Here is a 71,029-nt window from a genome sequence, read left to right as displayed (position 1 = left end):
CATCATTACAAGAAGATATGAACTGGAAGAATTCGAAGGAGCCCTAGCTAGACGCCTCAGTACCAACAGCATCCTGGTCCTGCCGACTCGCCTCCTCGGCCCCATCAGCCGCCTCACCTTCATGAGGTGGGGAATCCAGGTGAATAACTGAGTCGTTCGGCTGGGGTTCAGCGTCAGCAGTGGCTACAGAGGGAGCCACGGTCGACGATTGGGGAGCGGTCAGTGGCAGAGTGGCAGGAGGAGCTGTGATGATCCTTGAGGATGCGATGTCCTGGCACTCATCAAATATACGCTCCGCTTCGGTGGGTTCTGGGTCGACATAAACCCCCAGAGGCTCGATCCCCAGATCCTTGTCTACCTCATCCGGAGTGGAGCTGGTCTGTCCCTCATCCGGAACCCGGTCGGCGAAGCCTTCCCGGAATCCTTGAGCATACCGAAGAGCACCGACCCTGGAGAACCGAGCATGAAGGGCCAGCATCCCACCACCCACTCTGCTGATAACGTCGATCAGAGCGGTACGCTCGTCCAGAGCTCTTTTTTCAAAAGCCATCCGAGCAGACTGTTCATCAGCTAGAAGACGTTGGAGTTCTGCCTTCTCTTCTCTGAGTGATTCCTGCTCAGTCTGCCAGACGCTCTTCTCGAGCTGGAGGGCGTCCTTCTCATCCTGAAGGGAATCATTCTCCTTTTTCAGGACATCTCTCTCTTGCTCGGCTTTGTCAAGCCGAACCAGCGCCTCGGTATTCTTCATGGCAAGGAGGTCGTTCTCTTTATTAGCCACCTCCAGGCTGTCAGAATACTTTCGGGCCCTGGCGTTCCCCATTTCCACCTGCTTCTGCATGGCCATCATCCCAAACAATGTCTGCATAGGTACACAATAAGAACGGTTAAACCGATAGTCAGAACGGGAGAAGGCAAGACCAAGTAATATAAGAGAATTCATGAGTTAGAAAATAAAAGTCACCTCCATAGCAGATTGGGGAAAGCGACTGAACACGTCCTTCTGGGAAAGGCCCTTTGCCGCCTCAATGTCCTTCGGAGTCCACATGCTCCTGTAGTAGGCCATAGCGGTCTGGCCATCCTTCAGCATGGTCTCGTTCGGTTTCACGAACGTCCCATCCGTTCGAGTGTACCGAGGGGCCCATGGCGGCAAGCTGGGGATAGAAGGGGGGCCTGAAGCAGAAGCAGAGCCACCAGCTGCAGGAGGCCCAGAGTGAGAAGGAGCTCTGATCGCTCGGTGCAAGAGAGTACCCGGCCCAGAGACTCGGGTCCTTCTAATAAGAGGCTCCTCCTCAGGGTCGATTTCACTGTCAGGATGAGGCCCTTTTGCCTCGCTCTTTGTCCCGACCGCCCCCCGCAGCAGCAGGAGCTATGGTAGCTGGGGAGGGCGCGTTCTGGTTGGCCGCAGGGGCGCTGGCAGCAGGGTTAGTAGCCACTGCGCTCGGGGCAGTGTCAGATATGGTGGCTGAAGAAGAAGCCGACGCTGGAGAGGAGGTCGCCCCAGCAGCAGGAATGACTGGGGGAGTATTTTTCCTCCTGCCAAAAGAGGGAATCTGCAGTCTGCTCATATTGTAGCCGAGTGATGAGAGCGCGAAGAGGTTGTCTGAAGTGAGGAGATCTGAGCAGGAAGGAATATCGTTCAGAACGTATCTCTTCAAGTAGTTGGTCCTATCCCTGCAAACACTGTAGCTCAAGTCATCACAAGGTATTCCCAAGGAGCGGCATAAGTAAGTGCAAAAACGAGGAACGCATGTTTCACAGGGGCAGTCGTGTTTATGGGATTTGAATTTTTTATAGGAGGAGACAGAGCAGACACCAAAGGCGCTCGGGATAGGGTAATCCTCTGCAGCCGGCGAAGACCAAGCCCCACTAATACCCACTATGCTATCCCTCCAACCCTTTTCAGATTTTATTGTGTCAGTGCATATGGACATCTTCTCGAACGGGTAGAGGTGGTAGAAGGGCTCGTTAGTACGGATCTTACTGACCTTATAGCACAGAAGGAGGTCTATGAGGTCAAGGTCCAGATTTCTGTCACGCATCAATAAGAGCATAACAGATATGATCCTAAAGAAGTTGGGGTTGACCTGCAGAGGGGATATCCCCAATCTGTTGAAGACGTAACTAAAGAAAGGGTGCAGAGGGAACCTAACAACATTCAGTTGAAGGTTTGTGAATAAGACTTCGCCGGGCAGGAGGCCGGCGCCGGTCGTAATATTAACGTCTTGGGGGCAAACCCTAACTACGATGTTGTCAGGAAGCCTAAGTCTCATACGAAGGACACCCAGATCTACAACCATGGTGGAAGTGCAAGAAGAATCTAAAAGAGGGAAAATGGAAGCCTGCCGAAAGTAAAAAGAACGAAACTAACCTCGGAGGACTGCAAGATCGCTGGGAGAATGACTCCCGAAGGATTTCACCGGAAAAGGCTTAGCACAGTTCTAGAAAGAGGGAGATTTGACTGATGATGGAGACGGTAAAGGGAAGTGAAGTGGAATTCGAGAGCATTATATAGGCAAGGGGGCCCGAGGGCCGAAGCGTCGGGAAGGCAAGAAATCCCTCGAACCCCGGAACATTGATTCTGGATCTGACCGTTCGCTCCCCCACGTGGTTATCTCGAGCCGTCAGCGTCATGATGAGACGCCATCAATAATTACCCCTTATTAAATAAGGGGCAATTATGGGGGCAGTTGAGGAGGCCCTGGATGACATGGGCCAGGTCCGACTCGCAAAACACAACCTTCAGTCCGAACAGCTGGGTCAGCCCATAAAAAGACACTGCCATATGGGCCGAGCGGGAGTAAGCCCATCAAGAGTGACCAGGGCTTACTGAGGAATAGGCCCAGGTCCAGCAATTAGTAAATATCTTGTAAATATCTTGTAAATATCTATAAATAGGAGTTGGAATGAAGAGGAGGTGGATCTTGATTCGGGTTGAGGTGTAAGAATTCTAGAGAGAGAAAGAATAGAAGGAGTTTCTTGCATCTTCAGGAGGGTGGTCTGAAGAGACAGCAAAGTTTGGTCCCAGCTGTTTGTTGCCGCTTAGGCAACTCTTGCACCGCTTCTGGTCTGAGTCTTTCTTGCAATACAACTTGATAGATTACTGCATACATAAACGTTCAAGATGGATGCAAAAACTCATTGCCATTTTCCGTCTGACCAACGTTTTAGATGGGCTCAAGTATGTCAGAAGGGCATCATTCACCAGAGAGTTGAGAGACTTCATCTTCAAAGAGCTGCAAATTAAAGCTAGAGAAGGGTCTTGTTTAGAAATTGCCAAGGAGATGTGGTCAGCCAGAGGCGAACGGGTTCTACGTGATCAAAGTTACAGCAATTTACACCCTTATGTTAAAGAGGAATATGATAAAAGCGTTCTATTGTGGCACATTGCAACTGAACTCTGCTACACTGCCGATGAAAGCATTGCAGGTAAAGGCAGAGTTGGCAGGTATCGTGATTTTTCGATAGATACCTGTGCCGAGACCAATTGAAGATGCAAGATATTCATTCTTCTTTCTCTCTCTAGAATTCTTACACTTTCAATCCCCCAAAAATCCCCCCTTAATGGTCTATTTATAGTCCATTACAAATATTCTTACTAACTGATTACATTGGGCCTATATTCAAGAGTTTTCTTCCTTTTGGGCCTAATTTTCCAATGGGCTTGATCTTACTCAGTGGATCCTCCAAGTTCGGCCCATTCCGGGATGCTTTTGCATGGGCCATACTTCAAGTGTTCGACCCGATCCCATGCCAGCGAGTTATAACCGGCCCATGCCACTTACTGCATCCTCACCAGGAAATTCATCCAGAGAATGGGATTCTCTGGACAAGGACACGGACAGAAACAAGCTTGGCCAAATATGTTTGCTGCCGCTAAGAAATTCTTTGGCATAGGTAAATCGGAAGGTAAGGAACACTCTAACAGTCTGCAAAAATATCCTGTCTTTTCCTACAGATATTGATCCTGCTACTATCAAGGGAAATAAAAGCAAATCCGTGTTGTTTGAAGCATGCCGGTTGGCCAAAGAGCTGCAAAAGTTGCCTGAGTCGCGTAAATGGGAAACAATGAGCAAAGTTTGGGTAGAATTACTTTCTTTTGGTGCAAGTCGTTGCGGAGCATATTCTCACGTCCAACACCTGAATAAAGGTGGAGACCTCATCACTTTGGTTTGGTTATTGATGGTGCATCTTGGCTTTGGTGATCAATTTGACGAAAGTGCAGACACTTCCAAAACTGAAAAAGTTATTCCGGGGAAGTAGCTGAATCTGCGTGTTGTAACAATGATGTAGGAAAATTTTATCCACTATTTCCTTGTATTAGTATTTTTTTAGAGATGAAGTGTCTTATTTTATTTTCTGGTAATTTTTAGAGAAAATTTAATTTTGGGTAGGTTCCTTGTGTCATACTTGATAGGTTTCCTTATGTTGCTACTTTCCTTATACTAACAGGTTTTTTCATATTATTAGGTTTCTTATGCTGTTAGTTTTGGTTTTCTCTATTATAAACATGTGTTGAATTCCGAATTTAGATCCTTTTTTATAGAGAAGAGATTTTTATTTTAGTTAAGTTGAATTTCTGAATATAGAAAGTAGGAGATTTGGTTACCTGATTTTTTTATTTTCAAATCTATTGATTATTAGATTTGATCTTCTTTCCTGTAATTAGCTACTAGAATTAAGGAGATTTAATTATACGTTAGTTTTATTTTTCTCCTATACATTATTTGTACCCTACTGTCTCCGGAATGAATGAAATAAGGGATTATTTACTTTTTTTTTTTCTTCAACATGCATGTATGCAGGAAGTAGCAATAATATATCAGATTACTATGCAATTTTCTATTAACTTTGTGGATTCAAAATTGTTCTTTATTCTTACGAACATTCATAACTTTAACTTTGTCAATTGGTATCAGAGTCTTATTTTACCGGAGATCCAACAGGCAATTGATTGTCTTGGGATTGCTGGTGTGATCCAATTCAGAATTGATAACATTTTATGACATGAAATTTATTTCTTGACACCATGGTGAGACAACCATGATGAGATTAGGTGACGTGCCATAAAATGTAGCATTCTTGGATAGGTCGTAACTGTAAAATCCTTGTCACGAACACTAATAGTACACTCACACATTAAAGATATTAAACAGAGCTTTGAATGTTCATAAATAAAAGGATTTTCTAAAATTATGGTAGAGAGAGAGAGAGAGAGAGAGAGATGTAACAAGTTGAAAAGAATTAGGTCATGCCAAGAAAGATGGATGCTATAGGTTTAGAAGAGTAGTCATACCAAAAGTATGCTGCACAGATAAAGATTTTTGACACACTTAAATATGTGCTTCAACATATTTATTTTAAATTTTTAAAAAACAAAAAAATATATGTTAAAACACGAACACATAACTTTGTGTTTCAATACATCAGTTTATTGTTGAAATTTAAAACAAAAGTATTCTAAATTTTATCGAAACATGATTTAAGTGTATTTTATAGGTTATAGGCTTATAGCAAAGGATTCAAACAAGAGAGAGAAACAGAGAGAGCAATAAATTATTAGATGGTTCGGGTCTATTTAGTATTTGGTGGATTAATTTAATAAAAGTCGTTGTCCGATCAGTGCACTTTGTAATATAATAATACAGTGGATCCATTCTCTCCGTTTATTAAGAGGCAGTTCAATTACTAATTAACATTAATTCAAACGGTGTTGTCACTCAACTCTATAGAGATAAGTTGAGGTTCGCACTCTACTTGAACTTTAGAAGACATAAAATAAACATAAAAATCAACTAAGTAATTGAATAATGGGCCTACATAGCCTAGGTCCCACTCATTTATCAAACTGGGCCCATCATATTTGCTAAATTGACAAGGTGCATTGGAAAGAATCAATATTATTGATGAGAGGATTTCAATGATTCGATAGAAGATACATTATAGGTGGGTCTCAAACAATTGGGTATCAGATTTGAGAGTCCTAGGTGTGTTGGACAGATTAGTAGCATCCAATGACTTGAAATTCCTAATAAATGGGAACTTTATTGCAGGCCCCACATCTACAAAAAAAAATAATAAATAAATAAAAAATAAGCCCTTCTTTTTTTTCTTTTCTTTTTTTGTGAAAGGTGAGACTTGGGTATGTTGTTTTTGTGTCTAAAATTTTTTTATGTTTTTGATAACCCAATTATTGTTAATGAAACTTTTGAAGGCACTAGTTGGGTTGGGATTCTTTTTTTCTGACGGAGTTGGGTTTTTTCATATTATTAGGTTTCTTATGCTGTTAGCTTTCTTATAATGTTAAGTTTTCTCTATTGTAAACATGCATATATTATCAATAATATATTAGATTACTCTGCAATTTTCTATTAACTTTGTAAATTCAAAGTTGTTCTTTGTCCTTACGAAAATTCAAAACTTTAGCTCCGTCAGTTGGTATCAGAGTCTTGTTTTACCCTGGCGAATGATTGTTTTGTAGCAACCGCTTTTGCGATGATAATTGCGGAGTGTAGGTCCCTTCGGCAGCCATGCATACTCAAAAACAATGATCTAGACAGATTAAACGCATGCAGCGGGAGAACCATCAGGCAATTGATTGTCTTGGGATTGGTGGCAACCAGGTCCATGGTCCAATTCAGAATTGTGCTGACGATGTTCCTTGGAACCAACCGAATATGGGTTATGTTCCTATACATCCACCTAGACCTTCAGCCTATGCGAATTATTCCGATGATGAGAAGTTTAGATTTAGAGAAGTTGCGAGGGAGCGATGTGATCGATGTAGACGCGATAGAAACCGTAGATATCAGGAAAATCGTTAATTTGAGAGAGAGCTTAATCTACTCACTTTCACTAGAAGTTTTCATGTTGAGGATGTCTGCTTGATGAAGTTAAAACACTTTTTTTCGAGTATTTTGACGTATTTGAAAACAAACAAGTTCCGCTTATGGCATTCAAGCTTAAGCGAGGCGCTTTAACTTGGTAAGAGCAGATAAAAACTAACCGGATGAGGCAAGGAAAACAGCATTTGCGGTTGTGGTACAAAATGAAACAACTGTTGATGGCTAAAATCCTATCACCAGATTACATGCAGATGTTGTACCAACATCAGGATTGCAGGAAAAAGAGTTGGTCTGTCTAACGAGTTTAAGGAGGAATTTACAATAAAGATGGTGACATTCAAGGAATATAACAATAATTTGGTAGAAGCAACCAGTGATCCTCAAGAGATTGATGGTGATCAAAATTCTATTGTAATTGAAGGTGATGAAGTTGCATGTACACAACAGATGCACCTGAAAAGGTTTCTAATAACAGTACTTCAGAGCCAGACTTCTTGGACATAATTGATGGTTTAAAAGAACTCAATATAAAACAAGGGGATAATGGCAAGTACTTCAATACGGCAACTGAAAAGCAAGACTTGAAAGGTGAGTTGCTGTTGATCTAGTGGTTGGATTATCTGAGCCAATCGAAACTTTAAATGAGAGATTGTAGCATTGAAAAGTCCCAAAAGGAAGATAAAGTAAGGCGAGCTGATGCCAACATTAACATGTGTTTAAAAAGAAATTCTATTTATCTTTGATTCCTTTTGAGGAAAGCTCACCATTGGAAAACATAAAGAGATGAAGTCGTGGAAACAAATTAGCAGTAAATGATATTTGACGTTGTGTTCTAGAAGTCCTTATGGCATAGAACAGTGTGTTTCTACAGGTCTTGTAACACTCTTATCAGAGCTTTCAGTTCAACTGGATATTTCGATGTTTCTACGAGGCGCTTCAACTGGTATCAGAGCTTTCGATTCAATGTAACACTCTAACTCAAGTTTCTCTTCCTCCAAGGCAAAATCCTTAAATGATCTTAAAGAGAGTATAATGATCATGCATGCAGTGATAATGGAAATTTTTAAAAGCCAGAAAACAAAAAGAAGTACTAAGATGTAAGATCCATAAATGGAATTAAAGTTATTTTCAGTATGCTATGCAAATCAAAACAAACCTGTTTTTCAAATATAACTGCAATTCTAGCTTTAACTTTCATGAATAATATCTTCGGCCAACATAATTGAGTCTTGACCTCCTGCTTTTGACAGGTGCAAACCAGTTATCTCCAGCAGCCATCTTGGATCTCATTTTCTTGTATTCTCTTGACCTAAGAACTCCCTCCATAATGTTAATATCTTCACGGATCTCAAGTCTGGAAAGAGATGCCAGACTTGGCAGTACGTCTCTCTGGAAATCCTTCAGCCTCCTTCCCCTTCTCAACTTGATTCCACAATCTCTTTTATCGGTTTCGTTTACTTCAAATGGCTGTGATGACACACAATCGTCATCTGCACTTTGTTCTTTTAGCTTTAGCACAATTGACGCAAAAGAATCAGAAGAATACTGTGGCTGCTCCCTCTCTTCATTTTCAAACTCATTCAATCTAGCCTTGGCAAAACAATTTGGAGTACTAGTTGGACCTTGCAGGGAAATGTGGATCAGTGATTCGGCTGCCTTTTGGATCAAATCATCCACCTCTGTTAATTCTTCTTTCTTCTTGTTGGAGCATTGATGATTCAATTCAATGCTGTCAGAAGATATTCGGTCCTGCTCACATGATGGAGTTTCAACAACTTGAGATGACTCCGATTTTGGGAACTTATTTGGAGGAGAAAGATTTGATTCTCCCATATAAGTTCCTGATTGCATGGTCTTTACGCTGCATGAGTTGTTGTCAGCAATGCAATTAAACTTGAATGAGACAGGCAATATGTTAGTATGTCCATCTTGAACTGCACTTTGACTTCTGCATGGTCTTACAAACACCATATCTTCTTCAACCTTTTCACCGTGTACTTCTGCCAAAGCTACATCTGCATGATTTTCGTTTGGAAATTTCAACGGCGAGTGTAAATTTTCATTTTCAGAGTCCCTGCTGTGACTGCCAAGGTCTTCACCAATATCTGATGGGGGCCCAGTCACAGACTCAAGATCTATGGGACACACTTCACTTCCACTAACCACTTTAGTTGCGTTACTTCTAGCCCAATTATTCATACCATTACTGTTGCTGTTGGAATCCATCGAGATGGGATTTACAGCATCATCTGGAAGCAAAGCAGAAGTTCCATCAAACCAATTAATGGCTGGTTTTCTCCAACCAGATGCAGCAGGAGTGACTTTGTGGAACTTGTCAATTAATCCGTTACCCGATGAGCTAACTGATGAAGGATATGCCAGAGCAGGATCATTTGAGAAAAAAGACGAATCATCGGGAAGAACTCTGTTAAGGTCCAAATGCACCATTTCATAAGAAGTGTCTTGTTTTTCCTTGCTGAACATATAATTATTACATGCAATTTCACTATGGCCTTTTTCAATTCCTGCAGAATTAAACCAAAACCAGAATACATAAATCACGGTAATCGAGTATATGCTTAATGTGCACAATACGAAGACTTCTGGAGTACATCGTCATGAACAAATCATTGATGAAATGCCAAACCTTTATTGAAGGAGTTTTGCTCCTGACAGCTTTCACCAGTATCTACAACAGAGCGAATCACCGTAAACCCACATGATGGCTCTTTCTTTGCACTATTAGTAAGGCTTTGATTTGATTGGACAGAAACTTGTGAGTCATGCTTATCTCCAGAATAAGTGATTGGAGGAGCACAATCGTGGTCAGATTCAGGCTTTGATGCCTCATTTGACACCTTTTCAGTTGATTCCTCTAAATCAATAACATGTTGAGAAGAAAATTCTCTAATCTTGTCATGCCAAGTTCTCTTGCCGTCACTCTTTCTAGCATCAACTCCAATGCTCAGGGAAAGCTTCAACTCTTCTGGAGGAGATGCATTATCACCGGGAATATAATTTCTTAATTCGCCATAATGTCTTAGAGAATCCCGGCCATTTTCTTTACTTAGAAACTCAGCACCAATGTAGTTAATGAAGTGATCAGCTGGAAGTTCAAGATCCAGAGCCCCCTGCTGAAGCCTGAAGCAGGTACCTGTATGCTCTTTCAAGTAATCATTGTTTGTAGGATCTGTTGAGCTCACCTGAAAGACGTTAACCACAACATCAGAAAAATGGAAGGCCATGATCTACGACCAACAAACCGCCTTTAGTAAGGCACAATATGCTAAACCTTTACTGTACTGAATGGAAGGGTGGGAATGGGGGGTGGTATGTGAAGGGAAGGCCCAGGAAGGAACGATTAACTTAAAATAGTATACACAATATATTATCATTTCTCTCTGCTGTGCTAGTGACACTACTTGCATGCTTTCTGAAGGAGAGAAAAGCTAGGGCAAATCCAGGCAATGAGATTTCTTTGTATGAATGAAGGTATTCTAAGTCCCTTTACCACTTTTGACTGTTATCTCTTGGTCACAATGATATAGTGAATCTTAGAAGACCTGGATTTATGTCACACAAGGCACAACACTTGAGGATGAAAGAACAACATCCCCACCAACCGACACCTTCCCCCTAAATATACACACACACGCACATACATATTTGTTCTTCACTAAATCACTTCTCATACAAGTCATTGGGAGTTGCTTGTCCTCCTTTACCGTGGGAATGGTGGAAATTATTTTCTCTTCGGCCAGATGTTCAAATCTCCAAGGATTAATGAAAGGCCCCACTGTTGATCGTGTACTCATTTTCCACAAATTGTATCCATCAAAGTCTTTCCAGCCAAAACCTTCCATTAGGGCCTTTTGTATCCTATATAAACGGTGGAGTTCATGAACCTACATAAAAAACAATAGCAAGAAAAATAAGTATATAATTGAAGGGAAAGCCATGGTCTATTCATAGCCCATGGTTCATAACTTTGTTTACAAGCTGCCTATGCTTCAACTCATTCTGGTTTATGACTTTTATGCACTACAACTCAACTCAAAGGTGGATTATTCATGTTATCACTTATTATTTATCATGAAATCAAGAAGACAAAACATTGTCAACTAGAGACAAAGTTTGGTTCTTGCCAAAGTTGATCGGTAACTAACTGGATCTTTGAGCAGATATGATCCAATACCTGCTTCCTGAATATAACCTCCTGGTTAAGCATTGTCTGCTTTAAAACTTTTTTGAGAGGATCAGCATATATTTGCATGGAATTCAGATCAAAGTCTCCTCCCATCAACATTTTTCTCCCTGAGAATCATAAATTATATCACCTCGTATAGATTAAATCTTGCGTCCTGAGGAAAAATAAAGTGGTGAACTTTTCACACAGCACTTTAAGCTCCATACCTGCATAGCTTTCAAACAAAATGTCAGTTATATGATAGTCTGCGCCAGTAAAACTTAAGATGTCACCCGTTCTAGAAAAGATATAAGCCACAGACCCTCAAACAATATGTATTAATTAAGCATTATAACTTTGAGGATGAATTCCACAATAAAATTGGATTGATTAACAGCAAAATGTACAGGAAAACAAGAAAGAGTTTAACAAACCCAAAACCACAATAAATGTTATTTTCAAGCACAGATTTACTTGGAATGAAGGGGAATCTTATTTTCTAGCACATCTCATGAATTTCATGCCAAGATATTGACTTTAGATGTGCTAGGCTAGTTTATGCAATAAAAGATATAAAAATAATTATAATGTAGTAGTAAAGTTCAATAGAACTAGGAACGATTTAATCAACCCTAACATGCTTTTCTCACCACTCATAGCACTGATTGAATCAACAATAAATCTGAATAGCACCAACAGTTTGCATATATACAAAGCAAATGAGTAATTATTAAGCTTCAGGGTGGTCATTTACATACACAAAGCAAATGAGTAATTGTTCAGTATTTCAGTCCCAACACAAAAGGCTGAAATAGGGCTGAAATAGTCTTCATAGTTCTCCCCAAGGCCGCATTCTTGTGCAATATATTGTCTGAGACAATTTGCAAGTGTTTAGGCACCAAAAATAAGGGGCTAAAAGGCTCACATGACTTCCAAGTGACCACCCCAATCTACTTCAGTCTACTAACAACAAAGCCACTGGATGTTAAAATATAAAAATAAATTACATTGAAGCTCCGTGAGGTTTGCTCTAATTACACTTAGATTCGACACACCCTGCCATAATTAGTGTCAAAACGACATTAAAAAATGCATATCAAAAGTCATAATTGCCCTTCATTTTATAATAGTCTTTTAACGAAAAAAATGTCCAACATGAGAAAAGAGTAAATTGCCCACATCACTTGAAAGACCATCTTCTCTCTCTCTCCCCACCATAACCACCACCTCCATGGCTTCATGGTGTATGGATTGGATCTTTTTTCCCCTGTATGGATTGGATGTTTAAGTTACTTGAATTGTTCAGTTTAAAAACCCAATCAAAAACTAATCTCCATTTATTCAATCCAAAATCACCACTATAATCCACCAAGGCCCATGGTTTTTGAAAGCCCTCACTCTCAAGTTAAATTTAACAAAACACACCAAATCAGCTAAAGAGATCAAATGAGATAGTACCGTGTGTTGGTTCTCAACTATGTGTAGTTACTTATTCCAAAGAATGGGGAATTATCAAGGTAATTTAGCTCACATAGTTCCAGTTAGAGGTGGCACAACAAGTGGTAGCAACGTCGCCAAGTGACTGGCTGTTTCATCCAATCCCATGAATTTTCCTCAGGAATCACAGAAACCATTGATGATTTTGACAACCCATCTCTAACATGCTATCCCCTTCTTCATGAGCTCAATATAACCCAATTCGGTCTTCTTTGAGAACTCAAATGATTCTATGGAGATGACTAAAACAAGTGTTGAAGCCTTAGGCGGTGGGTTTTATAGTTGTGGTGTTTTTGGTGAGCAGATTATTGATGAAGAGATGAAGAGACTTTATAATGTGTTCTGAAAGATGCTTCAGATCTCACCGAGTGCTAGGTTGGTGTTTCTGGCGATGAACCCAATTGAGTTTGGCTCTTTCGCTAAAGCAATTGACAAAATTAGCACGGATGAAAATGACCCATCTTCGAAGAGGTGACATAGCCACTGACATTTTTGTTCTTCTCATATGGTGGCGTGCTTAGAGCTAACCCATCAAACTTGTTGGTGGGTTCAAGAGATAAGGAGTGGTGTGGTATAAACAAAGGAAATTATGGACGAATGTACATGAATCGGACATATTTTTACCACTCTCGGGCTATAATTTCTAGTTCAAGTGCAGGCAAAGTCTCATCTATGAGTCTGGACAATCTATTTCCAGCTGGCTAAACAACATCATAGATAGCTACAATAGAATGTACAAAAATCAAGTATTGTTGACCCCGCACATGTTACTTTGTCTCAATTGGAAAGCACTGTCAGTTTCCCTTTTATAAAATATCACATTATTCCCTCACCCAAAAAAGATAAATAATAAATAAATAAATAAATCCATCGGACTTAACCCCTGTTTGATTGGCTAGAAAACTGAATGGAAAAAAATGGGACTACAAAATTATAATTCTAATGTTGTCGCTACTTTTTGTTCCTGGGTAAGGAAACACTAAACCCAACAAAGCTAAATGGTTGGTAAAGCTTGATACATAATAAATATATAAAATAAAATAATAATAATAATAAAAAACTCAGATTCATATTATAGATTTCATTTCCTTTTTCAGATTTTCCTGGGAAACAAATTAACATCGATCTTAACCACTTCCTGTGTTAATATTCACTACAGATTTTTTTTTTTTCCCCCGGAAATTAATATTCACTACAGAATTGCTCCAAATAAAATAGCTTGTGCGAATGCCCAGATTGAAAATTTCCAGATAAAAATATGACGAGAGAAAATAAAAATCCATAAACACTTTAATCAATAATCAACTAAAAATCATTTTAAGATACAATAGCAAAGAATAATCCAGCTTTTAGATTATGAACATATGCATCAATATGTAAGCTGATGTATATATATATATATATATATATATATAGAGAGAGAGAGAGAGAGAGAGAGAGAGAGAGACGGTACCAGGAGTGAGAGAAGAAAGAAATAAAGCATTCTTCATCCATTTAGCAAATCTGTTTCTTCAGTAGAGACGTGAAGATGATTGTATTGAGTGATCCCAAAGAATCAAATAAATGCTCCGGTCCCAATCCCAACCTCAAGGTTGTAGATATATGTATATATAGAGGGAGAGTATAGAGATATAGAGAGAGAAAGGGAGTGTGGTAGAGAGAGAGGAGAGAGGAGGGGGGGTGGGATATGTAATACGGAGTATGATATACGTGATTGCTGGGGTCGGGTGGGAAGTGGAACTGAAAGTGAAAGGAAATACTGCACTGTTGTGACTAACGTGCGCAGTGGAGTGGTGTGGCGTGCGAATGGGAATTACCACACTTCATACACAGTACTACCAATAATCTATAGTCTCTGAGTCCTTGGGATTCTCTCTCTCTCACACTTTCTCTCTCTAAATTTGCGCTTTCGATTTCTGGTTTAAAGACGACTCGTCAGACCTGCTGGGACAGTTACCAATGAAAAGCCAAATCTGTGTTTCCAAATTACCTCTCTCTCCCTGTCTGTGACATGAATAACCGAATTGTCTTCTACCAAGAATAATGACTACTAACTAGAATTAAAATAAATAAATTTAACAAAAAAATTCATATTCATTTATTTTGAGCAATTTAACAAGAAATAATAAGTAACCAAGTTATATTTGGTGTTTAGAAATGAAATAGAATAATAATAATCATTTTAATATTTAGTTGGATCAATTTAAAATTTAAAATGAAATAAATTTTAAGTTGAATTCTTCAAAGATAATACTTGGGTCCTTTCCTTGGATGATAAAGTTCATCCTCCCAACTGATCTGACCAATATAATTTAGACACGTATTTAAAATTTAAAATTTTCTAAAAATAATCATTGCCCATTTTTTTTACCGGTTAAACCAAATCCCAAAGTTTTATTTTTTTCCTTTCCAAAAGAATCATGATGTTTCTATACCCAAATTAAAAAATTACTAAATTTATTTATTGAATGTACTATATCAAGTGTTGAATAGGAAAGGAATAGGAAGTTGAAATATTGTACGAAAATTTAATGTTAAAGTATATTTGAATAGAATTTTTCTTGTATATATATTTCTTAGTCAGAATGAGCTTTTCTCGTAGATCTAATTTTGGTCAGAGTTATATCTATCTTTTGCATACCACCCAAGTTCCCAACCCTTTCAATTGATAGGGCTAAGGGTGGTTTTTTTTTTTTTTTTTTTTTCCTTTCTCTCATTGGTGGAAAATATGAAAAAATATATATATTAAAAATTTGTGAATACTGCCAATTCTGATTGGTGCAGTTTTGTGTCATTTATGAGCTTCTGTTAGTTTGTATATTATTTTACATATGGAATAAAAGTTGAATGTTTGATTGATATAGATAGACTAGGATTTCATATTAAGGTTGGGTATAGAGATTTGTGGGGTGAGTGGGGGAGAGAAAGGGGGAAGAAAAAAAAACTTGGGTGTGGGTTTAAGGGATTCTAAAAATTTTAAACAAGGAAAGAAAAAATAAATAAATAAATAAATAATGGATTTGGGTTTAATCAGTAAGAAGTTGGATAATAACTATTATAAAAAAATTTAAAATTTTGGGCATGTGTCTTAATTGTATTAAACCACTTCAGCTGGGAAGATAAAGTTCATCCTCCCATAGGAGGACCCAAGTATTGTCTATTCTCCAAAATATCCCTCTGAGTAACAAATAAATTAAATTAACAAAATGACAATCTCTAATAATTTTTAATAAATAAATGGTGGCAGTAGCGGTGGTGGATAGTGGTGGAGGAGAAAATTGGTAGTGGTGTAGGTGGTGGTGTTAGAAGGTGGTGGCGATGGCAATGTTGGAAGGTGGCGGCGGCAATTGTAATACCCCTAATTTTACAAAAGGATAGTCCTGGAATTTCATTAATTATTTAGTTAAATTTTTAATGGTTAATTGTTTAGTTGCTTGAATTATTTGACTTAATTGTGATTATTTGCTTTATTTGAATTAATTGCTTAAGTTAATTATTTAATTGTTTTACTTGAAGTTATTTAATTCAATTTCCTTATTTATTCTATCTTAACGTGACAATATAGAAGGTTATACACAGATAGTATTACATTAGGGTTATAATTCATATAGCTGTTAATGTTTTAAACCTAAGTTGTTCAATGGGCCGAGTAAATTGTATTAGGGTTTAATTGAGCCTAGTTTTAGAGTGGCTTATAAATACTCATCTAAGGGGTTTGTCTAGGGTTTTAGCATAATACTACGACATAGTAAGTCTGTGAGCAGTTTTAGAGACGGCAGGAAACAGAGAGCAAACGAAGGATTCGACGGCAAATTGAGGCGAACGTCGGTGTAAGGCAAGTTTTATCCTTACTCTCTCCCTTAGGTTTCGTGTTCTTTGCATTCTTAAACAATTTTAGGATTAATCGGGTCAATTAAAACATTCTTTGTTTGTGCTTAAACTGAAACTGGTCTATAAGTTTTCACGCTTTGTAAACTGTTAAGAACCTATTGTTTGCTTACATGAATCTCTGTTTAAAGCAATGTGTGTAATGTTAACTAGACTTAAACACGAACTGGGAAGTACTGGGAGTGGGTTACAGTCTCCGGAAATCATGGCGTTGTTGGAAACGGGGGCATTAAAAACATAAACTTTGGATGAGATTTGAAATAGATTCCGTTAATAATTTTTTACAGAAAGACTAGACAAGCGCGTTTCTCTCAGTAAGGAGATGAATGTGGTATATTTACTTTCTGAAATTCGTTTCCGGATGAACGAGAAATTAGCTCCAAAGTGTGGTGTTTTGATAAGCCTAAATGGGTATGCAAAATGTGGGAAGTGTTTGTCCCACATGGAAAAAAAATGTTGAAACAAATTGAAATTTAAATAAGCTGAGTTTATGATTTGGGCTTGGGCCTAATTGTAAAGTCCAGATTATTCTTTTTTGGAATTTTGGATTAGGCCTAATTTTGGGCTGGGCTTATTTAAATGGGTTTCACAAATGAGTAGGTTTTTTGGGTGGTTGGCTTTTTGAATTAAAAAAAACTACTTTTTAGTTTTTCTAAAAGGTTACACCTTTTAAATTAAAAAACCATATTTTAGTTTTTCTAAAGGGTTACACTTTTTAAATTAAAAAACCACTTTTTAGTTTTTTTTTTCAAAGGGTTACACCTTTTTCCGAACCATCATAACACATGGTTGTACCCCACTCGAAAAGACACCATGTGAACCATTGCAACCTATTGGAATGGATGTGTCTATTGGTGAACAGACACCATGTGAACCATTGCAACCTATTGGAATGGTTGTGTCCAATAATGAAGAGATACACCCAATCCGAAAAGGTATATCTGTTTCTATAAATACCCCCCTTTGGATCATTTGCAATTAATTCATTTTCATTTTCTTCTATCTCCCTCTCTATACTGGAACCCAACCCAAGTGGGTTCAAACCATAGGTTAAGTGGTTCGAGCCACTTCGACCCTAATCCAATTTCATCGAGCCATATTAAGATTGGTCCGAACCATTTGGTTCGGATTATACCCAATTCAGCATTTATATAGTATATAGATGCATTTTTGAGTCAGAGAGAGTATTACACGGAGGAGGTTCGCCGTATCCACGAGTTTGTAGTGCTGCTACTGGTGGATGTAGACCGTTGTATCCTGGGAGATAGACGCCACTGAGTCCGTTAGCACCATAGCGGGACGAATCTGTCTTAAGGACATAGTATCCAATACTAGCCTCGGTCCAGGTTCATTCTTTGCATATTATTATTATTATATTGCTTTATTTTGCATATTTAATTAAATATAGAGTTGCATATTTAATTAATAATTTATTAGCATATTGTTAATTATCTCATGACATATTAGTATAAGGGTTGTTATATCTTAAAAGTCACATTAAGCATATATTTTTCTAACAATCTTAAGACAGATTCATTCCTTGCGTAGATTTTATTATATGTTTCTATTTAAGATATAAATAAGTAGATATTATACTAATAGTTGAGATATGATAAAATAATGTTATATACATTATTATATGATAATATGTTAAATATTAATGCATTCAATATTATGTGAAATTGAAGCATGTTATATAAGTAGATTATTGAATTATTCAATATTAGTTGAATTATTTAATTTTGTAATATGATATTATGAAGTATATGACATTACCTTAAACATGTACCAACTAGAGGTGGAAACAAAAAAAGTACTTCGTTACTTTTATTATTGGTTGCACAAGATACCGTTATGTGTATTTGCCACGAAGCAAAGATGAAACCTTAGAAATGTGACATCATATGAATTATGGAAAGGTTGAAAACACCTTTCTATAAATTCTTAAAAGTGTGGGGGTGTCTATTTAAGGTTGCAGATCCTACTCCTATGAAAGGTTAGAATGGACCTAAAATGTGACAACCTTGTAGGTGAGTGTGTCGTGGACGGGTGCAAGAGGCACTAACAGGCTACCACACTAGGCGAGCTACAAGTGCACAGTCCCTACACATAAAACCTTTGATAGGTAATGCTAATAACAGTATTACATATCATTTCCTTGTGCATAAATCATACAATGAAAATAAAGATGAGCTTAGAGGTAGTAAAAAGGCTAGAACGTCTAAATCTTTTATTCCTGATTTTCTAGCATGTTTATTGGAGAATAAGCCACAAAGCTTTAAGGAAGCAAATTCTTCTCTTGATTATTATTATTTCTTATATTAATTATGTGATATAATTAATCATGTGATATAATATAAAACTATATTGTTATGCAAGTTTAATATTATTTTTATAAATGTTTACTTTCATTTGATACTATAAATATTGAACTATGTAGTTGAATTACTTAATGTGTATTGTAATTCAAATTTACAACATAATTTATTTAATATGTGATATTATTGAATTTTGTATGAATGGACTAGTCCAACTATGTCAACTCTTCTGATAGTCAAAGGAAAACGATCTATACTAGTGTTTAAGACACGTATAGCTGTAAATGGGCTGAATCAGAAAAAAATTTCCAATAACTCGAAAGAATTTAATGGAAAATGTTATGGATACACTAAGCTAGTACACTGAGACAAGCTAAATCAAACTAGTTAACTCTAATGTACAATTTAGCTAAAAGCTAAAATGTTATTGAGTTGCAAACAAGGTAGCTTAGCTATAAGCTAAAATAATTAATGAGGTGCACAGAACCTAAGAGGAAGATGGAAAATCTGTTAGTTGGTTCTAGCTCTTAACTTGATAGTAAAAAATATATATATATGAGGGTGATGAGTAGCCATTTTAGCCATAAGCTATTTGAATTATACATCATATCTGCTCATGTAGAAGGGAATAATACTACTTGTAAAGTAGTAGTTTTTGAAGAATATTCTTCAAAATAAATTACTCTACTACCAAGGTAAACTACTTAGATAAGTATGTACTAAAGTTATGAACTACTAGAATTGATAGCTAAACAAACTTAACTTCAAGCTAGCGGTAATAGCTGAAAAGTGGGTGCTCATCATAACCTAGTAGTGAGATATGAGAAGAGTGCACTTAATCTAAGCTAGTAATGATAGTTAAGAACTCACTTTTAACTAGTAATGATAGCTGAGAAGTGAGTGCTCACTCTGTGGTGATTGTATCCAAAGCTTAAATAATAAGATAATTATTTGCTTAAATGATTGAGTTATGTGATGTGCAACACATGAAAGGTTATAACATATTAATATGACTGACTTAACATGAACCTAAACATGAATAACTCAATTTATAAATATAAAAGATGTAAAAACAAATATTAATTAAAGCCCATATCTTTAGCATTAATTCACGGTAATGTCAGTGAATTATTATAAGAATATGCTAAAGATAAAGTGAGTACATATGCACTAGAGACTGTTATATATACTTGTTGAGAAGCGAACATAGAACCTTGATAAGGTAGACGAGGTGAAGTATTTAATATATAGTACTTTCATAGTTGAAAAATCATAATAAATACATTAGAGATAAAACTTCAGGATTATCTCAAAGTTGTGGGGGGATATTGTCCATAGATAAAATTTGCTATGAGTTGCCTCACCAAATAAGAAATACTTATAAATGTAGGGTTTTTAATCCTAAGAAATTTTGAATAGAATCAAAAATCATTTATAGTATTATAACTATAGTGCATGTTGTTTCCTATGAGGAAAATATTATGGAACAACTAGAAAAGTTCTTTTTCCAGCAGAAGAGCCGAGTTATTTGTTCTAGTTGAAAAGTAAAGTGTGCAAGCTTATAAGTCATTGAGTGGATTAAAGCTAGTACCAAGACAATGACATAAATGTGATGTATAAGTCATTATATGCCTTAAAAAAAAATTAATGATATACTAATTAGTATATTTAATATGAAAGATTTAACATCTAATAACATAGTATATTCTCAATAGAGTGAGATTGAGATAATACTAGTTATGATAACAAAAGCCTAACTAACTTTTGTAGATGTAAATCTCAAATATAAATACTAGCCAAAGTATATCATTGGTTAAGATTGCAAGGCATCTTAATAACTGTGTTTAATTGCACATTTTCAATCCAGGATCGGATCACTAAAAAACAATAAATTGGGTAGTTGAGATACACCCTAAATCCAATATTGCATAGATCGAGGTATCTAACTAAATTGGAGGTGTAACAGTGATGCAATCTGGATGTGGGATATTAAAGACTTCAAATCCAATAGTGGATATGTCTTTTATATTAAAGGTGTAGTTCTATGTTCTTAATATAACTCAAAGTTAGAAACTTTGAATAAATCAAATAGGGAAGTCAATAGATTTCACCTAGAGGACAATTCAAAGTAAGTCTACACCTGTGCCATTAAAGAAAATGATATTGCTAACAATAAACAATTTTAGGGCACAAAGTATACAGTTGCTCTCACCTGAAGAAATCTCTACAGAGTGTAATATTTCTAAATGCAACCTTGTGGCTACATATAAAATTGAAGGTTGTACTAGAGAGCAATTGTACAGTTCATCGAGGGGAATGGGGTTTAAAGCCGGAAGCTAACAAGTCACCTTAATGGAAACCCAACCTAATTGACTGGAGATCCCAAGATCTAGGTTCAAAGGGACAACAAAAATTCTGAGTGACTCACCAGAAGCACTAGGAGGATATAAATCTTCTACCCATTTCTATGATGAGACAGTGCTACCTACAGCGATGATCAAGATAAGCTACGCTTTTAATGACTCTTATACCTTGAAAATTCAAGTGGGGTTTGGTAAGATACTCTTAATAATAAGTCACCTATATGAGTGTGAAGTGGGGCCGCTTCTATGAGAACTATAAAGGCTAAGTTTTCTAGAGCACTCATTGAATACCAGGACTTGTTCAGGGCCAAAATGAACACAACAATGAGAACCAACTTTGTGAGGAAAGCTACTGTGTGTTTGTTATTGTCTTGGTTTACACAAACGGCTGAACAGTTCAAGACATCGCGTTCACTGGTTAGCCAGTAAATCCAATAGCAATACACTAGGGAAGGTTCAAAGCCAAAAGCCACTTATCCTAATGCAGTAACTTTTCGACTATACTCTCTCTAGTGTCTGCATGATCATCTTTTGCATTTTACGCAAATTTCCATTCATGTGGGGGATTGTTGGAAACGGGGGCATTAAAAACATAAACTTTAGATGAGATTTGAAATAGATTCCATTAATAATTTTTTACGGATCTCTAGACAAGCGCGTTTCTCTCAGTAAGGAGATGAATGTGGTATATTTACTTTCTGAAATTCGTTTCCGGATGAATGAGAAATTAGCTCCAAAGTGTGGTGTTTTGATAAGCCTAAATGGGTATGCAAAATGTGGGAAGTGTTTGTCCCACATGGAAAAAAAATGTTGAAACAAATTGAAATTTAAATAAGCTGAGTTTATGATTTGGGCTTGGGCCTAATTGTAAAGTCCAGATTATTCTTTTTTTGAATTTTGGATTGGGCCTAATTTTGGGCTGGGCTTATTTAAATGGGTTTCACAAATGAGTAGGTTTTTTGGGTGGTTGGCTTTTTGAATTAAAAAAAACTACTTTTTAGTTTTTCTAAAAGGTTACACCTTTTAAATTAAAAAACCATATTTTAGTTTTTCTAAAGGGTTACACCTTTTAAATTAAAAAACCACTTTTTAGTTTTTTTTTCAAAGGGTTAAACCTTTTTCCGAACCATCATAACCCATGGTTGTACCCACTCGAAAAGACACCATGTGAACCATTGCAACCTATTGGAATGGATGTGTCTATTGGTGAACAGACACCATGTGAACCATTGCAACCTATTGGAATGGTTGTGTCCAATAATGAAGAGATACACCCAATCCGAAAAGGTATATCTGTTTCTATAAATACCCCCCTTTGGATCATTTGCAATTAATTCATTTTCATTTTCTTCTATCTCCCTCTCTAGACTGGAACCCAACCCAAGTGGGTTTAAACCATAGGTTAAGTGGTTCGAGCCACTTCGACCCTAATCCAATTTCATCGAGCCATATTAAGATTGGTCCGAACCATTTGGTTCGGATTACACCCAATTCAGCATTTATATAGTATATAGATGCATTTTTGAGTCAGAGAGAGTATTACATGGAGGAGGTTCGTCGTATCCACGAGTTTGTAGTGCTGCTACTGGTGGATGTAGACCGTTGTATCCTGGGAGATAGACGCCACTGAGTCCGTTAGCACCATAGCGGGACGAATCTGTCTTAAGGATATAGTATCCAATACTAGCCTCGGTCCAGGTTCATTCCTTGCATATTATTATTATTATATTGCTTTATTTTGCATATTTAATTAAATATAGAGTTGCATATTTAATTAATGATTTATTAGCATATTGTTAATTATCTCATGACATATTAGTATAAGGGTTGTTATATCTTAAAAGTCACATTAAGCATATATTTTTCCAACAGGCATTAGGTAGCAGAGGCGTAAAAATGAAGACAGAGGGCGAAGAGACGAGGCAGAGAGGGGGAGAGCTGACTCTTCCTTGGAGAGAGCCGGCTCCCTTTGATGGGAGGCGGCTCCCAAGGATGTGGGAGCCGGCTCCAAGGGCAAAGAGCCGGCTCCATACTTGTTTGGAGCAGGCTCTTGCTCCATTTTGCCTATATGTTCGTTTTCTGGGTATTTTTTCTTCATACAGTGCATGGTTTTGGAGTTCAGTGGTGTTTAGGATTGTATATGGAAGGTTTGGTTAAGGTATAGGTGTGAATTAGGGTTTCAAAAGTAGGGCTGAGGAATAAATTCTTTGGAATGGCTTGGACAGTAAAGAATTCAAATCAATAAGTATATAGTTTTGGGGTTAAAAGAATTAAGTTGTTATTTCTCTGTGTTGATGTTTTTCTCTGCAACTTATATGATAAATGGAACTTGTATCACACTATATCAGGAGCATGCGTTTGTTTTATACTTGTTTAGGATGTGTTAATGTTGCTTTTTATTAGATTTAAATTTAACATTAACTGGACTTGTGAAACAACCAAAACTAAGCATGTATATACATACTGTATTTCTGTCTTGTTACTTGCATTAATACTTTTAGTATCAACTGTTGGAGGAATGGACTTGGTTGGTGGTTATTTAAAGTGTCTATAATATCAACATCTGAGTATTGAATGATAATTTAGAATAGTTTTATCGTTATATCAGATTGAATGGAGCAACCTAAACTAAGTAAGTTTGTGTATATACAGTGGTTATGTTTATTGATGCTTATACTATGCCTGTTAGTATCAGCAATGGACATATGGATTTAGTTGATGTTTACTTTGTTTGTTAATATTATCAACTGCTGGATGAATGGATAGTATACACCGGTATGGGATGGGGGTATACTAGGGAGGGTTTGGTTTCAAAATGCCAAAACCTACTTACTCTGGATTAAGAATTGGATTAACTAAAAGTTAAGTCCTACTGATTGTAGTGTCATGGCAACGATTAGTTGAACGGCACTGCTAGGATACAGGATGGATTTTAAATATATGGTTATGGTACCTCGATATGAGCTTGAGTCTCAGAATCGACGGTTAAGGAGCGTATATGCATTGGGATACATAACTGGATACAATGGTTAGAGGTGTACCCTGTGTAGGTTTAGGTACACATGCCCACTTCGTGTGCGTTTTAGCATGTTACCTCTATTCAGGTTGAGACCGGCCTGTAGTCCAGTGAGAGTCATTTAGTGTGACTATATATATATACACTTACGGACTATTAGCTATTGTTGAATTGTTTAGGATGTACATGCGTATCGGACCTCTGTTTAGATTATAGTAGTATCGAACTTGCGCGTGGGCCTGACCCACTTCTATTTTTCAGGTACACGACAGTTCCAGGTTTAGACGTGTTCGTGCTGAGCAGAGGTCTTTATTCACTCTTCCGACGATGTAGGATTCTCTCCATAGTTTTTTTCTAGATGCTTATTACAGTTGTTTTATTTTTCGTTTGGATGTTTAATATGGGTTCACTAGAGATGGATTCCTGAGTTGTAAACTGATGGAGTTTTGGAGTTTGGGTTTGATGGATTTTAATAATTATAATATTTTGCGGATTCTATTTTTAGTTCCTTTCAGCTTTAATTTCATTTCTTAATTCATTTTTGTATTCCGTGTTCATTTTAAAATATTAATTGTTTGATATCCCTCGGGTGTGGGCCTGGGCCCGATCAACTCGTGTCTCGGATTTGAGGGGTATCACAACAATGGTGGTGGAAAGCGGCAGTGGTGTTAGTGGAAAGAGGTGGTAGTAGTGTGGTATTGGTGATGGAAAGAGATAGTGGTGTAGGTGACGGTGGCGATGGTGGAAGCCAATAAAAGTGATTGTGGTGGTGGTGGAAGGTAACAGAGGTGGCGGTAGTGGAAGGTGGTGACGAAGGTGTTGGTGGAAAGTGGCAGAAAACGGTGACAATGGAGGTGGTGGAAGGCAGTGGCAGTGGTGATGGTGGTCGTGAAATGAGATAGTGGTGTAGGTGGCAATGGTGGAAGTTAATGAAAGTGACTGTGGTGGTGGTGAAAGGCAATAGACGTGGTGGTGGTGGAAGGCGGTGGCGGAGGTAGAAGGCAGTGGTGGTGGTGGAAGGCGATAGTGGTGGTGGTGGTGGTGGTGGTGGCAGCGGCGGCGACGGCAACGGTGGTGGAAGGCGGTGCAATACCCTTAATTTTCAGAGGATTTATTTATTTATTTTTATTGCATTTTAATTGATTATATGACTATGTTTTATGTGATTTAATTGTGTGTATTTGATTGTTTAATTATATGTAATTGATTGTTTAATTGTTTGTAATAATTTGTTAGGTTAAATATTTATTTTATTTTATTTTTAATTGTACTTAAAGGAATGAATTTGGGTTAATAGTAATGGACCAACCAAATAGGTCTCATACACAACTTGAAAAGGAAGCCTAGAGGGGTAAGGATTATGACCCATAGGTGTGTGTATATATATATATATTTTGTGTTGTTATTGTTGTTGTTGTTATTATTATTATTATTATTATTATTCCTTTTCTGTAAGTTTATGCAATAGTATTATGATTATTGTTATTATGATTATTATTATTATTATTATTAGTATATATTTATTTTCCTTTTCGTTTTCATTAAGCCAATACTATAAAAGGATTAGGATTATGGTTATATTATAGCCTATATATACATATGTATTAAGTCTTTTAGAGGCTATTATTACGTTAGTAGTATAGAGAGCAGAGAGAGAGAGAATGAGAAACGCAGAGAGAGAAAATAGAGAGATTGTGAGCGAAGGTCAAGGAAGCAAGGCCGAACCAAGAGGGAAAAGAATAAAGGATGTTCGTGAGTTAGTCCGGGAGAAGCATAGAGGCAATGACGACAACCATAGGCTGCCGGGTTCAGAAATAGGCCGGAGAAAGAAGGAGATTGGATTTTTATTCCGAAACCTTAAGCAAGTTCTCTGTTCTACTCTTCTCCTTAGATTCTGTATTCAATACATGCCTAAGATGACTTTAGGATGATTAAACAAGATTAATGAACCAGTTTGCATGTAAATCGGATTTAAAAACAGAGCGTTTATATGTGTTTATATATGTGTTCTTGATTTATATGAACTTGGGATTTAATGCATGATTTTGCTGTTTAATCTTAATCTATACATGCCTAAATGTTTTAATTAAATTATTGGGAACGTTTGGGACTTAGAATGCATGATTAAAACCCATAACGAGGGAGTTATAGGTGAATTACAGTGCCCGGAGATGAAGAAGATGAACCGCAATAGGAATGAGCCGACTTAATTGAAACTGAGTCGACTTAGTTGTTAAAGAAGCCGACTCATTCAGAGAAGAAGCCGATCGACTTCTTTTGAGAAGAAGCCAACTTAGTTTGGCTTGGGACTAGGTTTTGCAATTTTTGATTTCAAATATTGTTGTAGTCCATTTTAGTTGATTTAAATGGACTTGCTAAATTACCAAAATGCATAATTTATATTAATATGCTAAGATTTGAGATATGATGGATACATATTCTAGGGAAGCTAAAACCATGCCACACCATCAAACTCCCAATAAAGGGATTGATTATTGTGAGTATTGGTATTTGGTTTAATTTCCTATTTAAAAAGAAAAAGAAAAAAAACATTGGTTTGATAATTTGAGACCAATTAAGTAATGTGTGGTCATTTCTACATAGTATTAGGGCTGCAAAATGGGCTGGCCCAACCCAGTCTAGCCCCAATCCAACCTCAACTCGAATCAGGTTGGGTTGGGTCAGCCCGAATTGTACCCAACATGGGCTGTGGTTAGAATCCGAATCAAATATTTTTGGGCGGGTTGGGTTGGGTTAACGGTTTGAGTTTTCAATTTTTTTTTTTTTATTTTGGAAATATATATATATATATAATATATATATATATATATGTATATTATATATATTTGATTATATTATTATTAAAAAAATATATTTTTTTAGGGCAACTCATTTCAGCCTTCCCAATCGCCTCCATCTTTATTCTCATTCTCAACTCAGAAATTGCCCCCTTTTTCTCTCTCTGTGCAACTGCAAACTACAAAAGCAACAAGAATCAGAAGTTCAAAACCTATATATTTCAGTTTATCTATCTGTATTTCTACTAGCTGTTCTCATCACTCAAAGCTCTTCCAATCGCATTGTGTATCCTCTTAAACTTCATTCTATGCGTTTACACACATTTATATATATATATATATATATAAACACATGTATATGAGATCTGCAATCGCCCGATGATGAAAAATTTCACAAAAAAAAATTATTATTTTTATACAAATCCACAAAGAGCCAGTAAATCGTTTGAACATATATCCGTGAATGCACAAAACCCATTCACAACATTTGCTAAAAAATTGGCCTAACAATAAACTAATTGAAATAACTGCTAATCATGTGAGGAATGAAAAAACATGGAGCAATTTGGGAATACCAGAATGAATCACAGATAAATTATACACATATATGTGTGTGTGTATATATATAGAGAGAGAGGGAGAGGGAAGGATTTGGGGGACCTTCCAGCTGTGAGAGATGGAGTACTCGAGTTTGTGGACTATGTATTGACACCATGTGGAGAGAGAAACCATCGCGAGTTATGAATCTATCACTGACAGTGTGTGTAGAGAAGTGCATGGACGGCGGTAGCGAGAGAGAGAGAAAGAGAAAGAAGAAAGAGGAGAGAGAAAGGAGAGAAAAAAAAAAAAAAAATCGGGTTTTGGGCTGGGTTTGGATTGAGCCCGAACCCAACTCGAATATGTCTGAATTTTGACAAAACTCAATCCGAACATGAACCTAATTTGTGTATATAAGCCCCAATTTCAAAATTTCTGGGTTAGACTTGGATTGGGCTGGGTTAGCCCACCCAAGTTGCAGCCCTACATAGTATTAATAGAAAAACTACTTCACAACTCACAAGAATCAAAATATTGACCACCAAGGATTTTTTTTCCCTAGTGATATTTTCTAGTGTAGAAGATCAAGTTCAAAATTTTGAACAAAATTAATGTACGTGTGCCAAAATTAATGATAAATGTATTTGTCTATGACTTGACATTAATGTAAAATACTTGTCTAAGAAAAAAAAAACAAACGTAAGAAAAGAAAAGAAAGCGAGATTGAATCTTAACTCAAAAAGAAATTGGTTTTAGAGATTTAGACTAGAAATTGAACCACTCTAGGCCCCATCGAATTTTAGCACAATCCCAAAGGGAGACAAGAGTTTTTAGTTTCCGTAACAAAAAACGTGAGTATGACCCAAGTTTCAATCAAGTCTTTTATTTCAACGAACTTATAAAATTATAATTATAATATAGTAACTTAAGCTAAGAAATACAGACATTTCAATGAAATTGTCGTGTTCTTGTCGAACATGACTTGATAAACATGTGCCCGACTCTTCATGGGTTGGCACAAATGGACTACTCCCCCTGTCTTTTATTAGAAGTCCATTTTCTCTTTTTACATATCCCAAATTAGTTGTCCTTTTTAAAAAGTTAAAACATTTTTTCTTTATAATTTCATTATTGTCCTTTATCATTTTAAAAAATTTCAAACTTTGTGGCTATATATATATAAATTAAAAAGGATAATTTAATAATTTTAAAAGAAAACAATGTATTAATTATATGTTCCCTTAAAAAATTATAAAATTAAAGATGCATAACTAATAAGGGAAGGAAGTAATACATAATTAAATAAATTTTATTTATTTATTTGTAAGAATACTGATTGGGGTCATAAAAATATATATGAACTGGGACTAAATAAGTATATTTGCGAGCTCACGATTTAAGTTTAGCATTAATCAAACTCCACTTATTTACTAACGAGTTTAAAAAATGAACTTATGTTTAATTTATTTATGAAAATAAGCAAAGACCAAGTCAAAGAGAGTGAGGAATTAGAGCGGAAGTGTTTTCGGTTCATTTAGATCTGAGGTTAAATAAATCAACACCAGCCATTGGATTGACTTGGATGAACGATTGAGATTGATCTAGAGGCGGGAACTCGCACAAAGTATGTAAAGAAGATGTCCACGAAAGTGTTTTAGGGTTTCTAAGTTCTCGGCATCCATTCCCACGGCGGCTTTGTTCGGGAAATTCAGGTTTGACTTATGTATTTGTTTTAGTATAGCGATTTCTTGACCTAATTTTTCTTGGATAATGATCGGATCATAGTGTATTTATGGTTTCTCCAGGACCATTTTGATGTTTGTTGATGATCATCATTAGCTTCTGGTTTTAAATGGAGATTATAGTGTGAATTGAACTTTATTCGATTAATTTTCGTGTTATGTTAGGAAGATTAGGAATTGTGAATGGAGATTGTAGTTCATTTTAAGTTGTTTAGAAATCATGGTTCGCTTCATAATATAATTCCAATATAATTCTTGACAAGGATTCTGTGAATTTGTTTAGGTTTTTACCTGTGTTAAAGGTTTCTTTTAGTATAGCGATTTCTTGATCTATTTTTTTTTTTTTGCCTTTGGAATGGATAATGATTTTTAAGGAGACTTCGATTATTTGTAAAAAAACTCCAATATAATTCTTTACATAATAAGTAATGTTTTCAATAATGATTTGAATGTAAATTTTATGTGATATTCTGTGAATTTATTTAGGTTTTTAGTTGTGTTAAATGTTTGTATTAGTTTACTTTTAGGGATTTCTTGATCTCTTTTTCTCTTTTTTTGAAATTTTGGATAATAATTTTTAGGGGAATTATTCCAATAAATTGAGTGGCTTTTTGTATCAATAGGAACTTTGAAACTTTGGACGGATCTTTTCAAAAAAAGGAAATTTGGAGGTACTAGAGGAAACTCTTTCCTTGCAGAACCTGTCCACCACCCTGTATGCCATAATCCCATACACAATCCCAATAAGAAAAAGGAAAAACAAAGGCAAGATAGTCATTATGTAGGGGGAGGATTCGCTCGAGCCACGCGAGTTTTCCTCTATTTGTCGAGCGGGATTTCAGGTTAGAAGTGTGATGACCAAGGCGATTATACGACCCTGCCACTCACTTTGAGTTTGAGCACGGTGTTACTTAACCTAACTTTGAGCTCAGCCAACTGACTGGAGATTTGGGCGGGATGATTGCTTGCCTGAAGACTGCGGCCCTTAGGAATATCTCTGGGTAGAATAGGCTGCAAGACTTAGTTGCACAGTTAACGGCGGTGGAGCAAAAGGTTGACCACCTGGAACTGGACCAAGCCAGGCCCTCCTCGTTGGACATTCACTCTCCAGCCTCTGAGGAAGTTCAGAATGGTGCCAGTCAGTGAACGTATCATTTCCCATTAGCTCTTTGATTGCCTAAAATCTGAGTTCATTCCGATCCCTATCTAATTGAAAGTAGTAATATGCTCACATGGTCTTAAGCATCCCGCTCTTACAATTCACTTTAGGAAGCAAACTCCTGATTAGATCATACCCGGTGGGGCTTGATTCTTATTCCCGCTTTCAAATCCATACAAATAAGAAAGAGAATAAGCAAATGTTACAGGAAGGAAAGATTATATGTTGCATCAGTGCACGAACAAAGCACCGATTCCTCCCTATGGAAGATGTACTTTTTGTAACCCTGTAATAAACCATCCGAGAGCTATGCTTAGGCCGCCTTCTTGCCCTTTATTGTCCTGAGTCTCTCAATCTTATGATGCAGGTCATACATTCCTCAGTTTCGGAAAGCCTAACTGCATTATATACATCGGTCGAAAAGCTTTCTTTATCCTTTTTTTAATTTTTTAATTTTTTTTTTTATGATAAGTAAAGATAGAATAGAAAAAGCATTCAAAAGGGGAATGCGTCCCTTGTACAAAAACAAAATTTCTTTATTTAATGGAGAAGTTCTGAAGTTTTATAAGATTGCTCGGACGGTACACCTCCAATAAGGTTGTTAGGCTAAGTTGGCTAACTAAATCTAGGCTGAAAATACATGCATAGATAGTGGTCTAATGACAAGGGCTGACTATGGAAGCTCGGGACGGAGCCGTATGATGAAGAAGTCTCACGTACGGTTCCCTAAGAAGGGAGTGACTAACTACTGGTGGAAGAATCAAAATCCCAAATAAAGATAAAAATGAAAACGAGTATGATTATTTGATAGAAAACTGGGAAGTGAACAATTCCCTGAATAACTAAAAAATTGACACGAAAGCATGCCTTAGCTAGAAGACCTAAAACGCCTAAAAAAGTACAACTAGTTTGCTTTGCAAGAGACAACCTAGAAATTTGATGTGGGCAATCGAAATCAATTTTTCATAAATAAAATTGGCTTTGGAAGTGTTGGAAAAATGGCAAAAATAGTACAATTTTTGTAAAGAAATTAGAAACACCAAATTTGATAATTTATATCAAAATTCTGACTGAGTTCGTTCTATGATTTACTTCTAGGGGTTTTATGGGGACCTCTAAAATGAGAAGTGAAAACATACCTAAAAATCCTAGAAAAACCTATGAAAAGTGGTCCTTCCTATGATACGCAATATGGCTAATGTGAATGGTTTTAATAACTCTATTTTGAAAGAGTTCTAGCTGTACATTAAGGCTATGGTCATGGTAAGAAACCTAAAATCTCCTAAAGCCAGTGGTAAAACATATAAAATATGCTGGATGTTCTATCTAAATTGGTCAAAACGGTAAGCTTACGCCTTTGGTCATGTCAACATTAAGTATACCAAAATATGGCAAAGTTTCGCCTTAGGAAGTGAACTCCTTGTTAGTTTAATTTGTTTAAGAAAGGCTTATTTACTATGTAATCTAAAAATGCAAAATTTATCCATATGAATGCACACGGGCATATAATAGTTTTTAGCGTAAAAAACTTAAATGGGTTCCATGGTTGAAAACAATTGGACCAAAAAACTGCTTACCTTTTGTATGTGCTTAAATCCCCTAAGGATACCATCATCAGTGAGAGTCCACCAACTTCTAATAAATGGTACCCCTAAATGCATTAGATTTCTTAGGAGAACGAAATTTATGATGGAATGGAGTTTTGAATAAAACGAAATTCTATAATAGTCTATGAACTCCTAATTGAACTAGATCTTTGAATGAACTAGAATTCTCAATTGAGCTTGAACCCTATGCGGATTAGAAGCCTAATTAAACTATGTAGAATGCAAAATGATTGGTTCTAGACATTTTAGAATTCCAGCAGTGTTTTGACTATGTATGTTACATGATTGGTTCTTAGGAATGCAAAAATGATCCAACATAATGAAATTGACCAGAATCCTATGAGCCTAAAAGGTAAAAATAATCTGAATCCTAAATGTGCCAAAAGTGACCAATTTGAATATGTTATGAATACGGTCAACAATAGCTAAGGACATGGATTTGGATCCTCTCTTAGTTTTTCTCTCCAATCCATCATCCAACGGCTATGAACAATGCCACATTATCACTTTTGTTATGATTTAGTTGTGTATGTAAGCATTACATAGTAGGTAGTTGCACAAGTGATGATGTGGCAGTTCATAGCAGTTGGATAATGACTTGGAGATACTTGGAGAAAAAACTATTGGAGAGAATCCATTTCCAAGGACATGACCTAAGGACTTCATGCAGCATGTGAAAGTAAAATCTAAAGGGTGAAAATTTGCACATCATCCTATAACAAAGATGATAACAAAAATATGCCAAAGTCTAGAATCCAAACTGCATAAAACAGTGAACTCAATGTACTTTATCATAAATTTGGCAGATTTTTTAGAGGTTGAATAAACAGATTTCTGTTGATTCTGAAAATGAGTTTGGGATGGTAAAAATGGTTCCAAAGGTTGTTGGAAAAGTCTTAAAACCAATGGTTGTCCTAAAGCCCTAAAACATGCAAATTGATAATTTTGACATCTTTTACCGAAATACCGGCAGAATACCAATTTAAGCCTTATGGCTTAGGGGCTCAAAAGTGATGTTGAAGTCGAACTAGCCTAAATATGCCTAAAAATAACTAAAAAAATGACACAAAAAATGTGCCTAAGCTAGAAGACCTAAACCGCCTAAGAAGTGCAACTAGCTTGCTTTGCAAGAGACAACCTAGAAATGTGGGCAATCGAAATCAATTTTTCATAAATAAAATTTGCTTTAGAAGTATTGGAAAAATGGCAAAAATAGTACATTTTTCTAAAATTTTTCTGATGATTCTGAAAATGAGTTTGGGATGGTAAAAATGGTTCCAAAGATGTTGTAAAAAGTCTTAAAACCAATTGTTGTCCTAAAGACCCTAAAACATGCAAATTGATTATTTTGACATCTTTTACCGAAATATTGGCAGAATACCAATTTAAGACCATGGCTTAGGGGCTCAAAGGTGATGTCGAAGTTGAACTATCAAGCCTAAATATGCCTAAAAATAACTAAAAAAATGACACAAAAAACGTGCCTAAGCTAGAAGACCTAAACTGCCTAAAAAAGCGCAACTAGCAAGTGACAACCTAGAAATTTGATGTGGGCAATCGAAATCAATTTTTCATAAATAAAATTTGCTTTAGAAGTGTTGGAAAAATGGCAAAAATCAATTTTTAAAAATAAATTAGAAACATCAAATTTGACAATTATGAAAAGCCATACCAAAATGTCTTACCGAGTTTGCTCTATGGTTTACTTCTAGGGGTTTTATGGGGACCCTAAAAACAAAAATGAGGGGTTAAAACCTACCTAAAAATCCTAGAAAAACTTATGAGAAAAGTGGTCCTCCCTATGATACGCAATATGGTTATTGAAAATGGTTTTATTAACTCTATTTTGCAAGAGTTCTAGCTGTGCACTAAGGCTATGGTCATGGTAAGAAACCCAAAACCTCCTAAAGTCAGTGGTAAAACATATAGTAAATATGCATGAAGTTCTATCTAAATTGGTCAAAATGGTATACTTACGCCTTTGGTCATTTCAACATCAAGTCTACCAAAATCTCTGGCAAAATTTTGCCTTAGAAGTGGACTTGTCAGTTTAATTTGTTTAAAAAAGGCTTATTTACTATGTAGTCTAAAAATGCAAAATTTATCCATATATATACACAGGCATAAAAAAAATTTTAACGTAAAAAACTTAAATGGGTTCACTCGATATGGGTCGGCTAGAAAAATTTTGGACTAGAAAGAATAAATGATCAGTCCAATTCTTCAAGCTATTATCAGCTTGAACAGGACCTGGTGTCCATGAAACAGGAAGAAATGTTTGTGCAGGAATAATGAATTCTAGATGCATAATATACCCTGTGAAAGTTTTATTTATGTTTGTTTTGGGATGAATTATATCAGGCTTACTTTTAGAATTTTCTTCTGATTTCAGTTCTTTTTGACAACCTTATCTATGAGATTGCAGCAGGTTCACTTTTTTTTTTTTTCGTTTTTGTTCATAACAGTCATGAGAAGACTATTCACTACAAATGCTTAGAGATATAATGGCATGTCGTGAAACAATTGATAAATGGGTGGCAGAGAGGCAGAAGCTGAAGTCCGAAACAAAGATTAAAGTTGACAAGCTGACCAAAAAGGTGAACAAAATGAAGTTATGGATCAATGACAAATGGAAGGCCGAGGATTCTGAAGGGTGTGTTCAAGCTGGCTCGCTCTTCACGTAGGAGTCACGAGATCAAGATTGCGATACATACATGTGTGAAAAAGAATGCATGCGAAAGGCTCCGTTCTAAGGCCATTGATTTCGGGATTGTAGTAGCTGAGTACGTAATCTGTAGGTACATGTAGGTGCATTTAATTGTAATTTGGGCAGGCCAACCGGAGCTCAATCCAGAGTTTGGTCTGGTGTGGGCCACTGATTTTTAAGCAAAGGCAGATCATCTTCATTCTGGATTAGTATCTTGTTGACCTTCAGAATCCTCGGTCTTCCATTTGTCATTGATTTAAAACTTCATTTTGTTCACCTTTTTCGTCAGCTAGTCAACTTTGTGTCCCTCAGTTCGGACTTCAACTTCTGCCTCTCTGCCACCCATTTATCAATCATTTCACGACATCCCGTTATATCTCTAAGCATTTGTAGTGAAGGGTCTTCTCATGACTGTTTTGCCTTTACAGTTAAATGCACCTACACATTATGTACTCACCAGCTATTACAATCCCGAAATCAATGGCCTTAGAGAGTGCATTCTTTTTCACACATGTATGTATCGCAATCTTGATCTCGTGACTCCTATGTGAAGAGGACCCAGCTTGAACACACCCTTCAGATCCTCTTCATTCTGTATTGGGAACCGGAAACGAGTTGCTATATCAGCTCGCCGGAGTTGAAGCCCTATGTAGATGAATGTATTAACGTGTCTTTTTCACTTTCTCCCTAACATGACTCGAACCCTAGACAGGTGGTTGAGGAGATTGATACCACTGGATTATAACTATAGGTCGTACAAATCTTGATAATTATCTACTAAATTTATTATTATTTTTCTAATAGCATTCTCTTTACCATGAAGAATGTGGCTGGTAGGTTCACACAACATTTAAACTAATATTGGACAATATTGAATCAGGAAATCTTTTTTTGAAATCATATGAAATAAATTTTTCTTAGTTTTCATGTACTCCTAACTTGCAAATTTGGGACATTTTTAGATTATTTCCTTTCCCTTCCATTTTTCTTTAGCTCAAGAAGCAATATTAATGGTCTCGAGACATTGGATTCATATTGATTCTTCAATTTTTTTTTTTTTTTTTTTTTTGGTAATTCAGATAAATTTATTTAAAGAAAAACAACTGCAGAAGCCAAGGGGCATACCCGAAAAAAAGGACCAAAAGGATTTCAAATCATTCTTTTTACCATAACATACAAATCTAGAAATGTTTTCTATCTCACCATTCTCAGATCTCACTCTTCAAGATCAAGAATGGTGCTTGTGCGGACATTTGGGCAGACCAGGGCCTAAACTTGCACACTTGAAACTTAAATTTTCTAAGGTTTCATTTCCTAAACTTGCACGCATGATATTATTCTTTCCCTTTGTCTCACTTTAAGCACCAAAATGTTGTCCAGAGCTTGTAAGTATTCTGTTGTTGGTGATTTTGAGGTGTATGATGAATAAAAGACAAAATTGACGGATGATGAATATAAGACAAAATTGATGGCTAAGTGCTTAAGTAAAAGTTAAGTGTTGATTTCTTTGATTTATTTATTTTTTCTCCAATTTCATTAAAGGACACTTTAAGAGTCATTCTTTCATTATTGCTCATTTATGGCTTAAGCAAGTATTACAACAGTGATATCCGAATTTTTGATACAGTGATTACTAATTATAAGTTCAAAAAGAATGTTATGGATAAATGCATATACTTCAAATTCAGTCGGAGTCATTTTGTTTTCCTTGTCCTATAGATGACAAAATGGAAAGCAACTTCAACATAACCTATATTGTATCTTAACTTCTGAGATGTCCCAGAAATTTAATCGCAAATTTATAGACCATTTCCAATCTGCATCTTGCTTCAACTCAATTCAGCATCCCTGTGTGGATCGGAATTTAGCCCGTTCCGTGTGATTAGTTGCTGAGCCATGGAACGTATATGCATCTGCAAGTTACCTCTGTTAAATGAAAATAAATAAATAAGTGAATTTAGAATTTGATAAATCTCACATCTCAAAATACATAAACATAAAGTGCTTGATAACCCATGCTTTGGGTTCAAAATGTAGCCAGTAATAGTGCAACCATCCAACAAGTAAATTTTTTTTTAACAAACCAAGATTCTTCTATAAAAACTAAGCCAATTGTTAACAACATATAGCAGACATGCGACAACTTCTTATTGTTCACATTGTAAATTTTGTATACTTGAGTCGATATTTGTTGTAGAAAAGATAGTTTTTCTTGATACTAAATCTAGAAACGACAACTCTTTTAAATAATTAAATTTATAAGAATATATATATATATATATATATATATATATATAAGGTGTGACCTATTAAAGCCCTAAGTCTAAAGTTTCCCTCAGCTTAATCCCACCATAAAATCAACCATAGGAGGCCCTATTATTAGTTTTACTAGGCTGTCTTGAATGAATTGAAGTCAGAACTAATAGGAAAGTGCTCCTCGCTCTCCCTCATACTACATCCCAACCCTTGTTCCCAATAAAATATCGAAGATAGAACTGAAGCACTTATCTTCGTCCCAAATGACATAAAAGACACAAGTCTGCTTTATGAGATGACATAATTACACCAAATAGGAGCAGAATCCTCACAAATATTCTGATCAATAAACTTATCTCCAATTGGGTTCCTTGCAATTTTTCACAAGGAAAAAGCTACTATTTCTTCAATTTCTTTTTTTAGTCCTTTTGTTTTATTGGACAATTCGATCGAATTAAAGTTGTGAAGATAAATGAGGGTAAAGAAGAGGTCTTTTTCTATCCTATTTAAAATAAGGTCATAATTACAATGAAATTGAAGAAATGCAAGCTTACCAAGGGCCCACCAGTCCACTGCACTAGTAAAGCCTGCTCCTCTTATGATCCTGTACATATTAGAGAAAAGGACATACTTAATTGAAAAACATTTGAGAAAGAAAGCATAGCATATAACATAAAAGAAAATTTATAAGAGCTAACATGTAGCTTAAAAGTCATCACTATATCAATGCTTTATTTATAAGACCATTTAAAATAAAGAAGGGACAATAAGACCAATTTTCTTGTAGTGCTTTCAGCGTCTTGAGTGTCACCGATCCAAGTTCAAAAGTTGCATTCATCCAAGTTTGCTTTTTAATTAAAGGACACAAATGCAGAATAACCAATAAGACATCTGTTTTAGTCCTTTAAATTCATCGTACCATATGTAAAGTACTCCTACTGCAGAAAAGTTACAAAGAGAAAAAACAAGGGGGCAATCAATCATAACAAAGGGAATAGTAGGAGTGTCAATTCGTGTTGACGGGTCGTGTTCGTGTTAACACGATTATGACTAATCGTGTCAAGATCCCTTAACACGAATACGACACGATTATTATACGTGTAACACGATACGACGCGCGTAACCCATTTAATAAATGGGTCAAGACTTGACACAACGCGAAATGACACGAAAAGACACGTTTAAGTCATTTTTGACACAAATATGACACATTTATTCTACACGTTTAGTTAAATAGGTCATTTTTGACACGAACACGACACGTTTAGTTAATCGGGTTAATCGTGTCATAATCGTGTTAGCAGGGTCAAACATGAATTGGCTAACGGGTCAATCCTTGTCAATACGATTACGACATGAACACAATTAACCCAAACCCTCTTATCTCGTGTCGTGTTAGCGTGTCATGTCAAATATTGCCACCCCTAGTGAATACTAATAGACTTGACAATGCTAAATATAATTAACATGTTAAAGCTCAAACATTTAATATTAAATGATATTATGTATGCTGATTCAACTCAGTCATGTAGCAAACACTTGTTCTAATAAATCAGACACAAAGCAACTAAGTGAAATCTTCTTCTTCTTCTTTTTTGAAAAGTAATTAAATTTTATTTGGCAAGTGATGTACAAAGTAGTTAAGATTTGTAGTACAAAGATAGTAATAAAAGAGATTGTGGAAATTAAAACCAAGAAAAGAATCATTGTAATTGAGCATGTAGAGAACTTTGCAAAAGTGAGGCTGAAATTGGAACTTTGCAAAAGTAGAAAGCATACTTTGTGGGTACAATGCAAAGAAAACAGATCATAGCAATCGTCAAATAGCAACCTCAGTTCTTGTCAACAGAAAACATTACATATAACATTCATCCATAATAAATTAGAGAAAAAAATTCTCATACCAACCTCAATGTAAGATGCAGCAATCTCTGAGTGCTTCTCATTAGTCCTAACAATGAATATATCCCAAAAACTGACCACCATTCAAAGAAAAATCCACCAGGAGCATCGATGGCTGAAAAACCAATAAATATCCAAAAGTTAAAACAATCATGAAACAAACAAAACTCATAGCCCAAAAAGTTTTTTTTTCCCTCCCTCTTCACATAATTTGTAAAATAATCTTTACCAACAGGATCAGTTGATATTTATCCTTCAGCTTGAATGGCCTCCTGAGAAGAAGCCTTTAAATCCCACTTACTAAATAATCACGGTTATACACATCTAGCCTGTTATCCAAAATGAGAACAAAATATTGAACCATATTAGGGAAAGAAAATAATAAATATTTATAAAAAAAAAAAAAAAAAAAAAAACAGCTTAAACAATTTCACACTGAAAATTTGAATCCCATTAACCATTCTACTAAATTATAAAAAATTGAAACCCCAAAAATAAGAGATAATAAATAACACAACCATCCACCCCTCAAAACCACAAACCCTGACTCCATCCCCAAAAATCAACCCAGTAATGAAAAGGCTATAATCAACCAATGTAACAGAGAAACTGAAAAAATAATAAGAACATTGATACTAGAACCAACTGACAAAAACCCAACACTCATAAACACCCTATGATACGCACAAGATTAAAACTGAAGAAGTGCTTAAACCACAAATATGGACCACCCAACATGAATAAAACCAACAAAATTAGGGATTAAAAGCAGAACTGTAATTAGAAATTTGGAACAAGAATTTGATTCAAGAAATCAACTTACCCAGAATCCAAATTTAACAGAAAACAAGAATTGACCCTCAATAATAATGATACTAAATTATCAAAACTTGAAACCCCAAAATTAAGAAGTAAATAATACAAGAAATTATCAAAATAAATAACATGACATAACATAACACGTCCTTCGAAACTCTAACCCAGACTTTATCACCAAAAATCAACCCAGTAATGAAAAAGCTATAATTAACAAATTCAAACATAGATAGTATCAAAAAATGAATAATAATAATAACAGTGATACTGGAACCAAGAGACAAAAACACAACCCTGATAAACACTCATGACAAGCACAAATTTAAAAACTGAAGTGCTAAAACCAAAAATATGCTGAAAAATCTCACCAGTAACTTGAAGAACCCAGATGCAAGCTGTTTCAAAAACACAACCCTCTTCCCCTTGAACCTCCCAGCCAGGATAATCGGCCCTCTACCCGAAACAATACTAGCCTTAGAAAGAGAAAATAAGACAGGAATAGAGCAAATTTAGTAAAACACCTATAAATCAAACACCAAATTAATATTCCAAAAAGAAGAAAAGAAAATACTAAACCATGAACAGAGGGGTTTGACGCCAAAGCTTTCAAAATGAATTGATCATTGCTTCAAACCAGCACTAGAAGCATAAAAGAGAAATTGAGGCTTCGGTTATCAGAGTTTGCTTCGAATGACAGAGAGAGGGGGTTAGGGCTTCGGTTATGGAGATCTCTTTTATGAAGATCTTTGTTTCAGCTTCAGACAAAGACACAAAGATTGGGGCTTCAACAGCTCCAGATTGCTTCAAATCAGAAAGAAATGGGCTTCGATGGGGAGAGGGGTAGGGTTTGGATTGAGTATCCAAGGATTTGTTCGGGTATTAGATAAAAAATATCGCGGGAGTCGAAAATAAGCACGAATTTACATTTTTTTGGAGCTGAAAGGATAACTATGAATACCAATATTTTTGCAAGAAACAGATTTAAAAAAAATAAAAAAAATTAGCTGCTCCTCCAATCCAGTACTTCTGAGCTGATTCACATGGAGTGTTAATTACAAACTCCCCAGACTTTGGATCTTAGGTGGTGACTGTTTCAATTCCTCGTACCTGAAAAAGATAACCCGGTAAACAGTTCAGGAAACTTATGCAGACGAGAGGATGAAAATCAAAGAACAGGCCACCTTTATGTACATCACTCCCAGTTCAGTCATTGCAATTGCTTCAATTAAATTCTTTTCAAAATTTTGAGCCATAGGGCCAAAATTGGGCCAGGATTTTGAAAAGGAATTGAGTTCTGCATCTGATCAAGTAATAGGGCAGATGATAAAGAATGAACAGACCATTGGCAGAGTGAATGAAGAAACTATTAGGGAGCAGCATATAATGTCACATTTGAAAATCCCTTATTTTAGATCATTTTTTCGGGGAGCTTTCATGTAATATCACTATGAAAGCGAACTTGATCACCATCCTGAATTAAAAAATAATAATTATCTTATTTGGTGGTGGTGTAGAATTCTGTTTGTATACAGAGTGGAAGCATGTACCTTCTGATTTCAGCAAGCTATCACAGTTGACTAATGGAGAATTCAAGGGAGTACTTCTAGTGTATGTTTTGGGACTATTGGCTTCAGATGGAATTCCCCATTCCTTGATTCCCTCCACCAAATCAATCAAGTCTTCAGCACAAATGCATATGTGAGTACTGATGTTATTGGGTCCCTGTCGTACAGATACAATCAGATAAAGAGCAGGTTGCATAATGTCACTTCATAAAACCAAGAAGATGTCAGAATTACTCTTCTTTGGTTCCATATTGAGAGGGATGCAAGAATTGCTAGCCAAAAGCTTTTAATTGAATCTGTTTGGCTTTTGAAGCTTTATTATGCTTACCCACTTGCATTCTCTGATGAGAATATATAACATTATCATCATCATCATCCTTGCCTTTTATGCCAAAAGAATGGGGTTGGACTCATTGCAATGTGTAACACGTACGGTCAAATCTTTTGGGATTGGAATTTATGTCCAGCTTTATATCAACGCAGGTGCTTCTGGATTGAAAATACTCGTGCTTTATTTCTAACATGACAGCAGTTCGTCCTTCTCCATGTGACTGGTAAGAAATGATAAACATTCATATACCATCTCTGCTTCTGGGTGTGATTTATCTTCCACAAGAAAAGTTTGAATCCTCTTATTAACTTCAATCCAGCTACACCCAGGATTCTTTTTCAATCCAAGGTCCTTCATCTTCAATCTCACCTTGCGTGCATCATCCCATTTCTTCATGGAAGCATACATGTTAGCTAGAATTATGTAAGTTGATGGATCATCAGGATCCTTCTCAATTAGCAATCTTGCAATTTCCTCCCCTAATTCCAATTCCCCGTGCATGTGGCAAGCAGAAAATAATGTGCTTAACAATCCACCATCCTCTTTAATGTCGGGGGTGTTTTGGAGAATCTCATATGCTTCATGCAGTCTCCCAGAACGTCCAAGAAGATCCATCAAGCATGAGTAGTCTTCAATTGTAGGTTTGATTCCATAATCAGTAATCATTAAATTGAAATAATAACAGCCCTCGTCAACTAATCCTGCATGGCTACATGCAGACATTACTGCAAGAAAAGCGATTCTGTCAAGTTTCGTATTGGTTCTTTGCAGTTTATTAAAAAGTTCCAAAGCTTCAAAAGCTTGGCCATGAGACCCATAAGCCATGATCATGGAAGTCCACGAGACAATGTCTCTCTCTGGTAATTGATTAAAAACACTAAGAGCTTCATCCACAGCACCACATTTAGCATACATGTCCAGCAGAGCCCCCATGACTATTTCATTGGGTTCCAACTTGCTTTCAGTGATACACTTGTGAATCTCCTTACCCTGTTCTAAGGCTGCTAGTTGTGAACAAGCTGCTACGACACTAGTGAATGTGATGGCATCTGGTTCTATGCCAGCTTGTTCCATGTCAGCAAAGATGCCAAGAGCCTTAAAGTAGCAACCTACTGACACATACCCAGAAATCATTACATTCCAAGCCACTACATTTGTCTTTGGCATCTTTCCAAAGACGACTTCAGCTAACTGAACACTTCCACATTTGAAGTACAGATCAACAAGTGAGCTATTGATGAAAAGATCAGCTTCTAAATGGTTTCTTATAATATGCCCATGGATAAATTTTCCATGTTGCAGTTTGGCTGATCTAGAACAAGCCATTAATAAGCTACTTAAAGTTGTAGAAGTGGATTTAATTCCTTCTGCATTCATCCTCCGAAAAAGCTCAATGCATGAATTCACATCACCTATTGAACTGTAGCCTGATATCAAGGAATTCCAAGAAACCAAACTCTTTCTTGGGTTTTGCTCGAAAAGCTTCTTGGCCATCTCTAAACAACCACATTTTCCATACATGTCCACAAGAGCAGTGGTAATAAAACCATCCAAAGCAAACCCATTTCTCACCAATTCTTTGTGAATCCCCTTCCCTCTTTCAAAATCCAAAAGCCTTGTACAGGAAGATATAACGGTCGTCAGCGTCACCGAATCAGGCTCAAACCCAAAACCCTTCATTTTTTCAAACAATTCCAGAGCTTTCTCACACTGTCCATTCTGATAATAAGAAGAGATTAGAGTATTCCAGCAAGCCACATCTCTTTCAGGCATTTCATCAAACAGCTGTACTGCGGAGCCAAAAAGGTTACACCTAGCATACATCCCAAGTAAAGAGCTAGTAACAACAACATCTGAGAAACACCCACTTTTGATCACATGGGTATGAATCATTTTGCCATAATCAACTCTGCCCAAGCCACTACATGCCTTTAGAACACTTGGGAATGTATAACTATCCGGTTTAAGATGAGGAAAGTGAAGCAACCTCTCAAAGAGCTCAATAGCTTCAATGAACATGCAGTTACTGGTGTAAGCTGCTACAAGGCCATTCCACAAAGAAATGTCTAACGGGTTGTCAACGGTTTCGAAAACTAGCTTTGCAGATTCAAATAAGTGGCAAGAGAAGTAGAGATTGATGAGACTTTTGCTCAATGCAATGTTATTTTGTAGACCTAAAGTGACTACTTTCTGGTGAATGAGCTTGCCTTGTTTCAGTGACTTCGAATTTATGCATGCTCTTAAGAGAGAGAACAGCTTAATGGTATCCATGCAAGAATGATGTTTATTGCCGTTGGCGATGCAGCTTCGTCCGGCTAATGTTTTTGGGTTTTATTTATTTATTTATTTATTATTATTATTATTTTAACTAACCCAATGGCTTAAATGCAATCATGATTTGGGCCAGTGAGGAAACTATATGTAAAATAGACTCAATGGCTTAGATGGGCTTCTACTAAATACTAAAATTACTAATTGGGTGGGTTCTGTAAACATCAGCCAAAAGTCCAAACACTAATTTAAATATTTTCGCATTATGGCAATGGTTTCCAATCAAGTTTGTCATTATGAGATTCCATTGGTGTTGATAAACTCTAATTTATTGCCCACCCCCTCAACACGTTCTTAAAAAAAATTAGGATTCCATGTAATAAGATTTTTGTTAAAAAAATAATTGCAAAATTCCAAACATTTATCCATCCAACCACGAGATAGTTCAGATTTTTAGTCCATTTTATTTTGGTAGTTTGATTGCGGAATTTCTTTGTTTTTGTGTTTTCGGAATATGAGTGTGTGACTTGTTATAATTGATTATATTGATAGTAGAGAGAATGTGTCTAAATTGATTATAGTGATAGAAGAGAGAATGTGCGTGTGTGTGTATATATATATATATTTAGTTTGTATATCTGTGTATACGTATGTATATGTGTGTAAATACGTGTATATGTATGATAGAGAGGTGCTGCAAATTGGTTATCATTTGAGAGTGAGATGGGCAACTTAGTCCTTTCATGTTTCTAATATTAGGATTAAAATATAATAAAGAAATGAGGATAAAAATGTTCATTCACAACTTAGTCCTTTCATGTTTTTATTATATTAGGATTAAAATATAATAAAGAAATGAGGATAAAAATGTTTATTCACAACTTTTGAATTATTGACGAAAAAATAATTTGAGGTTTGAGTGATACTTACTCTTGAAAAATATTTTAATATAATATTTGGTCAAATTTAAAGGAATGTTTTTATTTGTTTTTAACTTGATAATTAGTTGGAGGAGAAAGACACGAGGTTCCTTTCATCACTCGGGACACCGCCACCCTTTTTACAATAGAAGAGTAACACGGCTCATTTTCATGAAGTTACATCATCACATTGCATCTGATCATATGTTTACTCCTAACTAGATCTTAATTCTCGATTAAGGCAGTTGTTGTGAATTGACTTTTGGTGTGCCTTTTCTTTTGCATCTTTGTCCGCCTTTTCTTACTCTCTTTGTTTGTTTGTCTTTTTTAACCTTAAAGTCTAAATTGGAGTCTTCAGCAACTTCGGGCATGCTAATAGCATTGGCACAAGTCAGTCAAAATAAAATCGCATGCATAATTTGTAATTTTATTTTATTTTTTTTTTTTTTTTTTTTTTTTTTTTTCAATCTGGGCAAACAGAAAGATCTTATAATCAGCAAAGCAACAAATACGGAGGAGCACGCTTAAAGCAGAGAGAGAAGAACATAAATATGTGCATGCTACCTTCCTAATCAGCTCTACCATGGGAAGACTTGGAGCTTTCACGTTACGAAAACAGATAATAACAAATGACATAATGCTACTAACAATATTCAGAAGGCAAACGATATTTGCGACCGCAATAAACAGCACAATACCGAAAAGTTGGACAACAGCACTCCAAGTTCCAAAACCATGGCATCCCTCCATTCCGTATTAACATGACTCCAGGAAAGTTGGACAACAGCATGCCTAATTTGTAATTATGAAACAACTTATAAAATATAAATTGTTTTTAAAAAATTATAAAAAACAGTTAGTTATCTTAAAAATATATCTTTTTATAATTAAACAATTTTTAAAAATAAATCAAATAGAGTTTTTATATAATTTTTTAATTTTCAATTCTCTAAACACAAAATTATTTTAAAAGTGACAAACAAAACAAAACCAAAATTTTGTGTGATTAAGGAATGTCATATAAAATAAAAAAGAAATTTTATAGAGCAATTATTAGGTAAGTGTTTGACTTTAAAAAAGAATGAAAATATTACGATGATTGACAAGAGATGAAATTAGGAATCAAAATTTGAGGGAGAAATTAAGTGTGAAATGTATTATAATAAGATAAGAGATACTAAATAAATACCGCGGTGAAAAAGGAAAGGTTAATTAGGAGGTGGAAAGCAGGGTGTCTGTTATTAAGATTGGATGAAATTATTAAAAATAATTGAAAAAAATTTAAATATTGGAGTTGAAATGATTCGTAATAATAGAATAATAATAAATAAATAAATTTCAACATGACCAATTTTTTTTGATTGCCACCGGAACTCACCTGGGCAGGTCTCTTCAGAATTCACCCCATGCTACAAATTAAAATACTGTCGACGATCTCACACCTTAATAACAATTTCAGTTTAGATTATAACGTACCATTTTTTTTGACAATCAAGACAATGCTAACGATGGTGATGATAATTACTGTGTGAATAACCTTATAAAGGAAAGTGAGTTATTGTGGTGGCTCACGGTCCGTTAAATAAATATTGGGTGCATCAAATCATTCGAGTTGTATGTGAAGCTCACGAAATGAGCCCATATTCATCAGCATTGCCCAAAATTAATTACTGTACAGAAAAGTTGGTAATCATTGTCGTCACCTGATACTAAAGTCCAGATTCATCTCCCCTTAATTTATATTTATGGTCATAGTCGTAGAGAGCAAGACATGACAATCTCAACACCAACTCTTCACTTCCCTCCAATGCCTCCACTCACTCCTCGAAACGTCGCCGTTATCGGTGCCGGCGCCGCCGGCCTAGTCGCCGCACGCGAGCTCCGTCGAGAAGGTCACAGAGTCGTCGTCTTCGACAGAGAGCCCAACGCCGGTGGCACGTGGATCTACAATCCCAAAACCGATTCGGACCCACTGGGGCTCGACCCGTCTCGGGAATTGGTCCACTCCAGCCTCTACGCGTCCCTCCGGACCAACCTGCCCCGAGAAGCCATGGGTTTCCGGGACTACCCTTTTGTTGTCACCACCAAGAAGGGCCATAGGGACCCGAGGAGGTTCCCGGGTCACAGGGAGGTGTTGGATTACTTGAATGATTTTGTGGGCGAGTTTGGACTCGGTGAGTTGGTGAGGTTTTCGAGTGATGTGAGGTATGTTGGCCTGTTGGAGGATGGGAAATGGAAGGTTAGGTCGAGAATTGGCGGGGATGATCAAGTGGATGAGATTTATGATGCCGTGGTTGTGTGTAATGGCCATTTTACGGATCCCCGAATTGCTGAAATTCCCAATAATGTTTCGAACATTGGTATCACCTTTTTGGGATTCTATACTAATTTATGATCAGACTAGTCAATCGGGTTCGATAAGTACATATACTTTTATATGTTTATATCTATACATATGTGTATATATATATATGCATGTATCAGATTGCTTAATATGCTTTTAGAGAATGGTATTTGTTGGTTTTAAAAGTATCAATTTAGTTTTCTGTACTTACTCGAAGTTCTTAATTTGGATTGATTTTGGGTGTCTTTACCTGTATTCTGGACTGCAATCAACCAGACAGTGGGTCCCAGCGCCGTTGCCGGTTAATGGAGAGGATTTTAACTTGTTTATGAAAGAAATCAATTTTGAAAGAAATTATTTTTATTGTCATATAAATGAGTTGATGATGTTACTTTCGTTAAATAATTTGTCTGGGGATTACAAATTTGCCATATGGGTTGATTTTTTTATTTTTTTATATATAGTTTATAACTTTATACGCATCAAACTGTGGTGCAAGTTAACACTGTCCAATTTTTAATCTGTATTTGTATGTTAATGGATCTGTCTTTGTGAATGGGAATGATGTCTGAGCCATGTTTTATGTGTTTTGGGGTTTTCTAGAATGATATGATACTTATGTTAATATCTTTGTCTTTTCGATTACTTTTAACTATTTTTTTATCATGTTTTCAGCAAAGAATCTTAATAAAAAGATTTAATGAAAGCAATACAATACATTCATGCATTGATTGTCAAATATCTGTGAAAGTTGACGTTCAAAAATAGGCATAAACATTCTAAAATACTAAAATAACACTTTTTTGTATTGATGAATGATACTCCGTATTAAGGTTGCCTTTCTAAAATATTTGATGGCACCTTTCAGGTATTGATGTGTGGCCAGGAAAGCAACTTCATAGCCACAATTACCGTGTTCCCGAGCCCTTCCGAGATCAGGTATGCTAGAATTATTTTGTTTCAATTTTTTTATATTGCATCATATCGAGGCATTACATTGTCTACTCTATTGTTTACGATTATAACATAATTAGAGAATTTATTTTAATTTACTTATCTAATGAAAGAAATACACTCTAGTAAAAAGAATGCATATTACTGAAACAAGTAGCAAGGACAGTGCCCTATTGATTATAAAATGTCTTTGCTACGACGCGCTTTATCATCCTTCCATGCCAAGGACAACTTGTAATTCTGATTAAAAGTTCTCTGCGAGTGCTACTGATATCTCGAGAGACATTGCTGGTTAGTGAAAAAATGCATCCAAGACACTCTTGGTGTTGACAAACTCTAATATATCTATCCTTTTCCCCCCTAGCAACTTGAACTTTATGGTTCACACTGTAGTTCACGTGGTATGAAAGGATAACTCATTCTCTATTTGAACTCAGAAATAAAGTTACACCGAATTGGATATTCACATTCACATACTAATCAATTTCTTTCTCCGACAACGGACAATCCTTAGCGACACATGAAGAAGCATTACATAACTCATCTCCATCAAACTCAACCAAAAAAAGTTTTCACTGTCACGCACATAAATTCTCTGTCAAGTTCTTATTCGTTATTTCATGCGAAGGACAGGTTGTAATCTTGATTGGGAGCTCTGCAAGTGCTGTTGATATCTCTAGAGAGATTGCCGGAGTTGCCAAAGAAGTTCACATTGCATCTAGATCATCAGATACAACTTTAGGAACGTTGCCTAGCTATGATAACGTGTGGCTTCATTCTATGGTAAAAGTACTTGCAACTTGAAAACGATGGCGGCTAAAATAAGAAGCCTATATTGGGAATTGTTTCACAATAATTCTGCAAGATTGTTTAATAAAAAATGCTGATATCAACTAAAATCATGCAGATAGAAAGTGTCCGTGAAGAAGGTACCGTGGTATTCAAAGATGGGAGTTCCTTCTGTGCTGACATTATTCTACACTGCACGGGGTGTGTCTCAATTTAGAAGGAAATCAACAACAGAGGAACAACAAGAGAGATCCATATTTGATAATTTCTTAACTTTTTTTTTTTTTTTTTTTTTTTTTTCAGGTACAAGTATCATTTCCCTTTTCTTGACACCAATGGTGTTGTGACTGTGAATGACAATCGTGTGGGGCCACTATACAAGCACATTTTTCCACCAGTCTTAGCTCCGTGGCTTTCCTTCATTGGGTTGCCGTGGAAGGTTTGAATCTTCTTTACACAATACAAGCTTATTTTGATGGGATATTCAATTTAACAATTTTCATGGTGAAATAAATCGTTGTACCTGCTGGTGTCAGGTTGTCCCTTTCCCTTTGTTTGAATACCAGAGCAAGTGGATAGCAGGTCTTTTATCCGGCCGACTTACTCTTCCATCAACGGAGGATATGATGGCAGATGTTGAAGCTTTTTACTCAACATTGGAAGCTTCTGGAATTCCAAAACGATACACTCATAACCTTTCTGGTTATCAGGTAACTGTGATCTAATATAGAATGTTGAAAATCTACTGTCTTGTTGACGTTTTGAATATTGTAACTTCGACTATGCAATTTTATAAAGTCCATGCATGCATTAGAGGGTCATAATAATGTCACACTGAGGGTTTCAGAATTTGGCTTATCTTTTTCTTAGCATAAGTTGACACTGAAGGTGGAAAATCTTTTCAAGGACTCATGGCTCGTCAAATGATAATAATCCTCCAGTAGTCTGAAATGCATTTTATGTCACAAGTTTGCTAAATCACCGCCTTTCCCTTCATTATAGATTTTGGATTTAGTCTGTTTGAAAACCTTGTTTCAATATGGCTCTATGTTTGGACCATAATCTGAGAAGTGTCATAATCTGCCAAAATATGGAATTTCTTACAATTTTCTTTTTCTTTCATCTTTTTGAATCTTTGGTGCCCCTTTCAGCGCACGTACAACCACTATTGATTTCTTCGTCTCTTATACCCAATATCCGTCCTTTGTTTAATAGGCCGATTCTGTTATGAACATTCTCGTTCCCACTCATTGTCTATGCGAGAGACAATCCCTTTGTGAAATAGGCTCTAATACACATTTTTATGTTAAACGTTCTATGTTCTTCTGCAGTTTGACTACGACGATTGGCTTGCAGCTGAGTGTGGTTGCCCCGGCATTGAAGAATGGAGAAGGCAAATGTATACAGCAACCAGCAAGAATAAGGTAGTTCGGCCAGAGACATACCGAGACGAGTGGGATGATGATCACTTGGTCTTGCAGGCTCATGAAGACTTTGTAAAATATTTTTCAACTGGACATCTTGATGGATGCCTCTCTCAATAATCAAATCTCAAACCCCCCACAGTCTAGTTTTGTGGTAAGGTGCCACAGATGTACTATATAAATACATTTGATATCTCATTATCCATTGTTTTTATCATAAACAATAATGTGATTAGATTGTGGAGTTGAATAAATGAAATCCAGTTTGAATAAGTGTAATGCAGATTTTTATTTGTTTCAGAATGAATGGACACACGCACACACAGATATTTCAACAAAAGATTGAAAAAAAAATTGCACCAGCCGGGAATCGAACCCGGGTCTGTACCGTGGCAGGGTACTATTCTACCACTAGACCACTGGTGCTGTGCGTAAAATTTTGAAAGAATCATACCTAAAGTGTACAATATTGTGTTATATTTGAATTTGAATGGATAAATTTGACAAAAATGGATTTTAGAGATTAAACAAGAAATTGATTGTTGGAGTTTGATCTGTGATCAAAAGGGATATCAAGTAGAGATGTGGAAATATCCTTTTAACCTGTCATTTGAAAGCCTAGCAAACTCTCATTTCAGTCATTTAGTTCAACCTGAGCCCAAATGAAATAAAGGATGTTTTGACCTAAATTTTTATTTTTATTTTGTTATTATTATTTTCTCTTTCTCATTCTTAATTTATTATTTTTATTTTTATTTTTTAAATAACTCCACTTGCGGCTTTTAAAAAGAGAGTTGATGTTGGATAAGCCCAACGAATGAAGGCACGAAAACAATCGTGCAATAGTGCGAATCTGGGTAAGTGTGACCTGTCCAACTTAAGTGCGATCGATCACCTTCTACCATAACGCAGTCCAACGCAAGTAAATTTTGTGTTGTACAACTTGAACTCCTTTAGACACCAATGGTCTTCAACTTGCGTAAGTATGATTAGTCAGACTTCTTTAAAACTGTAATCCGAGCTAGTGATCGAACTCCGCAACTCAACAGTTGACACATTTGTTTTTCAAAAAATCAAGTGAAGTGTTTGAAGTGTAAAGGTAAAAAAAAACTAGAGTTCCAATTCTGGCACTAAAATGAAGTGATAGCCTCGAATTTGTTTGCTTTTTTCTAAATCTGAAGGGGTATTGAGTTCAGGAATTTTGGAAACCTCTAAAAATGGAGGTTGGTAAATTTGAAGGGGTATTGTATGATTGCATACACGTATGGGAGCGATGTGATCCATCACAAAACGAGTACGAACACCAAGTCCTTTTCATGAAAATTCACATCACCAGTGCATTTCATATGTGAACATGTCTACTCCTAAGTTAGATCACAGATTTGACAATGGCCAATTGTTGTGAACAATGGCCTTTCCTTTCGTTTGATTGTTGGGTCTACTCGTTTTCAGTCTCTTTCTTAGAAAAATCCATTTGAAATGGTTTCGTGTACTCAAAATCAGACGGATGGGTATATTTTGAAGATGCTATAAAACGAGAAAGTATACAATACTTCAGGATATTTACATGTGGTATCCCGATTAATAGAAAGTGATCGAAAATTTTCATTTGTTATGATAATAAAAAAATATAAAGTTTTCAAAAAAGAATATATGACTGTCAATTGATTGGTGATACCCCATAAATACCCCAAAATATTTTAGTATATACGTTCAAAGTTCAAACATCCCATAATGAAATTGTTGCAAGGAGTATTCTATGTATTTCAACACAGTGCTTCTATTGTCTTGCCATTTTAAAAATAAGCAGCTAGTTGAAGTTTATGGTCCATGGCACCTCTGATTTACTGTTGTTAGGCCATTGGTTGTGGAGTTAAATAAATCAAATGCAGTTTTAAAATTTTAAATAGTGTAATTCGGAAATTAAGTTGTTTGTGAATTTAAAAAAAAAAAATAATTGAAATTGCACCAGCCGGGAATCGAACCCCCGTCTGTACCATGGCAGGGTACTATTCTACCACTAGACCACTGGTGCTTCCTGATAGTTACTAGGTAAAACGAATAGATGTTCAGATCCTTCTCCGAATAAAAAATGCTAGTAAAAGACACACGAATTAAGGACTAAGATTGCACAGTTCTCTCGAAATCAAATGAGATGTTGGTTTTTTTGGGCATATATATATATATATATATATATATATAAGAAAAAGCAGAAAAGATAGAAAAGTGAAAAATTATGTTAGAAATAAATAAAAAGGTGTGCTCGGTTCTATGGAATTAGAGTTTTAAATTTGGAATTAATGGAATTTAAAAAAAATAATTATAAAAATTGAACTAATTTTTTTTTTTTTTCATCAATTTTAATTTCAAGACTTCAACTCTATGTAGCAGAAAATACCAATATGTTTTTATGTTGTTAAATTCGAGTCACTTGACTGTGTGACGTGTGTCTGGAAATGTATGGGTATGTGTATTGGGGTCCCAATTCTCAAACGGATCTTCATCTACCTTATAGGGCCATCCAATTTTGCCACAGCTGTATTGCTGTACATAATTTATGACAAACCACCACAAGTTCTTATATCTCCCTCCAAATTTCCACCTTTCAGACATTAATTATATATAGAATTCTAAAATTTATCTATTAAATTGCCAGAATATACTAAAAACTTTATTATATATATATAAATAATGAACTAAAAACTGAGAAGAGGAGATTTTAACTTAGGCTTACTCAACTAATTGGAATAAACTTACATTTCTGGTCATTGAAATCCACCATTTGATGAAATGATATATCTTTCGAATTTAGAAGGTACCGAATAGAGAATATGTAAATGAGAATAGTGTAAGTCTCATTACATGATTTCAATGTGTGATGTCATGTGGTGAAATTCACGCCTCATTCATACAACACTAAATCGACAGTTCAGCATTTTTCGAATTCAAAGAATGTATGATAAAAGTGTTAATGGCATCATTCGAGAACAAACTCGTGATTTTTAGAGAATTATATGTAAATAGAGACTATTTGAATTAGAGATCGATCTTAATCATATTTAAATTGATAACTGTGATGAGAGCCAAAGTTATGTTCAATAGTATAAGTTGGGTACTTTCAAATTTAAAGCGTGGAATTGATACTTCCACAAATAACATAAAAGTTATGTTCGTTTTTAATCGCTTTTCTAACAACTTGTGAAGATGGGACCAGGATTTAGAGCAAATCGTAATCACCAACCTAAACACATGAACACCAACTCAAAGGCTAATTTAATTTTAATTGGCATTCCTTTTTAATTTTACTCAAATTTACAGAGCTCCATATTAATCCTGTTGTTTGCTTATTGCAAACGTGAATAGCTTTCAGTTTTTGCAAAAGAAAAAATTAATTTGAACTAAAAATTTTAGACTATGTTCGATTGCTTAGAATTGGAGCTTTAGAATTAAATTGGGTGGAATTGGAAAAAAAAAAAAAAAAATTTAGTTCAGAATTACTGAAAATTTTTCTCCAATTCCATCTATTCTAATTTTATGCAACCGAACATAACCTTAATTCTAAATTAAAACTATCTATCCGTTCTTCCAAACATCACTTATAACAAAGGCAGTGTTTCAAAGTGACTAGAAGCATCAGCAGTTATCAATATAGTTGGAAGTTGGAACTTCTTGGGAGTGTACTTTGGTCAACACAAACAAATGGCATTTAAGTTTTTGCTACCACTGTTGAAATTGATCCTTATCTGTCTTCAAGGTCCTATCAAAAATTAAATTCTATAATTATTTTTGTCAATTTAATTTTTTTACCACTAAACCAAATAATGATCATGATAACCTCTTCACATTAATTGTACCAAATCAAACTTATTCACGTACAAAAAATAGATGTGCCATTTTACTATTCAATCTACTTACATTTTGCATACATGTTCAAAGAATACTTTTTACCTGTATTCGACCTTGAACATCTTCGTTTCTCTCTTAGAAAGGAGAGATTATACCGTTAAATTAAATGTCCTACATCATTTCACCTCACATCAAGTAATAACCTTGTTGTCACCCATTTGCAACAAATGATATCGCTATGACTTTTTTTATAACACATGTAAACAATCATAACCGTCCTCCGTCATCGTGCTCCAATCCAACCTAAATTTGAACAGCCATACTTGTTTTATCAAGCCTAGAGCAGCAGGACACTGGGCGACAACTTTTCCAAATCAAAGGGTGAAAAAAAAGTTACTTTTGGATATGAATGGATGAAAAAGACTCTTTTGTGAACTGACCTTCAATCATTTTAAGCGATTTCACTTCTTACATAAAGTATATCATTTTAATCTAGAAAACAATGATAGAGGTCAATTTTACTCCAATTCACAAAAACATTTTGATCCTATGGAATTAATTTTTATTCTTAAAAGTCCAAATTTCTGTTCTGTTTTACATAAGGATAACTTGTTTAACATTTATTATTTTAATTTTTTGAGATTTGAAGCATATACTTAACGACATTTCTATTATTTTCTTCTTGCTAGACCTATTGGCGAAATTTAATAAAATGACGATTTTGTCTATCACTTGTAAAAGTATATTTTATACACCCTAGGTACATTTTATACAAGAGATAAACAAAATAATTAGATACCTCGATCTATGCAATAATAGACTTAGGGTGTATAAAATTTATGAATGAAAATTGTTTCATCAGTCTTCAGATGCCTTGGACTGAACACATGTGATCACTGGTTGGTTGTGAGATGAAAAGATACAACCAACAGACATAACATATTCAATGTGAATCATTATAACATATTGCAGTTGGTGTGTCTGGTGATATAAATGGTTGTGTCTAGTTATGAAGAGACACATATATATGGTTGTATTCAGTGATGAAAAGACACATATAGATGATTGTGTCCACTAAGATAGCTCAATCCGAAAATGCACTTCTATTTCTATAAATTACCCCTTGAGCTGTTATTTGCAATTCGTTCAATTCAATTTTTTTTTTCTCTCCTTTTCTAGACTTGAACCCAACCCAAGTGGGTTCAAACCATAGGTCAAGTGGTCTGAGCCACTTAGACCCTAATTTAATTTCATCGAGGCATATTAAGATTCGTCCGAACCATTTGATTTGGATTACATGAGTCTGTAGTACTCTTACTGGTGGATGTAAACTATTGTATCATGGTCATAGAGTCCGTTAGCACCATGCAGGGCGTAAATCATCTTAAGGATATAGTATCCAATATTAGTTTCGATCCAAGTTCTTTATTTATTATTTTATTGCTTTAATTTAAATGTTTAATTAAATATCGAATTATATATTTAATTAATTATTTTTAAAATATTATTAATTATTTTATGACATATTAGTATAATGTTACTTATATCTTAAATGTCATATGAATCATATATTTACCAACACAAAGTCAATTCTTGGCGTCAACGAATGAGTTTAGTTGAATGATTTACTCATATGTAATTTGAGTGATGAATATAATTAATTTTTATTTTTTATGAATAAGCATACCAAGCCATGCCCCAGTTTGATTTTTAACCTCTCTACGTTCAAGATACACTCAAGCATTTGTACTCCCTGAAGCTATTTTCTTTTCTTTCAAAACGAGATATATATATATATATATATTTCAAACTGCAAATTACTTATCACTTCATATTTTTTTTAGGAAGGAAACACACATTATTCATGCATTCACTTTGCTCTTTTTGAGACTTGAGAGATACCACTGGACCACAAAACCCTTGATAAATAAACAGTTAAAATAAGTTATTTAATTACTCTATGAATTTTTTTTATGCGTTATGGATGTTAGCTCGGTCTCACTTATGATGTGACTAAAAACAAGCTTGAATTTGAGAGTTTAATTGAACCAATCGTCAAAACATAAGTTAAACTTCAAAATTTCATATACTGGAAAAATGATACATTCTGCATTCTTATTGATCTTACTTAAATATTCAATTTGATTTATAAAAGATGTCTTCTAATTTTTAGTGTCTCAAACTAGAAAACACCGACCATTCAAATAAGGGTGGCGTGGTAGTGTCAGACATGTGTTGGACGGGCCACAACTCTTACATGATTAAAGGTGTATTGAAATTTAAATATATATATATTTTTTTGGACAATGCTGAAACACAATAGTGACACGTTGACATGATAGTTTTATAGTAATTATTAATTTTTGAAGAATGATTTTATTTATTTATTTATTTATTTTTACAAGGTAAGAAATGTTAGAAGTAAGATTAGTAGGTGTAAAGAGTCGAAACTTGGCACTCTCAAAATTCACCGGAGGTATTAACCACTGGCTATCGAGACATCTGCTTGAAGAATGATATTCAATGCATTTAACATTATATTATAGGTTAATTAGAAACATAATTTACTCTCTCCGTCCCTTATTAGTTGTCTATCTTTGGTTTTATAAGTTTTTAAGGGAACATGCAATTAATGCATGTTCCCTTTTCAAATTACTAAATTGTCCTTCAAATATTAAATATATAACACCAAAGTTTGAAATTTTTTAAAAAGATAAAGGATAATGATGGAAATATAATGAAAAGATATTTGACTTTTCAAAAAGGATAACTAATTTGGGACATATAAAAAAAGAAAAATGAACTACTAATATGGGACGGAGGAAGTAAAATTTAAGAAAATAAAATAACAAACATTTAGCTTTAAAATTTTAATTTATGATTGTATAGAATGAGTAAACATTATTATTATTATATATAATAATACATTATATTATTACTCTCTCTGTTCCAAAATATATGTCGTGTATGGGAAATCTAACTTTTTATGGTAGTGGTGTTTTGATAGTTTTTTTATTGTATTGATAAGAGTGAAGTTTCAAATCTATCCTTACTAAAAGATAAAATAGTGCTTCATAATTAGTATAATTATTTAGTTAAAATAATAATTTGAAAATATTATAAAAAATAGTACATCTAATTTTGGAATGAGATGGACAACTATTTTAAGAATAATATTTTTTAACACATTTATATCACATTCCTATGTTAATTTTTTTGATATTTGAAAGTAGCATAACCAACTTCCCAACATCACAAAAACTTCACCCATATTTTTTAACACACATTAAGTCTTCTTCCCAAAACGACCTAGTCTACTTTGCATTCACCAACAAACCAACCACACCATTTCAAACATTCCGCAAAAATTTTATTTGTACATATTTACAAAAAACGAAAAAGAAAAACAAATTATATTTTTAATTTTAATAATTTAGATACAAGTAGAACATTTATGCTCATAGCTTAAATCAATAAACAACCTTCATTGGAAGAACTCATGAATAAAGTCAACAAAATCAAAACAAATGTAGCTAAACAAACATTCATTGTCTTGTTGGAAGAAGGATCAGAGTTAGGATTAACAAGAAGATTGAGATTTGTATTCTCTGCACTCATCAAACACATAACAATCACAAACCACACCAATAGTTTTTGTACACGTCAAGGGCTAATGCAGCCATTTGGTTCCTTGTCTCATTACTATTTGCTCGTTACATACAATCATAAGAAATTCGATTGTATCGAAAAAATCAAATCTTCGAAACAGGAGAGTAGTGCATGAGTGACTCCCCTGGTTAAAACCATAGTATTTTAGAGTGAGATATATATAAATATATATATATATATAGAGTGAGAAAGTAGAGAGAGAGAGTTGAGTTTTGGCATTGGGGTTTCCTCTATTTGGGTTGGCATAATCGCCTTTCTTCTTCATCTTCGGGTTCTCCGCAGGTTGTGAAAAAGCCTGTAAACCATTGTTTTTCTCTGATTCTTTGCTCTATTCGTTTATTAATCTCTCTCTCTTTGTATCTATTGGTCTTTCTCTATCTATAAACCTTTCATGGGCTCTATATACACTTCTCACATTCTTGTTCTTTCATCAATAAGCTAGAGATTTAGCTTAATTTTTTTTTTCTCTGTTGACACAGTAATTTATCTCTCTAGTTTCATTTGCTTTCTCGCTCTATAAATGGCAAATGCATCTGGGTTCTTTTCACCTACAGTTCCAAGTCTGAAAAGGAGGATTCGTCCTTCTATAGGCATATTTCGATCTGGGTTTTGTTCCCCTGAGGGTACCTCCAAAAGGGTACTCTGCTCCGCCACCATTGAGGGCTCAGAGGAGCTTAGTTTTGGCGTTTCCCCATCAAAATCTCGAGGACCCAGGTATGTTCTCTTCCTGATTTCTTTAGTTTTTTGTTAATTGATCATTTGGGTTTTGTTTAAATGTCTATCAGGCTATGATTTCTTAGTTGAGTAGGTTTTTAATGCAATTGGGTTGCAAATTTCTGGCTTTGTTTTCTGAAATCAAATGAATATTTCTTTGTGCATTTGAATTCTGATTGAAATGGGTTCATCTCATTTGGGCTTAGTAATTTTATCTGGTTCTCCATGTTGATACACTGTAGGAGACTTGGAATGGTGTTTGTTATTTTTGGTGATGAGAAATGTGGAGGTCTTGTATTTATATGCCAACTGTTGAATTTATTTGATATTGAGTACCTTAGTTGTCAGTGAAGTGAGAGAGGAAGAGTTTTATCCTTTTGCATGGGCAATTGGAATTGAACATGGAATAATTTAGAGTCCACAAGCTCAGGTACAGGGAATATTTCATTTTCTTCCCCTCTCTCTCTTAAGTTTTTTTTTGTTGCACAAGGTTTATCGGACTAAACGATTATGGTAGTTCCAGAAAATGAAATTGGATAAAATGAGCATAAATACATAAGAACCTCACTGTTGCTAATGATTCGTGTAAAGGTCATGTTTATTTATTTGTTAATTGTTGGATCTTTAAATTTGAGTACCTTAGTTGTCAGCGTACTGATAGAGCGAGATTGTTTATTCCTCTTGCACAGGTGCCTAGTATTGAAAGGTTTCATGCATGGTAAGAGTCTATATACGGGGGAGTTCTTTTAGTTGTCAACATACTGATTGTGGTGCAATTTTTTGAGGAATAGCATTATAGGAGCTCATGACATAATGGTGCTGTAAAATTTACCCACGGGATTACTATGAAGTTTGAGGATTTAGAAGACAATGTATTGGACTGAGGAACATGTACCTTGGAAATTTGCCACAGGATGGATGGAGTACACGTTAATTCTAGCTTTGTTAGTTAACAATTAGTTGTCAGAATGTTTTTCCACACTGTTGAATGTTGAGTTTTATTCTATACTTTGCTTGGCAGTCTTACAAGTTATAAATATGAAACCCTTGCCTAAATGTTGAAACCCATACAAACTTCTAACTGAATTAAGGAAGAATTGTCAAGGCCAATTTGGGCTCTGAATTTTGCGTTTGTTGAAATATTTAGTCAAATTCCACCTAACTTTAATGATATTATTAAATTATCCACCTATATTATTGATTGAAGGTCATGTAAAAATCTTTTCTTATTGCATCTGTAAACCTTAGTTCTAATTTTTTTAGAGGCAATAAAAGAGAAGCTGTTAATCTACTGACTTCCTCTTAAAGAAAATTCAGTGATGGAAATGACACCACAGATATGGTAACACTATGCAAAACTCATGAATTTGACCCTGTACATGTGGCATATTGCAGTTCCTTTAGACATAATTACGAATATTTAAGAACATTATTGGCTATCCTATGGATACGATTCCATTGCTGAAGTAGCCGTGCAACTTAGATGGTCTCATACACGTGCAACTATTGTGTATGTATGCATATTCTTTGGTACTTAGGAGTTGAGCAGATTGTTCAAGCTCCAGTGCTGCTATTTAAGGTTTTCTGTTCAAGGCCCCATTATTTTGGGGCTCACTTGGTAGAATTTCATATTTTTCAATTTCATTGAACTTAGATCTTTTATAGTTTTGTTACCCTTCTATTCATTTTGTTTTTCAAAGTTTGCATTGTTTATATCATAAATTAGCCTGGCTGCTTGGCCTTGCTGATATTTGTTTTTGTTTAGTTCTATGCGATGAGCCTAGAAATTATATGCAAATTTTATTGTTAAAAATCTCCTCATTTGTTTTAATTTGAAAATGAATTTGTACAGGCTCGTTAGTAAAGGCTGCAAACTAATTGGGTGTGGCTCTGCAGTACCAAGTCTTCAAATTTCTAATGACGATCTTGCAAATATTGTTGAAACTTCTGATGAATGGATATCTGTCCGCACTGGGATTCGTAATCGACGAATTCTTACAGGTCAGTTTTACAATTAGTGCATGCATGTGTGTGGTTATATAGACAGTTTGAGTTAGCATCACAGGCTATTGGTTCAGCTTGAGCTTGATTACAATGTCAGAATCTTAGCTTAAGCTGAGGGAGGTGCTTATAGCTTGACAAGGCTGGCCTGGCTGGGGTTGATTGGCTTGGTTAATTACTCAAAATTTCTGGTTTTAGCTTTGATTTTTATAGACTCATATAGTTATATTTTTGTAGCTTGTGTTTAGGCTTGGATTGCAAAAACTATATTGTTGGATTGTGTGGGGCCTGAAGCCACCCATCCCTGACAAGCCTGAGATTGCAAACCAATTTGAATATTAGTATTCCTGACCCAGCCAAAGCTTAGACATTTCTACAGATTCTTTGTTTTCTTTATTTTTTTTTTCCTTTTGTTTTGTCTTTTCCTCATGAATTCTCATATGCAGTCATATGGTCATTTGGGCTTCGAGATTTGCCATTTGATGTTTCTAAACCAACAAGATCTTTTTGTGCCAAATTTCAATTCTTTCTTGATCCCAACTATCTATGAACGGATCATGTAACTGATTTACTTTTTGTGGTATGAAATTTGCTAGATCTATCTTATGGTTGTGCCAAATCACTTAATGTCTAGAATGATCTATTGCTCAACGAATTGTTCAGATATAAATAACATATTGGCGTTCTTATGTCTTACTGTCATTTATTCCATGAGATTTAACATGGAAATCATATTTTTTTTTGTTGGTGGCTTCCGAACAATACCTGGCCTGGCTCTGACTTGCGCGTTTACAGGGAAAGAGAGCTTAACTTCTCTAGCTGTAGAGGCAGCAAGTAAAGCTCTTCAGATGGCAGAGGTTGATCCCGATGATGTGGACCTAGTCTTGTTGTGTACGTCGACTCCAGAGGATCTATTTGGCAGTGCTCCTCAGGTATAAGTTAATAGATAATATGAAGTGGACCACTTGGATTGCTCTCCCTTGGTGCTCTTTAGCAAAAAAAATTAATTATTAAAATATGAAAGTAGATTGACCAAACATAGTAGTAACTGTACTTGAGGTTGATATGTGTGAATATCTTTAAGCATCTAGTAATGAATGGTTCTGTGTTCTAAGCACCCTTGCATGTAGATAGGCATGGGATTGGAATCTGACATATGTCCTTTGTTCTAGTTTAACAAGTTGAAGAACGTGATATTAAAGTCAAGTATAAAAAAATTGTATTTGTGTGTATGTCTATATCTGTTTTGGTGTGGGAATGTATGTGCATATGAGGAGCAAGTATGAAATATATTGTCTATATATTGTTATTGGAGTATATGTGGCCTGTGTTTATTCCCAATGTTATTGATGATACATAATTGGTTTTGTGAGAGAATATATCAAAGTCACATTCGGATGTCCACTCAAGCTTGTTCATTATCCTAATCCAGCAGTCCTCCCCAAACCCCTTAAAGCAACAAGGCAAACTAACAATTACAGCATATTTCTAAAAAAAAAAAAAAAATGAAAATCTTCAAACTCAATGGCTTGATATTACAGCCAGTTTTTCTTTAAGGACTATCTTTTTAAAGTGCTTTGTTTTAGAAAGTTGCCTTCTGGCTATCTTAAAAGATCATATCAACAAGCCTAATTGAAAGCGTCTCTTATGTTGCTCAAGCTTGACTTTTTAGTTAGTTGTTGTACCAGCTTGAATGAATCTCTTATACAGCATAGTCCAAGCTGCTGACTACCAGCTCAGTCTTATATTGCCCTGTCTGTAAGCAATATTTAATTTGATCCAAAACTCTTCATAATCGATGTGAGGGAAACACACTTTACCAGTAACTTTTAAGAACCTTAATGAGCATTGGTTTCTTGAATTGTTTGAATTAGTAAAAGCATGTATAAGAAATCGTATTGACCTATGTTAAATGAAAAAGGTATCAGCTGTGTTGGTTATTATTGTGGTCACATTGTTAATCAATAAGGTGGGGATAGTAAATTTGCATTTTAATGGATAAGTTGGCTAACTTGTTTTACTTTGGTTTTCTTCTTTAAAAACTTTATTTCTATCTTTAAGAACTGTAGGAAAGTGATACATATCAAAAAAGAAAAAAAAAAAAAAAAAAAACTGTGGGACAGCAACAACATTTTATTCTCTCAAAGTTGTTGGCTTGGAACTTAAGTTAGTTATGCTCTTAGTGGAGGTTTTCCCTTGTAAATGTATTTTCATAGACACTATAATTAGCTCCGTGTTACTTTATTTTACAAAAATGGTATTGCGCGTAGTACCATCGTTAAGGGCTTCAAACTATTCCTTAAATCTAGATTGCTAACTAATCGTATAGTCGAGAATTCATTCTTTCCCTTTGTTTTGGGCTTTCTCACTTTGGTACTCTTATGTCCACTTTTTAGTGAACAATGTATGAGCTTGTCACTGAACACAGAACCAAATCTAGTTGAAATATTACTGTCTATTTCGAATAAATCTTTTCCGGAATTGGTATAATAACTAAGACTCTTGCATGTTCTTCCTCTACTTTTTTTGCTGCATATGTCAGATCCAAAAAGCACTTGGCTGCAAAAGAAATCCATTGGCTTATGATATTACTGCTGCTTGTAGCGGGTTTGTGTTGGGTCTAGTTTCTGCTGCTTCTCATATAAGGGGTAACAATTTGTTTACTGTATTGACATTTCAATTATTGTTTCCATGGTTATTACACTAACTCCAACTTTAACCTGTAGGAGGTGGATTTAACAATGTTCTTGTGATTGGTGCCGATGCTCTTTCTCGTTATGTTGATTGGACGGATAGAGGGACCTGTATTCTCTTTGGGGATGCTGCTGGTGCTGTATTAGTGCAGGTAATGGCTCTATCCCCCCCGCGTAACATACATATATGAACTTGTATATAAGCAGATAGTTGTTTTTTTCTGCGTTCTGGGAATACCTTAATTCTAGTATATTGGTGTGAACAAGAATGAAAGGAGCTAGGGTTTCTATTCAAACAAGTAGGATAAGGGACACTGAAATGTTTATTGCTAGCACACAGGCATCACTTTTAAAAGAAGGCCATTAATATTGACAAATAAGGCAGAAAACACTATATCTAACAAAAAAAAATGGTGGTTTGGCCTAATATTCAGTGCCATTGGAGTGACTTGTCAGGAGCTTGACCTGTTGATAAAATTCCTTGGTTGTAGTTCAGGAGCTTCATAGTTTAAGAAGTAAAGGCCACCCTCTTACTATTAGTGCCAATTTGCTACGTCCTGAAGCATGCAATGAGATGGAGAAAGCTTTATATTACAATCCAAAGCTGTGGTAATGCTATTGACAAGATTGAAGATTTGTTGAAAAACTAGGAACACACACTGAATGGAAAGAAAAATAGAATCTGAAACTGAAATTGAACCTTTGCTTGGCATAGATTTAAAGAACCAGAAGCCAATCTCACCTTTTCTCGAGTGAAGCATGTATTGTAAGAGAAGATCTATAGATGTTCCTGTAAGAAGAGGTAGACTAATTGGGACAGAAGGTAGTAGGCAAAGAGGACGTCCGAAGTTAACGTGGGATGAATCATAAAAAGTGATTTTAAAAAGTTAAATATCACAGAAGAGATGATTTGTAATTGAAAAAAATTGAAGAAAGAGAATTCATGCGACCAAACCCTTTCATATGGGATAAAGGCAAGGATAATGATGTGAATAAATATGGCATGTGGTAATGTCACACGAGGCTCCTAAAAATTGATGATTCAAGAGGGATAGATGAAGTAGGAGCAACCAAGGGCGGTGGCAGAATTACTTGAATGCAGGAAAGTGGAAAATGCAATGGTTGGTTCCATATCAACCTTTTTATCTCTAACCGCGGCGAAAAAAAGACACCAAATATGATGCAATAAATAGGGTACAGGCAGAGATGTAGACGTTGAGTCTAAAGGTATAGGATCAACATGAGGTCTTGCATGCTGACACTGGCAGCTACCAAAAATTTTGAATGGCAGAGGTAACTCTTGTGGTCTTGATGCTCTGTTGTCAAGTTGGTGTTAAGGCTTGTGCAAAGGAGAAAGTAAATGCAGAATAGTAGAAATGGGAGACTGATATAGCTAGGGATCTCTCTGACTGCTACTCTTTATAATGTATTGTGCACAATTGCAGTAACACCCCTCATGTTATGATTCCACTCAACATCGTTCGGCAACTCATAGGATTTTGTACTATCTTAATTTGTGCTGCCTCTTGGAGTCTGAAAAATAATGTCTAAACAAGATTTGTTGGCTGGTCGGCAACATGATGCTTTAGTGTTAAAAATTATCCAATTTCCTGTCTTTGAATTTAGTTCTATTTTTTTTTTTTCTTTTTCTTTCTGAGTGCAAACTTTTGAAGGTTCACCATTACTGTTCAAACTGTAAGGTTGTCTGGCCTTAAATGTGTAACTAGTGAAGACTTGTACTTTGCATGAGACTTGAGGCTACAGGATTATCTAGGAGTGCAACTTGGGTAGATTGCGCCTTTGCACAGATTTTTGAGGGGTCCACCCAAGCTCCACCCGAAGTACAAAACTCGTAACTCAAGTCTGAGGCCAACCTGACCTCCAGTTAGGCCAACCCAATGAGCCCAACTTGAGCTTAACCTTAGCTTATTTTTTATGAACTTGCGTGGGTCAAGTTCAGATTGGTTTAGCCTGTCAGATTACGCTTCAGTTAGGCTTATGTACTACTGTTTTAATAATTATACTAATAATAATATAAATGGGGTTCGGCTCATGCTTGGTTTGGCCTCCGTCATAGCCAACCCGAATTGAGGTTTTTAAAAAAATTGCAACCCAGGCAACAATAAAAACTGTCCATGCCTATCATAGACCAGATTTTTTTTTTTATTTTTTTTTGTTGTCCTCCCCAAGTTGCATTTCCACTCCCATTTATAAGATTGGTCCTCAAGGTAAAGGCTGTAGAAACTTCCAAGTTCATGGGTGTGGTCCCGTGCCACCTGGGCCCGTGGATTGCAGTGGCCAGATCCGCAACTAGCCCAACCTTGTTGGCAAACAAGGACTGAGCCATAATCTCATCACACCCATTCTGATGAAATACTTTTAAATTAAATTCTCTTGATAGACTACATCTTTAATCTTATTCATACATAACATCATTTTTAAAAGTACACTAATAATGTGGAAATTAGTCATATATGTATCATCATATATTTCCTTTGTTTTGAAAATCTCACAATCCTCGGTGGAAGAGGTTCAAGCACCCATAGGGCAACCTATGCACCTTGAGACCTCATGTATCATCATTGCATACACCATCTCTCCATTCCTTGTTTCTGCAGGTGAACTAAGATGTTAGAATAAGTATAATGGATGCCTTTAACCAGTCCATCATATTTGTCTCTCGCCCGCCATGGTGTCTAGAATAACCTGTTCTTGTTGCTTGGAAGTGATATTTTTCTGGTTTTCTTCAACAAAAAGTTCATGTCAGTGGGAGAAATATTCTTGCATCTATACTGATATCAGAATAATTCTACAGGCCTGCGATGCGGAGGAGGATGGTTTATACGGGTTTGACATGCATAGTGATGGTGATGGCCAAAGGTTTGTGTTATCATCTCCTTGGATAGTGATGTATTATAATCCCCTTTGTGCTGAATGAGGCTTAACTGCCTTTCCCCTTCTTATGCAGGCAATTGAATGCCACCATGAAAGAAAATGAAGTGGATCATGCATCGGGTTCTAACGGGTCAGTGTTAGGCTTCTCTCCAAGAAGCTACTCTTATTCCTGTATCCAGATGAATGGTAAAGAGGTCTTCCGCTTTGCCTGTCGATGTGTGCCACAGTCAATTGAGTCTGCCCTTGAAAAGGCTGGTCTCCCTAAATCTAGCATAGATTGGTTATTGCTACATCAGGTATGATAACAATTTCACACACACACACACACACATAGCAGACACAGGGAATTGCGTGAGCTGGGTGATGGGGTGAGTGTTTGCGCAGATATTCAGTTCCACATATTTTTTCGATCTCTAGAGTGTGTTCTATATTGTCTTATAATGAGCAATGACATCCAATGGCTGTCAAATCGATTTACAGTGCCGTTTTCCTTGGTGAAAAAAAAATTAAAAGAAATGTTATATATGCATAATATTGAAAAGAATATACGACGGTTCGAAGAATTATTAAGTTGGAGTTACGTTCAAAGATTTTGCGTATTCTTTGGCTCAGTCACCCAGAACCAAGGGCTGTAGCCCTGTGGTATCTCCTCTACCTTCAAGTGAAAGGTGAGAGTTCGAGTCTCCATAAGAGTTCTTTTGCTTTGTCGTGAAATTAATGTGGTATCTGTGCAATGGTAAATCAGATACTTAGAGGAAAGCATTTTACATGAGTGTAGTATTTGAGGTTCAATTTGAAGTCATTCTTAGTGCAATCCTTTACGTCGAATTTTGATGAATGCTAAAATGGATTTGTCAATGCAGGCAAATCAGAGGATCATTGACGCAGTTGCAACACGTTTAGAAGTTTCATCTGAACGAGTCATATCAAATTTAGCAAATTATGGTAATACAAGCGCTGCATCCATTCCATTAGCGTTGGATGAGGCTGTTCGAAGTGGAAAAGTACAGTCGGGTCATACTATTGCAGCTGCAGGTTTTGGTGCCGGTCTTACATGGGGTTCTGCTATAGTTAGATGGGGATGAAATGCTCTCTCTCTTACCGATGATTAGTACAGATGGAAGAAGAAAATCCATCCTAAACCGGCATTCCAACTCTTGCTTTCTGAGTCCTATGTGTTGTTGTTTCTTGAGCCATATGTAATGTTGTTTCTTGTGGAGCCTGATCGTGTAGTCTCTTTCACCTCCCTTGTTTGGATTTAGTTATTTTCAAACTTTTTGATCATCAATAAATTTTATTCTTTTTCCTCAGTCTCAAATATCAGTAAGTGGTGCTTTCTCGTCAATCTTTATTTGGAACTTCTTTACCATAAATGTTGTGTTGTAATTGTTAAATACTGTGGAGGAGTAAGAGAGAAAAATGTTGCAATTCTTATATTTAATTAAAAACAAGAGAGAAATGTTTAGCTCAATCGAGGTTGATGACATGGTATCACTAAAAGCAATTAAATACTGACACAATAGTAGGTCTCTTATTGGTTTGTTTTTTATGACGAGATTTAACGTGACGCGAGCTGAGCTCTAAGAAGTGAAACTCAGACAATTGGGCTTCTCGAGTTTGTTTTGTTGGCTTATGGAATATATTAATTTTTACTTATCAAAAGCTAGTAAGTTTTGATAGTTTGATTTATCTTTTTCCAAATGCAGGGTGGACGCGTTTGTCTGAACTTCGAAGAAAAAAAAGCAAGAAATGGGAGGGGGCTTGGCTAATTTGAATCTAAGTTGTTTGATTCATTTGCTATGCCAAACAATGCCAAAATATTTTAAAATAGTGAATTTATATAAGCCTTATGCCGAGGTTCTTTTCTTGCATCGGATTCAGACGAAGAGTATTGAGTATGTACGGTGAATATGCAACACTATCCAATAATTTAAAATTTTAAGTTAATAGTAATATTTGATATTAGAGACAAAATTAATCCTTGATCCAAGGCGGATTCGCCCAACTCGTTACACCATACTCTTTTTATGGTTTCACTGGAACCACAATTGTTAATTTCAATTCCACCTCGCCTCTCTATCTTCTTGTTCGATTTCCCCCTATTTTCAGTTCCCAAACAGTCCCTTAACAACAACTACAGTATTATATAGCTTGATCCCAATACCCAAATTTAGCCCAGTCGTTAAAAAAAAAAAAAAGCAACGATCTTTTGAAACCCTTCCATTTCCCTCCAAAAGCTTCAATTCTCTTCTCTTCTCTGCTACAGAAGAAAGAAACCCTCGAACATATTCCACATCTACATCTTCCCAAGATGTTCAAAGCAGTCTCTAAGTCCTCTCTATTTCTCTCTCTCTAGATATATATATCTGTGTGTGTACACACACACAGACACCTTTTCGTCTGTTTCTTTTTCCTTCAAGAAATCAAAAGCTTCAATTCTCTTCTCTGCTACAGAAGAAAGAAACCCAAGAACACATTCAACGTTTACATCTTTCCCAAGATGTTCAAAGCAGTCTGTAAGTACTCTCTCTCTCTCTCTCTCTCTCTCTATACATTTATATATCTATCTATGCACCCACCCACCCACACGTCTTTTCCTCTGTTTCTTTTACACACACACACACATCTATGAAACCCATTTGCTAATTACTTGATTCTTCATGGATGAATCACCCAAACAGCTCTCTTCGGTCGCAAGAAGACCACACGGCCATTCAAGGACTACTACGTTGAATGGATCGAAACCCTAAAGAACACCCTCCTCCCCCTCCTCCGCCAATCAATGTCCTCGGTTTATCTCTCCCGCCGTCTCCTCTCCGCCCATGTCGAAATGATCCACCGCCACTTCCAAGCCTATTTCGACGCCCTAGACCTCGCCGCCTCCCACGACGTCGCGCAACTTCTCTACCCCGATTGGCGCAATCCCATCGAAAAACCCTTCCTCTGGCTCGGCGATTTCCACCCCTACATCTACATCAACCTCCTCAGATCATTTCTCGACGGTGACGATGACTCTGACGATGGTGATAGTGGTGGTGGTGGGATTCAAATTGGGGAAGGTTGTGAATTGTTTGATAGGCCCTGGAATGTTGTGATGGCGTGGAAGAGCCCTTCTAGGGTTTTGATGGCCCGAATTGACCAGATTGAACGTGGGTTGAGGCTGCTGGTACCGGCATTGGTGGTTCGGGTGAGGGATGTGCAGGCAGGGTTTGTGGCCCGGGTGGCGGTTGATTGGGGTGAAGGAGAGAAGGAGGGGGTGAAGGAGCGGCTCGGGGAGGCCATGAGGGCTCAGATGGAGGAGATGAGGGGTGTTTTCGTGGATGCCAATAGGCTTCGGAGGAGTGTTCTTGCAGAGATTATGGCAGCCATTAATGTTCATCAGGCGGCTGTGTTTCTTGAAGGACTTGCCCAATTCCTTGTTGGGTTTTGGGATCATGAACTGCTCGGCGAATTCAAACGCTGTAAGATGCCTATCAACTGATGATTTCAATTGGGGTTTTGATTTTCTTGCTCTGCAATGAGTCCATCCTCTGATTTCCTTCATACACTGGAGTAGAGGGGTTGAACTCAATTTTCAAATTGATGTGATCAAGGCTACACCCTTTCATGGTAACTTTTATGATCTATTATCATCACTATGTTGATTTCTCCATGGCTTGAGCTTATTAGCAGGGCATTACCTTTTGTCTATAATTATCTGAGAAGGTACTCTTTAACCATGTTGTGAATTCTCATTGTAGTTTTTTTCAAGGACAGTGAATATATTTGCCAACTGTTATGTGTAAAATGCAATTTTGAAATGCTCTTAAAATGCTGTTTTTGAGTTGATATGGGTTGATTGATACTTCTGGATTGGTGCAGTTAATTAGTTTCTTCATTTGATAGTATCACATTTTAGTTTTAGCTACAATATCAAAGAAGTGAGTTTGAAAGGCTTGAATCAGTGAACAATTTTTTATTTTATTTATTTATTATTTTTTCCCTGATGAGCTACAATAAAATGTTACAAACCTTGACATCCACTGGAAGAAATTGTTCCTTATATGTGACTTTTTATGCATTGTTATTGCTGGTTTTGTTAATTGATGATTAATCATATGTATTAAACCAACCAAAGAGTTTTATTTCAAGGTTTTTTGGTTTGTACAAGAAGGGCAAGTAAGAACATCCATTCCATCTGTTTCCTAAGATAGATTCTAGCACATTCCTGAAAGTTCGTTAGACTAGTTCCTCCTGTTTTTGATGTCATTTTTAATGTAGTTTCGAGAATCTAGTGATACTTTGTTTATGTAATATATTATCTGAGTCCAGATGTTCCCCTCCCTTCGGTTTTCAGGGGAGTGAGAATTAACATTCTACGAAAAAATAATCATAATAAAGGCACAGCTTTTGTTTAATATCCTGGCAATTTCATAACGGTTTTCAAGCAGTAGCTTAGGTTTTTGGAGTAAAAGGTACCGTGCATTGTACTTTAGAAATTATAGAACATTTGGAAACAAACTAGAAAGTATAATAGCATTTGCATTGAACGAATTATAAGAAACATGAGGAGGTCATGTAAGGGAAGATAAATTGTGGGTTTAAATCCTTAAACTAAATAATTCCCTTTTGTTCATAAATATGTAGAAAGTACGTTAAAATGGTGATTATATCACCCAGTGGAAACGGGATGGTAAGAGCAGTGCCAGCACAATAGGGTGGCAATCTGGGATCTCCAGCAGTCAAGTTAGGTGTTCTTGAATAAATACAGGACACGGTTTTTGAGCTCTGATGTTTTCTTTTTAAATGCTTTGGTTGAATTAGATGGTGAAAACAATAGGCATGAAGCAGAGTGAGCATAGATCTAGGCTGCCTCTACAACATAAATGAGGTTCCAGAGATTGATTCTTGATTTCATCAATAAAGCAAATGATTATACCATGGATTTGGAGAGGTTTATTAAACTATCTCAGGTGGATCATCAGTCCCTGATTCTGGTA

At 35.8% G+C, this 71,029-nt stretch overlaps 6 protein-coding genes, 1 long non-coding RNA gene and 1 other non-coding gene across 14 annotated transcripts in view; 4 read left to right on the top strand and 4 right to left on the bottom strand.

Annotated features, from left to right (window-relative positions):
- Window positions 1-1,285, bottom strand: part of LOC132302340 (uncharacterized) — a 1,530-nt gene extending 245 nt beyond the window's left edge. Inside the window, exons 1-2 of the mRNA XM_059799176.1 lie at window positions 962-1,285; window positions 1-859 (exon numbers count right to left, since the gene is read on the bottom strand). The exon at window positions 1-859 is cut by the window's left edge and continues 245 nt beyond it. Coding sequence (XP_059655159.1) covers window positions 44-859; window positions 962-1,087 — 942 coding nt within the window. The 5' untranslated portion in view covers window positions 1,088-1,285 and the 3' untranslated portion in view covers window positions 1-43. The remainder of the gene's footprint in view (window positions 860-961) is intronic.
- Window positions 1,286-7,918: 6,633 nt separating this feature from the next.
- On the bottom strand, window positions 7,919-14,423 carry LOC132304017 (uncharacterized). Of its 4 annotated transcripts, none has more exons than XM_059801503.1 (5): window positions 13,979-14,423; window positions 11,038-11,263; window positions 10,505-10,747; window positions 9,490-10,045; window positions 7,919-9,367 (listed from the first exon to the last, which is right to left on the bottom strand). In XM_059801503.1, the coding sequence occupies exons 2-5, from the start codon at window positions 11,146-11,148 to the stop codon at window positions 8,037-8,039; spliced, it is 2,241 nt and encodes a 746-aa protein (XP_059657486.1). In that variant the 5' UTR covers window positions 11,149-11,263; window positions 13,979-14,423; the 3' UTR covers window positions 7,919-8,036. The 4 variants fall into 4 exon arrangements, with proteins under 4 accessions (XP_059657486.1, XP_059657485.1, XP_059657488.1 ...); XM_059801502.1 differs by having other exon boundaries at window positions 11,038-11,255; XM_059801505.1 differs by having other exon boundaries at window positions 10,568-10,747; window positions 11,038-11,255; window positions 13,979-14,421.
- Window positions 14,424-28,920: 14,497 nt separating this feature from the next.
- LOC132304016 (uncharacterized) lies at window positions 28,921-35,461 on the top strand. Its single transcript, XR_009481473.1, has 2 exons — window positions 28,921-29,157; window positions 34,419-35,461. It is a non-coding gene; the product is annotated as an uncharacterized LOC132304016 (long non-coding RNA).
- Window positions 35,462-36,196: 735 nt separating this feature from the next.
- On the bottom strand, window positions 36,197-43,893 carry LOC132304015 (pentatricopeptide repeat-containing protein At5g27110-like). Of its 3 annotated transcripts, XM_059801500.1 has the most exons (7): window positions 41,182-43,893; window positions 40,211-40,741; window positions 40,003-40,107; window positions 39,048-39,147; window positions 38,825-38,933; window positions 37,471-37,520; window positions 36,197-36,586 (listed from the first exon to the last, which is right to left on the bottom strand). In XM_059801500.1, the coding sequence occupies exon 1, from the start codon at window positions 43,799-43,801 to the stop codon at window positions 41,717-41,719; it is 2,085 nt and encodes a 694-aa protein (XP_059657483.1). In that variant the 5' UTR covers window positions 43,802-43,893; the 3' UTR covers window positions 36,197-36,586; window positions 37,471-37,520; window positions 38,825-38,933; window positions 39,048-39,147; window positions 40,003-40,107; window positions 40,211-40,741; window positions 41,182-41,716. The 3 variants fall into 3 exon arrangements, with proteins under 3 accessions (XP_059657483.1, XP_059657482.1, XP_059657484.1); XM_059801499.1 differs by having other exon boundaries at window positions 40,003-40,741; XM_059801501.1 differs by having other exon boundaries at window positions 36,197-36,573; window positions 40,003-40,741.
- A 2,487-nt stretch (window positions 43,894-46,380) lies between these two features.
- On the top strand, window positions 46,381-50,505 carry LOC132304014 (flavin-containing monooxygenase FMO GS-OX-like 4). Of its 2 annotated transcripts, none has more exons than XM_059801497.1 (7): window positions 46,381-47,081; window positions 47,934-48,004; window positions 48,653-48,802; window positions 48,927-49,009; window positions 49,112-49,247; window positions 49,345-49,518; window positions 50,140-50,505. In XM_059801497.1, the coding sequence occupies exons 1-7, from the start codon at window positions 46,493-46,495 to the stop codon at window positions 50,350-50,352; spliced, it is 1,416 nt and encodes a 471-aa protein (XP_059657480.1). In that variant the 5' UTR covers window positions 46,381-46,492; the 3' UTR covers window positions 50,353-50,505. The 2 variants fall into 2 exon arrangements, with proteins under 2 accessions (XP_059657480.1, XP_059657481.1); XM_059801498.1 differs by having other exon boundaries at window positions 46,382-47,062; window positions 47,933-48,004.
- An 82-nt stretch (window positions 50,506-50,587) lies between these two features.
- On the bottom strand, window positions 50,588-50,658 carry TRNAG-GCC (transfer RNA glycine (anticodon GCC)). The gene has a single exon. It is a non-coding gene; the product is annotated as a tRNA-Gly (tRNA).
- Window positions 50,659-57,841: 7,183 nt separating this feature from the next.
- Window positions 57,842-67,360, top strand: LOC132304013 (beta-ketoacyl-[acyl-carrier-protein] synthase III A, chloroplastic). Its single transcript, XM_059801496.1, has 8 exons — window positions 57,842-58,461; window positions 60,314-60,462; window positions 61,258-61,394; window positions 63,005-63,110; window positions 63,189-63,307; window positions 65,971-66,035; window positions 66,124-66,346; window positions 66,914-67,360. Exons 1-8 carry the CDS (start codon window positions 58,268-58,270, stop codon window positions 67,133-67,135), a joined length of 1,215 nt encoding a protein of 404 aa, XP_059657479.1. The 5' UTR covers window positions 57,842-58,267; the 3' UTR covers window positions 67,136-67,360.
- Window positions 67,361-67,987: 627 nt separating this feature from the next.
- LOC132302339 (protein INAPERTURATE POLLEN1) lies at window positions 67,988-69,902 on the top strand. The gene is made up of 2 exons (XM_059799175.1): window positions 67,988-68,566; window positions 68,732-69,902. The coding sequence occupies exons 1-2, from the start codon at window positions 68,551-68,553 to the stop codon at window positions 69,529-69,531; spliced, it is 816 nt and encodes a 271-aa protein (XP_059655158.1). The 5' UTR covers window positions 67,988-68,550; the 3' UTR covers window positions 69,532-69,902.
- The last annotated feature ends 1,127 nt before the right edge of the window (window positions 69,903-71,029 follow it).

Source organism: Cornus florida, unplaced genomic scaffold, assembly GCF_030987335.1.
Source record: "Cornus florida cultivar Cherokee Brave unplaced genomic scaffold, ASM3098733v1 CherokeeBrave_3.0.0_Hap2_Chr04, whole genome shotgun sequence".
Lineage (NCBI taxonomy): Eukaryota > Viridiplantae > Streptophyta > Magnoliopsida > Cornales > Cornaceae > Cornus > Cornus florida.
This window is presented reverse-complemented; position numbering and strand designations above follow the sequence as displayed.

Bases quoted from the DNA above. Each gene is read 5' to 3' on its own strand.
- LOC132304017 (XM_059801503.1), bottom strand. From the start codon at position 11,148: ATGTTGATGGGAGGAGACTTTGATCTGAATTCCATGCAAATATATGCT. The intron at 10,046-10,504 runs GTATGTGCGTGT...AACGTCTTTCAG, and splicing joins ATTTAGTGAAGAACAAATAT to GTGAGCTCAACAGATCCTAC. The intron at 9,368-9,489 runs GTTTGGCATTTC...TTAATTCTGCAG, and splicing joins GCAAAACTCCTTCAATAAAG to GAATTGAAAAAGGCCATAGT.
- LOC132304015 (XM_059801499.1), bottom strand. From the start codon at position 43,801: ATGGATACCATTAAGCTGTTCTCTCTCTTAAGAGCATGCATAAATTCG.
- LOC132304014 (XM_059801497.1), top strand. From the start codon at position 46,493: ATGACAATCTCAACACCAACTCTTCACTTCCCTCCAATGCCTCCACTC. The intron at 48,005-48,652 runs GTATGCTAGAAT...TGCGAAGGACAG, and splicing joins CCGAGCCCTTCCGAGATCAG to GTTGTAATCTTGATTGGGAG. The intron at 49,248-49,344 runs GTTTGAATCTTC...TGCTGGTGTCAG, and splicing joins TCATTGGGTTGCCGTGGAAG to GTTGTCCCTTTCCCTTTGTT.
- LOC132304013 (XM_059801496.1), top strand. From the start codon at position 58,268: ATGGCAAATGCATCTGGGTTCTTTTCACCTACAGTTCCAAGTCTGAAA. The intron at 60,463-61,257 runs GTCAGTTTTACA...GCGCGTTTACAG, and splicing joins TAATCGACGAATTCTTACAG to GGAAAGAGAGCTTAACTTCT. The intron at 63,111-63,188 runs GTAACAATTTGT...TTTAACCTGTAG, and splicing joins TGCTGCTTCTCATATAAGGG to GAGGTGGATTTAACAATGTT.